Source organism: Fulmarus glacialis, unplaced genomic scaffold (genome assembly GCF_000690835.1).
Source record: "Fulmarus glacialis isolate BGI_N327 unplaced genomic scaffold, ASM69083v1 scaffold13414, whole genome shotgun sequence".
Taxonomy (NCBI): domain Eukaryota; kingdom Metazoa; phylum Chordata; class Aves; order Procellariiformes; family Procellariidae; genus Fulmarus; species Fulmarus glacialis.
This window is the reverse complement of record NW_009210010.1, coordinates 1-55,166: the sequence shown is the minus strand read 5'-3', so window position 1 is coordinate 55,166 and position 55,166 is coordinate 1. Positions and strand designations below refer to the sequence as shown.

The 55,166-nt window shown below is 38.5% G+C and overlaps 2 protein-coding genes across 2 annotated transcripts; one reads left to right on the top strand and one right to left on the bottom strand.

Annotated features, from left to right (window-relative positions):
* The first annotated feature begins 7,467 nt into the window (after nucleotides 1-7,467).
* Nucleotides 7,468-16,686, top strand: IVNS1ABP (influenza virus NS1A binding protein). Its single transcript, XM_009577033.1, has 13 exons — nucleotides 7,468-7,578; nucleotides 7,908-8,077; nucleotides 8,162-8,237; nucleotides 8,999-9,172; nucleotides 9,563-9,688; nucleotides 11,073-11,180; nucleotides 13,331-13,457; nucleotides 14,008-14,232; nucleotides 14,355-14,476; nucleotides 14,660-14,786; nucleotides 14,877-15,008; nucleotides 15,169-15,342; nucleotides 15,826-16,686. The coding sequence occupies exons 1-13, from the start codon at nucleotides 7,468-7,470 to the stop codon at nucleotides 16,077-16,079; spliced, it is 1,926 nt and encodes a 641-aa protein (XP_009575328.1). The 3' UTR covers nucleotides 16,080-16,686.
* A 2,469-nt stretch (nucleotides 16,687-19,155) lies between these two features.
* On the bottom strand, nucleotides 19,156-54,546 carry SWT1 (SWT1 RNA endoribonuclease homolog (S. cerevisiae)). Its single transcript, XM_009577032.1, has 18 exons — nucleotides 54,481-54,546; nucleotides 51,008-51,066; nucleotides 48,839-49,589; nucleotides 47,426-47,491; nucleotides 47,245-47,301; nucleotides 46,481-46,610; nucleotides 46,243-46,344; nucleotides 44,486-44,674; nucleotides 43,777-43,870; nucleotides 42,829-42,965; nucleotides 41,855-42,006; nucleotides 40,321-40,459; nucleotides 39,040-39,185; nucleotides 37,435-37,643; nucleotides 35,630-35,758; nucleotides 26,060-26,126; nucleotides 25,025-25,089; nucleotides 19,156-19,261 (listed from the first exon to the last, which is right to left on the bottom strand). The coding sequence occupies exons 1-18, from the start codon at nucleotides 54,544-54,546 to the stop codon at nucleotides 19,156-19,158; spliced, it is 2,664 nt and encodes an 887-aa protein (XP_009575327.1).
* Nucleotides 54,547-55,166: the final 620 nt, after the last annotated feature.

Sequence of the window (55,166 nt, the reverse complement as noted above, 5' to 3'; positions counted from 1 at the left end):
CCCAGGATTCCCATAGACATAAAAACTGAATTGGTTGCAGTTTCATGCAGGGGAAAAACGTTGTGAAGAATGAAGTGACAGGCGAGGTGTTAGAGTTATTTACTAAGGAGAAGGATAGCAAGACTGAGCGGTGATAGACTAGTGGAAATTCAGTATCATGTCACTCTCCTTATTTGTGGTGGTTTGTGAAGGGGAGGATTTTTTTTGTTTCCAGTGATGGGTGTGTAGACGCCACATTTATTCTCTTCTGTCAGGGATCTACAAAATAAGAAACCAAGCAGGATGTGGTGCTTTGATGGTGAGATTGGTTTAATTTTAGAAAGCGGATTTTGTAGCCACAAGCCTAACTCCTGGAGCACAGGATGCAACAGTCAGGGAATACTTTCCAGTTAGGAAACAGTACTTTAGCTGCTGTAAATAGGTCTAATTTTGTTTTCCTCAGCTTGAGTTCTTAAGGAGCAGGAGATGGTAAGAAAGGCAAAAACTGCCCAGAATGAGGGGTGGGAGACAACGACGACACACAGACAAAAAACCCACCAGTTTGCTGGTTGTGTGACAGATGTTTCAAGAACTGTGGGAAGTGTGTGTTAGTAGAAGAAAGAAACCCATAGGGGGGGGGGGGGGGAAGGAAAGAGCTCAGATTTTAAGAGAGTGCATGCGAGGCAGAAGGTAGAAAAAGAGGTGTAGATAAAGACTACGGCAACAACAAAAAAGTGTAACGTGGAAAAGGAGAACAGGAAACGCAGAACCAGTACAGAAAGGGGACGTAATGACCAGTGCTAAGACTCAGTGAAACAGTATGTTAAAAGCATGGGGGGATAGCATTGGAAGCGAGTACTAAATTGGCAGCTGGTGTCTTACAGCTGAGAGTTGTAGTTGAAAGAGCAGTAACATTCAAGCACAAAACCTGCTTCTCGTAAATTTTTTAAGTCTACATACATAAATGCGTGTTTGAAAGAGCTCTCTAGGCTTGCTCTCTACAGAGGACAGTCTAAGTATTACATCTTCTTGGACTGCATGTAGAAGATTTTGGAAAATGTCCACAGTACTTTTTCCTTCCCCTTCAATTCTTAACCGGGGATAGCAAATATTCTCTCCTTCTCTCCTCACTGTTGAGGTGGGAGCACAACTGAGGCTGATTTGCAGTGAAATAGAACAATTTTGTTTACAAGTCATAGTTACCAATGAGACTAAATCTTTCGTGGAAATCAACTGAAAAGTGAATATGCAAAACAAAATTGATATAAATTCTATGAGTCTTATTTTAAATCACTGGTGTAAAGAAGTTGAGCCTGTTTAGTGGTGTAAAGTATCTTGATGTATGTCTTGATGTTTTGCCCAAATGCAAACTCAGACATGAAAAGATCGTGTGTTTTTACCATAAATAAATGCTAACGTATACAAGAAAATTTTTGAAGATGTCTGGTTTTATCTTCCGATACAGGTAATGGACTCTGAGTAGTCGTAGGTGTGACCTACATTTCTTCTGAATAGGGCCATGAAAAGCCAGAAAGCCCACAGCAACTAGAAAGCACCAACTGTGGTGTTAAATTCCATTTTTGTTTCACTGGGTCAACAAGTGTCAATCAAGTTCCATCGTTATATCAGCAAGTATCAACTTTTAATCAAACGATTAAAAAGTATCTTCCCCAAGGTAGTGTTGTACTTGGGAGTTGAAGAGGTAGTCCCTTAATCTGACAAAGAAGGTTGTGCAGAATTGGCACAAAGCAAGGGCTTTGTTTACTTTTTTTAATGAAATACTGCACGTGGAAAGTACCAATGGACTATACTAAAGATGAGGGCTCTCAGGTGGGATGCAAAATGAACACTGCCCGTGCTGTTAGGTCATGGGCAAGGTGACTTTTGCCTCAGTATGCGGCTCTGGGACCTGTCTCCTTGGTACCTCACCTGAGACCACAGCTCGTACCTCTGCTGAAAGTGGCTCTGCAGTGGAGGGTCCCAGGGCACGATTTCTGCATTAGAACGGGTTTTAGATCTTGGAGAAATTCAATGGTGATCATCGTGCAGCAGGTTTTTTTTTTAAAGTTGGAATGTTTTCTGCAGTGAACAACTGTTTAAAAAAAAATTGGGATGAACATATCCTAAATTCTAAACACAATTAACAATTTTAAGTGTATTAATTATGACATTTATTTGCTCTTGTAACTGAGCTAATCATATTTCAGTAGTATTTGCATTTGCAAGATACCTGTAAGAGGATAGCGTAGTGAAGGATGAGAAGACTTAGTATCCTTGTTATTTAGCTGAGTCTTCTTAAATGCACCTTTAAACATATATACAGTGAAATGGAAAGATGAGTTTAAAAGGGGGAAATTTCTCTTCTGGAAGTCAGTTACCTGCAGCGAATTTATCTTAGAGTGTATTATGAGCCGTGAATCTTTCATGGTCCAGTGGCACATACACGTAGCAAATGAAATTCTCAGTCTGTGCATAACAGTAAGTGTTTAGGAAACACAATTATTAGAACACAATTATGTTTAAACCCAGCAACTGGGCAGATTCCTGCGTACAGCCGTATCATCAAAACACACCACGTGAATGCTTCATGGCTTCTGGCCTGCCTCAGTCCTCTGCAGTATTACATCTAGTGTGATCGACTCTTGATTGAAGGCGGTGCCTCCAGGCTCAACATCAGTGTCCATCTTTAATATTAAAACTAGAATGGAAATCCAGAATTTACATATCACTTAGTTTTTGCTTCATTTTAAAAATAAGTGCAGGAAACAGGCTTGCTCTCAAGTAAGAATTTTCTCAAATGGAATGTGTTGTTCCCATTCAGGAATGTTAATTCTGTAGCTTTACATGTTTAATTAATTGCATTTTGATGGCGCTTGAAAAGTAATCATTTCAGAGGCATCAGACTTCATACTTCACCTAGTTGACAGTGATCTGTGAACATCACACTTGGTTTAAAAAATTCAAAGTCCTGGAAAATTATAAAAAAAGCCACTGACAGTTCTTGATGTGGTGAGCTAGAAGGGAGTATAAGGAAGGCGGGGAAAAGGTAATGACAGAGTTCTTTAGATGCTTAAAATAATTTAAGAAAGGAATTTGTTCGCAGCATCTGTTTGCAGTACCTCTTTATAATCTTTAATGCAGAAAATGCAGCATTTTTGGCTTTTCGTTGAATTTTGGCTTTTGTTCTAGCAGTAGTATACCAAACCAAAAAAAAATGCAGAAAGTAATGCATATGCTTGTACTGTTTAATGCCATTTTGAGTAGTAATATTAGCCACGGTTTACACACAACACTGTTGAAACTTTGTGGCAATAATTAAGACGTTCAAATTCCTAGATACTCAGTTTGGACAATATACTAGGTGTACAAATGCAAAATGTGTGGTTTTGACCTCGTGCACAAAGGAGGACTTTAAAAGACAAATCTTTCATTTCAGTCCAGAATTATTTTGGATGTTCTTTATAGGTCTTGAAGGTCATAAGCAAGTACATCAGGCCAAGTTAAAACACTGCACTTGAAATAAAGTTCTTCTGTTACAGCGGAACGTGACAAAACATGCCCAGAGATGTAAACTGAATGGGGATGATTCTGGAATTTAGTTGAAATTGTTTGAATAGTTGTCGTGTAACTTGAAATCTCCCCAAAGCCTCAGTACTGGTAATTAACAGCAATCCCAATGAATATTGAACGGGGGAATGCATAATGCGCAAGCAGACAAATAGCCTGTTTGTCTGAACTGTGGTAGCAATATATATTTAATTTGCTTTGGTAATTATGGACCTCTACCCAGTTAACAAGAGAACTTCTTTGAGAGAGCTGACAGTCGAGAAAAAGCTGGTTTAAAACCAATGTGAGCAAGGTGGATAATTTGCTGTGCGATGTGTCGCTTTCTGCTCAGAATCCAGCAAGTGGTGACTGGGTTGGTCCAAGTCTTCTCACCAGAATGGCCTGACGCTCTACCGACCACCCAGTCAACTCCTGCCTGCAACTCAGAGCTTGTCCCCCTTGACTTGCCTTTTCATATGCCTGCTGTGCTTTGCATTTGGCTAGGTAAGTCTAGCCATCATGTCTGGATAATTCCTACAACAGAAGGTTTAAAACCTGAAATGATAAAGTCGGAGCTCTCTGGCTGATAATTCTCTTGTACATTCGTGGATAGTCTTGATGAAGCATAACTTCCAATAGGTTCTTACAGCTTTCTAAGCTAATTCATTGCAACACTTGTGTTGAAATAATACCTCTGTATCTGTGAACAACAGAACGTTTCAGTTGAGGTGAATCTTTGGGGAAAGTGTGGGCATCAGACTGTTTTCTTCTGTTTTTGAGAAGTGAAATGTTTTGATTGCTTTAGAAACTGAAAAGGTTATACCATTTGTATCAACAAGAGAAGAAGTGTTGACTTCCAAATGCTTAGTTAAATAATATTTGGTAAATAGCGCTTGATTACAGTTTCATAAGTTGCCTGTAGGATTATAAAAAGAACATACATTTACTCTGTGGAGATTTTTTCCTAGCAAAGTGTGCTGACATTAAAGTATGTTGTAGAAAGTTGTAGTCCCTGGGATACTGTTCCTGTAGTCCTCCCTGTACCTGAGGGGGTACTGTATTACAGACAGACACCACTGCTGCTCTGGAGCAGTTGTTTCCTTCTTTATGTATGTGTTTGTGTCTGTTCTAGTAGCCAACTTAATTAACGTTCATTCTTTCTACCCAGTTATCTGCTGGCTGAAACGCTCTGTCTTCAGGGTTGCAGGAAGCTGTTAAAGGACAGAAGCAGTTTTCCTGTGGAGCTGGTATGTTGTGGGATAATGCCCCCTGCCGCTCTTGAGAATCAGCCTCGTGCCTGAGCTGCTGATCTACTTAGAGACCAAGGGAGGTACAATTTCTGCCAAAATGATCCCAAGCGCTGGCTGGGCAGTAGGGTTGCAAGGCTCTCTTGCCTACAATGTATGTGACTTTTAATTTTTGACGTGGGGAAGCAAGCTGCACCTATTTTTAGGAAACCTGATTGCCAATGTGGCATTTAATCTGTAGATACAAATATAGTTTTGGAACTGCAGTGGGGAACTCAAGTGGATGAAGTGATCGATGTTTTCCTGAGGTGGCATCAGGGTCATGGAAAGTTCCACACTGGGTGTTTGTTGCCTGTTCCCTCCCCACTGCTGCTCCTCCTCCTCTTCTCCCCTCCCCGAAAAAGCCCGGCATAAACAGCCCACCCTCATGCGGAATCCCAACAAAGCTACCCCAGTCTGCACTGCCAGTGCAGAACTTGACCAGAACTTAACAGATTCTGTTTGCAGGGTAGCAAAGAGACTTCTTCTCAAAGAAAGTTATCATCGAAATAGTGATTTCCGACTTGGTAATTTTTTTTGGAAGTACTGGAGACATGCCCAGTCATTTCAGACGTGTCCTTAATACGTCTTCAGTCCATTTTAGGCATTCAGTAGAAGAAGGATATAAGTAGCTGAGTACAGGAAAAGCAAAAGGTAGGAGGCATGTGGATTGGTTTCTTTCTTAAAATTTAGTCATTTTTATTGTGTTACTTAAGAGTTATATACTTGTGTAAGCAAGCAATAATGATCTAGATATAGGAAGTGCTGAAGGTTCGAGTTGGTAAGGAATTGTCTAAAAATGGGATTCAGCTGTTTTAACTTTTTCCTCTAAGCAGTAATTTAGCCACTTTCTTGTCTCTGTGTGTATAAAAATGATGTGGTTGACCTCTTGTTAGGCACGAGAATGTATTGGTGTTGATATGGAAGTTCTCAGGCTGTTTTCTTTTTGTGAAGAAAAACTTGTTTATTTGGGTCAGGAACTTCTACTTCACGAGACTATTAAAGTTTCATTGAAATACATGGTAGTACTATCTATTGTCCTTACTTGATAACTTCTTCTTTATTGCAGATTATGATGCATGATTATCACAGAAGAAATTCATGTCTATAGCTCTTAAGGACTTGATTACATCATCTTCAAGCCTGATAGTTTTGGAATCCATATTGCAGCTGCAAAGACACGTCTGCTTTTGCATTTCAACAAACATCTTCCCTGTCAGAAGATACTGAAACTGAAGTGCTCTCTTTTAACACAGTGATACCATTGGATTATTTTAAGATCTCCCAGTTAAAAATTTACAGTAATATATTTGCTAGGTAAGCTGATACTGTTAGCTGCGTATACAATAGTTAATAGTTTTGCTGAAATTCTGCGGCTTTAAAACCTTGCTGTCCTTTTTTTAATAAAACACAACAAATGGAAGTGTATACAAATGGATAATAATTTGTGTAAGTAAGATTATTGTTGCCAGTTTAGGGTCAAATGCTTTCAGTAGTAAGTGAATTTAAAATAAACGGATTACCACTAGGATTATTTTATGTGGGGCTTGCTATTTTTATTACTGATTTTTGCTATCCACTCCTTCTATTTTGTGTGTTTTCTTGTTTAGTCTGATCTTGAGAATTTTCTTAAACTTCAGATGGAAATAAAAGTTGTTGCTGGTAACATTAGTAGCATCCCACATATTCTTTCCTCTAAAATCGTTGAGGAAAGTATACTTTTATACTGCTAACATACTCGTGTTAGCAGCTCAAACTTATAAATTTCATGGTTTTTTTTTTTAATAATTATTATTTCAAATTCATTAGGTCACCTCAGGGTGACTAATCTTAAGATAGCTTCCTATTTGTAAAGTGGACTTTCCCTAAAAGTGCTTAGCTAAACAAAGAATCAATTAAATGACCTATAAAATAGCCTCCAAATTCAAAAGTTAGTTTCCTGAAGTTATTTTTCCAGTTTTGGTCCAATTTGCCTGAGGTGGTGTGTTTATATATGGGCAAGATCCTTAGGGGAAGTTGCTTTAGCTTTGTGATGACTTAAAGTACATGGTTGTTGTTCATAATGTATATAATTCTATCTGTTTTGGTGGTGCTAATGTTCTTTCGTGACTTCCAGCTACTCTAAAATATTTAATTAAATCATTACTCTCAAAATTAAACAAAAAATGATTTCCATAGCTATTCTCCTACTTCACTAGTTACTTTAAATTCTCAGTTCTTATTTTTCAATGTAGCTGGTATTTTGGTCTGTGCAAAAAAATGAAGCTGACCAGTATGACAGATTTTGTGCAGTGAGCAGAAAATAGCAATGAATCTACCAAATCCAATCTTTATAGAGGGGAATAAAGCTTCTTGTGTAATCCAGTGGACAGGTTCAGTGTGTAGGTTTGGGGTTGGTACCTACTGAAGTGTGGATAAGTTAAAAGTTGTAGGCTCACTCTCTGAAAATCATTAATCCAGTCAATCCAAAGGATTGTTGGCAACATGTACTCATCAGCGGTACTACTCTTCTAGGCTTTTTTTTTGAGATGGATTTTTTTTTAATTCCCCATGAATGTTTGTTTGCCAATAATGTGCTAATAGTACTTCTATACTAAAGCAAAATGTTATATCTCTAAACTTTATACATTCTGTTTTCAGCCAGACCAACACCAAAATGATTCCTAATGGATATTTGATGTTTGAAGATGAAAACTTCATCGAGTCATCTGTTGCCAAACTAAATGCCTTACGTAAAAGTGGCCAGTTCTGCGATGTCCGTCTCCAGGTAACTTTTTTCTGTCCGAGTATAATGGTTGAATGCAGTGGGTTTTTTGTTACACTGTGTAATGCTATGTGCCTCATTGATTGTGAGGCATGGGATTTTAGAATCTGATTTTTCTGAAAAATGCACACTTAAAAAAAAAAAAATCAGATACACTGTGAGAGAAGCGATGCTAACATTTTTTTCAACTGATGTAAATTGGAGACTATTGATCTGAAAAATTGATTTGAACTGTGACGTTCACTTGAGCAGGCCTTTATACTATTATAATACAAACGTACTTTAAAAAAATTCTTACCAGCATGTGGGTTTTATTTGTGTTTTAAATAAAGGTATGTGGACATGAGATGTTGGCGCACCGAGCCGTGCTAGCTTGCTGCAGTCCCTACCTGTTTGAAATCTTCAATAGTGATAGTGATTCTCATGGAATTTCCCATGTTAAATTCGATGATCTCAATCCAGAAGCTGTTGAAGTTCTGTTGAACTATGCCTATACTGCTCAGTAAGTAGTTTTCACAGAAGCTAGAGAGAGTAGGTTTTAATTTAAAAAGTCAAAATAATGAAGATACATTTCTTTCTTTAATAGGTTAAAAGCTGATAAAGAACTGGTGAAAGATGTGTACTCTGCAGCAAAGAAGTTGAAGATGGAGAGAGTTAAGCAGGTACAGTTCTCAGCTCTTCCGGAAGTCCATTCTGCTTTCTCAGGCTGACAGCATTATGCTTTCTGGTGTTAATGAGACAAAAAATGATGATTCTGTCGAGAAAGTGCTCAGTGGATAAGCTTCTTTAGATGTTCATTAGCACTGTATTGATTTGAGTGACATCAGTATGTATTGCTTCCACTTGTGTTATCTTTGTGCTGAAGGGTTCTCTGAAGTTAAGTTTTGTATTTGTGCACCTGTATACGCAAAATGGCTTCTGAATCGTAGCTGGTTACTTACCTTCAGGTTCGTGGAAGTGGTGGTGTGCTTAGCTGTGTTGGGAGGCATAATTAAACCTGTAAATCGGTGGCAGTAATATGTGAAAAAAGAATAATCCACACGTTCCTGAACATAAGTTTGGTAGAGCTTGACTTTAGAACTTACTCTTGCCACATATGGGGATATGTTTGACAAGGGAATTGGGATTCTTATCTTCACTTGACTGCAGATAAGCAGTTTTGAATAGGCATTCAGTAGAAAAGCATGGGGTCAATGTATGTGTGAGTAGCTTTCGAAAGTGTATGACTTTTTTCTTTTAATACACGCGTATTCCTATGGAAGACAACATTTCATTTCCAGCTCTAGCACGGGGTGGGGAATGACAACAGTCAGTCACTATTCTGCAATTAGAAAACAGCTGTGCTGTATGTTGGGGTGGGTAATTTAAACATACAAAAATCTTGTTTACTTGTAAACTAAGATGCAGCCTTTTTTCTTAAAAGGTTTGTGGTGACTACTTGCTGTCCAAGATGGATGTTCAGAGCTGCATCTCTTACCGAAACTTTGCAAGTTGTATGGGAGACTCGCGTTTGTTGAACAAGATCGATGGCTACATTCAGGAACATCTTTTACAGATTTCAGAACAGGAAGAATTTCTCAAACTTCCACGGTTAAAGGTTAGCTTAAGTTTGTAGACTTCCTTCTGGTACATGACTTCCAAAAAGCAACCCAAGGAGCAACTATTATGGCTTCCTTTATGGGAGTAGGAAAACTTGGTGTGCTGACTCTTACCAACACCGTGAAAATTCTGGATCTGTATAATACTCATACTACTCTGAACCTTAACTGTAGAGAATATATACTGTCATCCTTTCTAAGCGTAAAAGATAACTGCAACTGTACTTAAATGTGCTTCCTAGTTTCAGTGGTATAGGCTGAAAGCTCCTTGTAGATGGTGTTTGCTCTGCGGTAAAGTGAGAGTAATGCTTACTGTGTAAAGTACAGTATGCTACAAATGCAAGGGTAATACCTGTAGAGTAAATAATCCTTTGCTCTTCTAATTCAAGCTTGAAGTAATGCTGGAAGACAATGTTGGCCTACCCAGCAATGGCAAATTGTACACAAAGGTAATCAACTGGGTACAGCGCAGCATCTGGGAGAATGGAGACAGCCTGGAAGATCTAATGGAAGAGGTTAGTCTTTAAGAAAATGGGATTAAACATCTTTTCTTAAAAAAACAAAAAGTCAATATGAAGGATGATCCCTTTTTCTTTTTTTTTTTTTTTTTCTTTTCACTTTTTTAACTATGACCCTAAAGAATTTAAATTTTACTGTAGGTACCCCTAAGCTGAGAAACTGGGGGGGTGTTCAGGTGAGCTGAATGAACTGTTCAGTCTGGTCTTCCGCTTTCCTTTTTTGCTCACTATGTGCTGTATAGTAACCTCAAAGTGGCATGTATCTTGCTTTAGAATTGGGGAGGTGGTACTGAAACTTGCTGTAGATTCTTGATGTTTTCCTTTGCAGGTTTTGCTTGTAAATGCAAAGTAGGTAAAAGCTTCTAATGGTTGTTCCTCCCCGTTGATTTATCTCCCCATAGGTTTATTAACAAAACTAGGATACCAAGGCTGAAGAACCAAGAAGAAACCTCAAGTGTATTGACACGTACAGAAGCAGCAGTCCTGCCCCAGTTCTCCTAAGAAAATCCGCTGTGGGCAGAGAACGATGATGATGATTTAATGGTGTTTACTTACTCCTTTACAGGATACATTATTTTGAAAGTTGTGTGTTATTAAATGGCTTTACTCATGAATACTAATACTAGATGTAGCCTGGGCAGTGTTTAATGGAAAAATTAGTGGGGAGTCTAAATTTTTAATTGGCTAGAGAAAATGGACTTACAAAAACCTATGAAACATCAAAATTTTCCCAGTTTGTTATTACAAGCACGATAGATCTTCAGCAACACTTGTATAGGCAAAAGTACATGTTGACACTGTCGTATATTCTCAAGTGTGTATTTCCTCTTGGAAAAATTCATTTTAAAAGCTTTGATCATGTTGAAATTCAGATGCATTTCACTGAAACAGTTGCATCTGATGTTTGGTTGTGGACAACAGTTTCCTCCAGAACTTAAATTTGTGTTGTCTTCCCTCATTCCCGTACCTTTCTTTTAGAGTCCACTGTTGGCTTCTCTTTAACTTTTTTCGATCGAGATAAATATGTGTATTTTTCAAAGCAGAAAACTTGTTTGCGGGGATAACGAAAATGCTTGCATGAGATTGTGAATTTGTGTAATTCTGCAAATTAATGTGCCTTTTGCTTGTCTAATGTTTCTGTGCTGGAAAAACAGTAGAAGTCCTTGGAAAACGAAGATTTCTCTCCAGCTGAGAAAGTAAGGAGCCTTCATCCAATGTTTGAAGATTGCCACCATGACATCTGCTTCCTTTTAGTTTTGTCATTCTGCTAGATTGAGATGAGATGACGAGAAGTATGCTGGCGACTGCCTTTTGTAATCTGCCTGTAGCTAAGTAGCAATGGAGACAGTACCACATGGGTATTCTGTTGTTGTTTTTGCAGGTTCAAACGCTGTACTACTCAGCTGATCACAAGCTGCTTGATGGAAATCTGCTAGATGGACAGGCTGAGGTGTATGGCAGTGATGATGACCACATTCAGTTTGTGCAGGTACAAATTGCAGACAGTCTGAGGTAACCCCAGATAGACTGGAGCAGTTTACAGCACACCTGAAGTCTTGCGTTCTGTAGCAGAGAAAGTAGCAGTAGCTTTAATGGAGAAATACATCACGAGAAAGTATCTTTCTCGAAACTGCTGGAGGAGATGATTTAGTCTCTGCTTCCGGTTTTTCGGCAGACTGACGAAGCCTTTGCAAAATGGAGTGCTTTAGGTTTCACTTCAAAATAAATCTTACGCTGTTAGAAGAAAGAAGAGGTAGAAAAGCAGTCAGCTGTAGCAAGTCAGCTGTGGCTCTGTAGAGATACTCAAGAGACTGTAAAGAATCACGGACTGCTTGGCTTGCAGTGGAGAATGGCTGATGTGTCTGTTAAATTTTGGCACAGGAAAAGATTCCAGACATAAGTTCTAATCCTTCAGCTGCCAGCATCCATTTCTTTTGTTCAGCTGCACTGGTAATGTGCAGGAGAGATTTAAAAAAGGAGCAGTAGGTAACTTCTGATCTAGAGATAGCCGATGCTTTGGCTGTGTACAAATCCGTCTTGTGCTTTTTGAGATGATGGTGGTTTTTTTTTTTGTTCTAGCCAGATATAATAATTCTCAACTCCTGAAAAACGCACAGCTTAGCACAGTGGAGGCTGTTTAAGAAACAAAGAAAAAACAAGGGCTAATAGATGTAAATTATCAATTGCTTTATAAAAATCCAGGTTGTTTAAATTCACTGAGTTAGAAGCAAATATATTGTGATATTTTAACTCATAACAGTGGAATGTGCTGATACAAAAGTATACTTCTTGAAATTTTTACCTAATGTTTATGTAAAACACTTTTCATCCCGGAACATGGATTTTAGAAGTGAAAAGAGAGGAAAATGAAAAGCCAGCTAATTTTCCAGTTTCTTAATTGTTTTGAGTAAGCCTTCACAGACTTCACCACCTTTGGATACTACTCCTTGTAATACTTAGAAGCTAAGAGGTGAATGTTGAAAAAGTTCATTTTTAGAAGTAAGGCCAAGAGTTCTCAACTTCTTGTTTAAATCCTTTCTGATAATAAGAATTGCCAACTTTAGAAATTTGAAACAGTTGAGAGAATTAACACCAGAAACTCATAGATGATAGTCCTGGAAAAACAGTAACTTTTCAATTTTTGAATTACGAAAGTTTGTAATTTCTGTGACTGTCAAGGCAATGTAAGGGTAAGGGAATAAGCTGTTAATTAGATGAAGGTTCAGAAATAACAAAAATGCTATCCACAGATGAATTGGTTTTCATGCTAAGTGGAGTACAGCTGTCAAAGTCTTGTGTGTAAGGTTATCTGTGAGTTAAATGATGTATTTCAGAAGTCTTATGACAGTTTCCATGGAGATCAGACTCCAGGGAACTGTGCAAGCATTGCAGACTTGGTACTGTGGTTGTAAACTTTGCTGCTAAACAGAATAGACAGAATGTTAACTTTGTGGTTGATTCTTATGATTCAGAAAAAGCCTGAAAAACCCAACCAACTGTGCGGTGTAATCTGAAATCTGAAATTTTGGGGTTTTTCTTAATTGAGCAGAATAATGTAAGATACAGTATAAATTTAATTGAAGAAGAAAAGAAAGCAGAAATCTCCTGTTAGTGGGAAGTATCAAGGGAGTAAAATCCAAGAAACAGCTAATCTGAGCACAGAGAGGAACTGAGGCGAAATTAATTTGTCTTCAGGGAATGAAGAGAATAAGTTAATTCACTTCCAAATAGCGTTATATAATTAACTCCAGTTCCAGAAGCAGAGCTTGCGAGTGAGGCTTCTAGTTGTAGATCAGTTCTCTCTAAATGGGTGTAGGTTTTTGCTTACACTTGAAAGTCCTGCTAGTAATGCATACTCTCTTCTAGGAATTTGACCTGACTTCTGGTCACACACCAGCAGCGTAACGGTGCAGTCACAGGATGATATGAGTACCAAGATAAGATATCGGGTGGATTTTGGCCACTGTTGCTGAGTAGGCGAGATGTTCTATTGAAAATTTAGGTGTGCTATAAATGATGCTCTGCGGAGGTGGTAGACGAAGTGTTCTCTTGAATAGTTACGCATTAGCTCAGAGAAGCAAAGGTAGAAGGAGGTGTAGTCTCTGGCTAGGTTTCTGTAGCTGCCTTTTGATTTTGCAGAAGAAGCCACCACGTGAGAATGATCACAAGCAGATTAGTAGCAGCTCCTCTGGAAGTCTTTCTCCAAGTGCTACTGTTCAGAGTCCTAAACACGAGTGGAAAATCATTGCTTCAGAGAAAACATCAAGTGAGTAGCTCGGGCAGGGTTTGTCTGAAAGATGCCTCTGGTATTATGTACCTACCACCTCCCACTCCCATGGGATTTCCTTCAACATCTGTAAGAAATGCAGAAGTGCTTTTTCTTACTGATGATGCGAGTCAAGTAATTGGCCCAGTAATCTGTGGGATCTTTCTAACGTAACTGGGGCCAAACTGAGATCACTTACATCTCGATTCCTTATCGACAGGGCCATCCCAAATCCCCTGGTGTGTATAATTTACCCAGAAGGTCCTAAGGAGATAGGCAGTCTCTGATTAATTAACAGAGCTATTTGCTGTGTGCGTGCGAGGAGACTGTCTCCTAGCACGTCTTAGATTGATGTCTTTATGTCCTTTGAGCGCTATATTAATCATCTAAAATGCATATTTTTCAGTAACTAGGCTAACACTTGGAACCAATAACCAGAAAAAATAAAGTTTTCACGCTTACAAGGGGAGAAGCCTAATCAGAAGACCCTAGTTGGCATTCACCTAAAATTTTATTATACTGGTGGTCTTTCCTTGTCTCCTGATGACAGGTAACACCTACCTGTGTCTTGCTGTCCTGGATGGTGTGCTGTGCGTGATATTCCTGCATGGCCGTAACAGCCCTCAGAGCTCTCCCACGAGCACGCCACGACTGCTGAAGAGTCTGAGTTTCGAGCTTCAACCAAATGATATCATAGAGAAGCCCATGTCTCCAATGCAGTACGCTCGCTCTGGGCTGGGCACAGCTGAACTTAATGGCAAGTTAATTGCTGCAGGTAAGGGAAAGGGTAACAACAGTGGCTTCTTAACTCTGTACGCTCCGTTAAGAGTCAGCCTTCGTCAGCATGAAAGCAGTTGGTCTTTGGAAAAGTGATCTCACCTGACCTTTTGCTTTCAGGTGGATATAACAGAGAGGAGTGTTTGCGCACAGTGGAATGCTACGATCCGCAAAAGGACACTTGGACTTTCATTGCACCGATGAGAACACCGAGAGCTCGATTCCAGATGGCAGTTTTAATGGTGTGTGGTGGGTGGAGATCAGACGAAAAGTGACATTGTGTAAATGTAGGGGGGACAAACATGGCAACCTCTACAAATTGGTAACAGAAGCTGCTTAACTGTAGTTACACCGTTACCACAGTGCGAGTGATTTGAATTGTTGTGTGCTTAGACGTGAAGAAGGTATGTGTTTTTTCCATTTAGGGGCAGCTCTATGTTGTGGGTGGGTCAAACGGTCACTCAGATGACTTGAGCTGTGGAGAAATGTATGAGCCAGAAATAGATGACTGGACTCCTGTTCCGGAGCTGAGAACCAATCGCTGCAATGCAGGTAACACATCTGCAGTGGATCGACTGTTGTTTTTTTTTTTTAAATTTATTCATTTATTAGCTTACTTATTATACTTTCCTATATGAATAGGAGTATGTGCCCTGAATGGAAAACTGTACATTGTTGGTGGTTCAGATCCTTATGGCCAAAAGGGACTTAAGAACTGTGATGTGTTTGATCCTGTAACAAAATCTTGGACAAGTTGTGCTCCCCTTAACATCCGTAAGTTTGCCGTGTAGTTTGGGAGGGAGGGGGGAAAAGGGCGATGGCAAAACTGCAGGTTTAAAACTGAACAAAAAACCTGTTTAGACTTCAGCTGCTATGGTGTATTGCTGGTGTGTGACTTCTGTGCTGGGCTGTAACTCCTGGGGTTTGATTGTAGGGAGACATCAGTCTGCAGTGTGTGAGCTGGGTGGCTATTTATACATAATTGGAGGAGCAGAATCGTGGAACTGCCTGAATAGCGTGGAGCGCTACAATCCAGAGAACAACACTTGGACCCTGATTGCGCCCATGAACGTGGCTCGACGAGGAGCGGGAGTGGCTGTTCATGACGGTAGGCTTCCGTGGGCTTAAGCAACCTCTCGTGCTTGATGAATTCTCATGCTAAGCTGTGATGCAAGTAGAATACAAAGCTGTGTTCCTTTTCAGGGAGGAAACAGTACAGTAAGAACCTGGCTCTGTGCCTCCGATTTTAATTAAAAACTGTAACCAGCAACCCAAAAAACCTCATTTTTGTTTTGGGACATTCGTCCCCACCTCTTTCTTTTCAAAACCTCACCATGCAGCTTCCAGCGCTGCATTTGTTTGAATTTGGACTTTGTGCTTACTCTGAAATAATTTCCAGTCGGCTCTAATGATCAAGAGACCCAAAGCAGGTCAATTCTGTAACTTCAAACCTTGACTAAGGCAAAGGTTTCTGGCAGAAAACCTGAAGTTCCCTCGTTCTGGCTTAGTTTGTCTCCCCGGGAAGGAGGCTGTGTTTGGCGACACAGCTGGTGCTTAGCAGTGAAGCATTCGCTTTGTTTCCTTTTGATAGGAAAACTCTTTGTTGGTGGCGGCTTTGATGGCTCTCACGCGGTGAGCTGCGTGGAGATGTACGACCCTGCCAAGAACGAGTGGAAGATGATGGGCAGTATGACTACTGCGAGGAGCAACGCCGGCATTACGACGGTGGCAAACACTATTTATGCAGTTGGGGGATTTGATGGCAATGAATTCTTGAACACGGTTGAAGTCTACAATCCAGAGTCAAACGAATGGAGCCCCTACACAAAAATTTACAAGTTTTAAGTGAATTAAATTCCCTTTTCAAACTAACAGGCTTAGTGATGTAATTGTGTTTTAGTAGAGGTACACATGTCAATAGGGTTGGGGAGGGCATAGATGTTGCCAACAGCAACACAGAGCTTTTGCATATTGCATATTAATGTGCTGTACATATTTGTTTTGGAAAGAATATCAAGATGAAGGGTTTTTTGTGTATCTTTAGAACTTGTTTTAGGGTTGGTTTTTTTAAGATTTTGAAGATAATGCAAGAGAAACTGGACTGGGCATATCACTTCAGGAGCTTCCCCCAGTGTTTGTTTTGTCACTTTGCACAGTAAATGACTTTTCCTGTAGGATGTGTTCTTGGGGCAGGAAGTGTAAGGTTTAGGGGGGATCTTTTTTTTTTTTTTTTATCAGGCCTTGTTTTCCTTCAGTAACTGGAACAATCTGTAACAAGAAGCCTTATTTAAATAGATATAATGGCTATTTTTTTTATTAAAAAAAGCTGACATGCCTGCCAATACCTTATCTTTTATGACTGCCTTTTTATAACAGTTTTTATATACTCAGCAGAGTATTTTATCTGTTGACGTGAAAATGGCAGAGAAATGGTTATTGAAGCAAAGAGACAACCTTGGAGTTCATAGAGACTTGAGTGGGAGAACTGATGTACCACTGTACGTGAGCTTCTGAGCTTTGGCCTCTGCTACAATACTGTAACTTAGTACGCAACACGCTCGGTAGGGCTGAATGGAGTTTCTGAACATAACATAGCTGTGACTTTCTAGGACAGGAAAATTATTTTGGCTCCAAATATTTTGACAGAAATTCAGAGGGTGCTTTCTGTACAGCAGCTTTGTTACTATGGGTGAGCTAGCATTTGTAAAACAAAAACTTCCATGTGGGGTTTTTAAACTCTTGCCAGTTGGCAATGAAAATGTATTCGTCTGATTAGTAACTGTCTTAAGTTTATTTTTCTAATATTGCAAGCTGAAAGTGTGATAGAACACAAATAACTTGAGTTCATATGTGCTCATAGTACTATGTTTTAGTTCACTTTCTCTATTCATACGGATAAAATGTCAGTTAGGATGACTTGGTGTCTAACGTGTAGTGCTGCACATCTAACTCCGGGTGCCAAAGCTAGCACGGACTGCTTGCTGCTGATGCAAACACATTAAAGGTACCTTCTGGGAAATCCTTGCACCACAGGATCGCTGTGATGTGTCTTTGTGTCCTTTTCTTTAACCAGACAGTTTACGACATTAAAACAGACATTTCAAATGTATGCAGGTTTAAGACAAAGTAGGCTATTTAACTGCCCCTGCTCCACTTTGGGCTGAGTAGAAACTCTTGCAAGAGACTTGACCTGCTCCTTCAGCTGTGTTCCTCAGCATGAATCAAGTGGCTTTAGGAAATTAAGCCACCAGTGATGGCACTCGCTTCAGTCACCAGCCCAGTCTTAGTCTACTGCTTTGATTCAGGTTTTAACGAACTACAGCTGCCTGATCCCAGCACTAGTGCCAGACCTCTGCCACAGCTTCTTTCACACCACACCACAGGGGGTAGTCCTCCCGGAGTGGGGTGTGAGCAGACCACTGCGCCTACATACCGGGGCAGGAAAACAGCAGAGCAAAGTACCGGTTGTTCCAGGCTGTGCAGCTGGGTGCGCTGGGACAGGGCGAGTCGGTATGAGACAGCGTGCAGTAGCTGTCTTCCCACAAAGCCTATCAGAAGCAGATGCAACCCAAGGCAGACAGACGTGGCTTAAGTTGATCTCGCTTCCTAGCTATATGGTATGAATTGCCAACGTAACCTTACTGGAGCATAACATACTTACCCCACAGTCGTGGGACAACCACCTGAGTGGAAATACCCCTTAAAATGAATTTTGCTCCCACAGTAACTCTGCCAAACCACTTGTCTCTGACTCTCAGGCAAGAACTGCATTGAACTTGCATCCGCAGTAATTGGGCAAAGTGAAAGTGGAGCTATTCAAAGAAACAGCCACGTAGAATTAACTGCCATTTACTGTAACAATAAATTATTTTTACAACAAAGATTGTACAAATACATCCAAAAGTTAATACCAAAATAAACACTTCTAGAACGTTGCCAGTCATCTCGCCTCTGTACAAATGCATACGTAGAAGAGGTAGCTTCCAAGGCCACAGCAGCATTGAAAATGGCTTCTGGAAAGTTTTGTTGACCTAAAGCAGTGTTGGAACGTGACAAACAGTACATTCAAAGAGCGCGGTCGCCTGGCGGGCAGAGACGAGTCACGGAGCACAACCCCCAGAGGGAAAAGCCGCTCCTGCCTTCGCAGGAGAGGGTGGCAAAAGGGGGGATGAGGCGTTTCCCAAGAGTGTTGCTAGCAGGTTTCCGCTCTATGAAGATTAAGTAGATGATAACTTTAATAAAAGAAAAAACATCCCTTCCCTCTGGAAAGAGGTCCAGCATGAGAGTGGGTTTTTTGTTTCGTTTTTAAAAAAAAAAGAGCATCAATCCATTTCTTTCCCCATTCTATATCCTCTCTTAGGCCTTAAATAGTTCACTACGTAGGATACATACATGGCATCTGCGTTTTAGTCTGTCATATCCGTAGGAGTAGCAAGCATCACAGGTATCTGGCTTCGTGTGCAGCTGCTTTCTTTTCAGTCCTTTCAGGCCCACAGGTACCACGACACATTCTTCTTTCTCGCTTGTCACTTCCCAAGTATCAGCAAAACAAAAGCCTTGCGTGGCTTTTCCTTATGCAACCATCAAGGGCGCCAGCTCCTACCACGGACGTTTGGAACTCAGAGCGGCAGCCCAGCACACCTCCTGCACGCCAGACCAGCTGCACCAACCCAGAGCCCCGCACTTGAGACAGAAAATTCCGCTAGCTTGTGACTCTTAGCAGAAATTCTGACATTTAATGTACGTATGTAACTAGTTGGTTTTTTCTTTCAACTCAAATACAAACCAGCGCCATTGAGAACAAAGGCGGCAGATTTTCGCTTCCTTGAGTATTTCCCTCACGCACACCAGAGGAGTTGTTAAGACTTCGACCAGGAAAACGCGGGGGGTGAGTGCCGCAGCTCCAGACTTGACCCAGGTGTCACAGCCAGCCCCTGTTCTTGGCTTCCGTGTGAACCGACGCGTGACACTGCTTAACGGTGTGCTCCAGCTGCGCCAGCTGGCAACACCCGACTTCTAACCTCTCCCTAGGGAAGAGACGATACAAAGGTTACCGGGATACAATGGACCCATTTTACAGATGGGAATCTTTCCATATATTCCCTTAAAACAAAATTCAAAGGGATTCTAATACCACGCTTTAACTCTGTCAAAAGTGGAGAACACTCAGTACCTCTGGAAATCCAGACATATTTATATCTTTATAGAAAAAGATCAAGTTTATTACAGAGCTGGCTAATCACTACGTGTTCCCAGCTGTATCCTGCAACGACACCTTTAATAAGGAACAATCCAAGAGCCACACAGCAAGCGTTAGTTCAGTCTTCTCAACCCAAAACCGAACCTTCAATAATATAAAACGTTACTGTTTTTTACTGAATGTGTTTAAGCTGCAAGTCAACTATATATTTCCTATAGGTTTATATGTTGCAGACAGAAACAAGTTCTATCCACAGTTACAATACGGTCAGAGATTGATTTTAGGCTTCTGGGAAATCTCACTTTGATCTGCAGCTTTATTTTTATTTGCTCACACGGTTTGACCAGTCTTCCCTGCGCAGTTTGCCTTTTTTCCAGCGGTAAAATTGCCAAAATACCTGCTCCTGCTTTTTTATTTGAACTTGGAATTAGATGGTAAAATTGGTTAAATGGTAAACAGCAAGAAAAAAAAGAAATCCTCATTTCTATACTTAAGCTAGAGTATTATGCAAACATTTGCTATTGCACTTAGGGAGGAAAAAAAAAATCAATCACAGATAAGGCAGCTGAAGTCTAAGAGTTTAAAAAAACGACCTCATGCCTACGTAAAAATTGTTATTTTAAACAATTAGCACAGATTTTTTTGTTCTTGCTTGTACAAGCATGATGCAAAAATTCCCCTTCGCTCCCCTGGAGAAAAGCAGCACGCGCTCTGCCCTGTGCTGAGCATCCCTCCTGCCTCTCACACCCCGCAACAGCCCCCCGGCACGCGCGGCACTGCTGAAACAGCAACTGCTCCCCGCGTTACCCGCCGGGTGGTTTCTGCGGGCTCTCCTCTGGTATTTGCAACCAAACGCAGCCCCCGAGGAGGAGCAGCTGCTAGGAATTATTTGTTGCTTTCCTACTAGGAAAGTGGCTACAAAGCTTGAAACCAGTTGTCCCGACTCAAAATACAATTTAATACAATTTTTAACTAAAAAGGGATATGGCAGAAGACAAACTATGCAGTTGTGATGTGTATAATCAAAAAGGCAATTTCCATAAGACCCAAGAAGTAGCAGTGACTTTTGCTCTAAAGCTGCTAAAATCAATGATTTTATACAAATACCGTAGAACAGCCAAACCGTAACTCAGCAAAAAGGCAGAGCTCCTTTTTTACTTTTTGCTTTTCATTGTATTATGTAAAGGTAGTTTTAAAAAATAATCAGCGTTGAAAGGTCGCTTATTACAGCTTTCTTGACAGAATGTGGATCTTGGAAGGTTCAATTCAAACCGTCTTTCATATACTTACACATAATGTATTTACACACAAAATACATCTCTTGACTACACCGATTTAGTATTTAGACTTTTGTTTCAGAAGAGGAATCTAAACCTGATTACACAGAAAACATTCTGTAACTTTGGTTTTCCAAAAGATCCTTTCTCAAAAGGCCGTTTAAAAGGTACTTCTCAAAAAAAGAGGGAAAAAAGCAAGGTTAAGTCACACAACTGCAGCCTGAGGGCTACCAGACCAGCCTCTGAAATGATTTTTCTGTTACTATGCTGAGTACAAATTTACACACATTATTTTCTTTATGCCTGTATCGATGCAGATCTATATCCAACAGCTAGATTTGTTAGTTTGGGTGTTTTTTTTGTTTTTTTTTTTTTTTTTTAAAAAAAAACGATTCAAACTAAGAGATGCTTTTAAAAGGATACACACCATACCCTCCCAGTATTTTTTGCTCTCACAAGTAACATAAGCTTGGCAGATCAGCCCGACAGAGCAGGAGATGAATTCTGTCAGAAAAAGCAGTCCAAATGCTATAGGTTGCATTTCTCTGGCAATAATCTATAGCACTGGCACAGTTACTCTGACGAAAGAACACTGATCCTCCTGATGAACGAGCTCCGTTAATCAGCTACGAACTGCACCTCGACTCGGTTTCAACACGGGAGAGTGCGGCACTACTGGGCAGCCAGCAGTAAGCACACAGCGTGCTTACGCGGGCTATCAGTCAAGTAACTAGTATGATACTGCATGCAGAGTTTTAGACCCAAGAACAGTGTCAAGACTACGACCCAAGACTATGTATCAGGACAACAAACGGCGGCTCTGACCACAGGACCCACGCGATCTGGCCCCATGGTCGGTAGGACGAGGGCAGGCGCAGCGTGCTCTCCCTGGCCGGAGGGGTCGAGCGCGCTGGTATCGCCGTGTCGGTGCCCATTCCAGACCCGAGGCGTCGGCGTCTTCCCAACCCCTGCCTAACGCAGTCACCTCCACCTCCTTTGCTAGTTTACTCTAAGGTAGATGCAACCAGGTGGAAGAGCAAGAAGAGCAGTAGAAAAGTCACGCATCACTTTCAAGAGATCTACTTGGACGCCCGGGCCTCCAAACAATGTATTTTCTTAGTTCAGACAAGATCAGCGGCTTGCAAAACAAAGCCAAATGATTTGTTCTATCACTTAGCCTTTCCATCCAATTGTCATTTATTAAATGATACAAACTGTTCACTGGTCAACAGTGAAAACTCAAAAGCCTTGGATAGTACTAAACGGGTAACTTCAAGTCTTCACATTAGCTGCTGGCCATAAAAGCTAGTGACCTCTCTGAAACTCTTCTTGCAATCCAGCAGCTCTGCTGCCCACAGTGCACACGTGAATGGGAAGGGAGGGAGGAAGAAACGAGGGCTTTAACTAAACCTCCCTTAATCTACCTAATTCTTCTGCTGAAGCAGCTCGGGACTGTGGCATGTTCCCACTATTCAGAAGGGAAAAAACTTCATTCCAATTCAGAAAGATTCCCCAGGCTAGGATTTTCATAAACCTGCTTTATCGGGCCTGAAGAATCGGTACCGAGGAAGACATTAGGGGCCAGGCCTGCCCTCTGCTGCCTTTGTACAGTCCCGTCTCCTCCTCGCAGGCTACTGCCTCGACCCCCAGCAGCAATGTTAACTGTGACAGACCTGACGCATACAAGGGACAGATTTTGTCTTGTTACAGGGTTTTGCTCTCACCACGTCAGTCTCTACCTATGTAAGGACAGGGGACATATGGAAGCAATGCTGGGGGGACCCCACCAAAAAGGGGGAGGTCTTAGGTCAACACTACTCAGATCTACGAGAGGAAGACTGGAATCTACCAGGTGACTAGCAGGCAAGTTCAGGGAAAAAAAAAAGAAGTCATGTAAGAGTTTCTGATGGAAAAACTTATTTTGTGAATTTGTTGAAGATGCAAAGAATTGTTACAGCGGATCTCTGGGGCAGGGTCAGTCTTTTTGTTCCATATATATCCTAAAGATCTGGACCCTAGTCCTTGGCTGGCATCTTCTCAATGCTACTGTGATAGCGAAGCCTACAGCACCACTTAGAGATACGAAAGCAGTGAGAATTGTGCATGTAGCTTTGAATATTTAGCTTCAAGTAGTCCTTTTCCCTCTCCAGATAAGGAGAAACCCTTTGGATCAAAATTTCAAGACAAGAGCATCTTTGGTGCATCCTGAAAAAGGAACAGAGAGAGTACAAATATTCTAGGCAGGAACGTATCTCCCAAAGAATTCAGAAGCTAGGTTAAAGTAAAAACGTTCGCTAGTGATTGAAGCAAGGGGCAACACTTTGTTCAGCATGTTTCTGCCAAAGCCCAAGTAATTCAGCCTGCCTTAAAGCAGTCTCCTTTCCTACGTATGCCTCTGCTCTTGGAACATCTCTTTTTAATTGAGTGCTTTTAAAACGTCATTTAGCATCTCTGCTTTATTGGGTGGAGTCATATTTTATTTCACTTCTGTAATACCAAATAGCTTCATTGCTGAAATAACTGAGAACAACAATTAGACATAAGAAGTACTTTGAAAATCTGTGGATTGAATTTATAGCAACAGATCTTAATCTTTGCTTCGTTTGCTTTATATGTTTTCAAAGGACATAACTTACATGTAACAAAAATGTCACCCTTACCCTGTACCACTCATCCAGAAAACGAAAGTTCTGGTGAGAACGTTTGTTTTGGCCATGAAATCTACTGTGGCACACAGAATTCACGACAATGGTCCACGTTTTCAGGCTTTCTGATAAAATGTGGACCTAGGGACATCTTGCAAACATCAAGAAACTGCAGTTCCCTTGCTAGCCTTAGCACAATAGCAAAGGCTGTATGTACGCTGTAGATTTTATAGAGACAATGATGGACATGCCCACAAACGTTTGAAAATGTGAGAACTACAGAAGTGCTGGTCACCAACTCAAGCCAGTTAAACTTCTAAATCACTTTTCTCTACTGATACATAGATTAGAATCTCTCCCTCCCTGCATACCTCTTCTCCCCTAACCTAGCAATTTGGCCTTTAAAATTCACAGAAGATTTGGGAAATGTGTGTCAATCCAGGCAAAGGAAAGCTTTTTAGAATAATCTGCTTACTCACATTAAAATAATCTGCAAGCCTTTTATGCAGCTGATGGAACCATGCTTCATATCCTGGCAAGTTACAGCTAATGCATATACATATAACAGGAACATCAAAGAAAATGTTTACCTGTCTTTTATTATCCACTTAAGATCTATTAAAAAACCACTATGGCATTTTAAAAACCTTACAGAACTTGGATTTACAAGCCCTCAATTACACAAATTCAGAAAGAAACCTTTTAGGAGCCAGAAACTTTACAGTAAAGAACTGTAAGGCTTGCGTGACACTCGTTTTTAGATTAATGTTTTCAAGGCCTTTAACTCAGCTGTACAACAGAACCTTTATTTTCCTGTGACTGAACTGTAAAAAAGCCTCCTAAAATGGAAACAAGTACGTGGAATCTTATGTCTGTTTCTCCTTTTTGTCTAACTGTACTTACAAATGGCTTAGTAACATACAATGGCTTAATTTATGACTTTAATAACGATGGCCACAACGTAGCACAGCAACTGCAGATATGCCCAGTTTTCATGGTACAGTTCAATCACTTGAATCGCCTCCAGAATCGCAGGGTTTTTCCCTCTGCTGATTTAAGCAAAGCTCTCATAATAATCAAGTTCTGTTACAAGAAATACCTCACCAAAACAGAATTTCAGTTATAATCAAATTCATTTAAATGCAGTCTCATGCTGTAACCTACCTTACAATGAATGCTGACCTATACTGGCTCTGTCTGCCACTGAGCCATGAATTCAAAACTGGCAGAGGAAAAGAGGGACAAACATCTCACCTCAAAGTCAAACAGCTGAAAATCACTGTGTAGATGTTAATAGCTCATCTCTAATTTAATTTCTGTCCTCTCCTACTCTGTTGTAATAATAGATCATTAATTCAAAACTGGCAGAGGAAAAGAGGGACAAACATCTCACCTCAAAGTCAAACAGCTGAAAATCACTGTGTAGATGTTAATAGCTCATCTCTAATTTAATTTCTGTCCTCTCCTACTCTGTTGTAATAATAGATCATTAAAAAAAAAAAAAGAGGGGGGAAAAGAGAAAACATCCCCACTCAGCTTCCCTATGCCCCTCCGACAATGGTGATTTTTTATTTATCCACACGATTTCTGTTATAGTACTTTGGTTAATACAGTACATGCTAAAATGTTGTCTCAAAACCCATCTGATGTGATCAGTAAGTGGCTTACCGATATATCTCTTGTGAAACACACTCATAAAGCTCCTCAGCAGTGAATTTTATACTGTTGTTTATCTAAAACAATGAACAAAGAATTAACATAGTAATTTACCATGTATCACATACCGATTGAAATTATACAGCTGGTATAACAGATACAGTTAATGTATTACCTCCCAAGTTGAGACAGTACATAAAAAAGTCATGCTATGTATTATAAAATCAAATATTACAAATTAACAATCATGATTGTATATAATGGGAGTGATAGATATCACTCCAGCTCCCTTTTCTAACAATTTCTGCAGAAATCTAAACAACCTTAAATAATTCTTCCTCCCCTCTTAATTTACCCTACAGTTCTATAGCAAACGGAGTAAGTTCTGACTCACGTTAATTCCATAAATACAGTCACCCCATACATACAGGCCCAAAACCCAAATATATTTTCCTGCATAGGAGAGGACTGCAAATCTGAAATATATAATATACTAAATGGAAAAATACCTCTATTCTACTGCAAACATTCATTTCAATTTCTCTTCTTAAAATCTTATAGCACAAATGAGTTAAAACTTTATGAATAACTCATAATTTCAATTTATTTTTTCTCCTCTGAACTGCAGCCAATATTCTCCACAGAACTACCTAGTGCAACGTACTCTCTTCCTAAAACAACTAGGTCAGGGATATTTTGGTGACTTCAGCAGAACTACCTAGTGCAACGTACTCTCTTCTTAAAACAACTAGGTCAGGGATGTTTTGGTGACTTCAAGACTTTCTACTCTCTACAGCGAGTCATTCACAACAAGTGACTGCTCAGAAAGGCACCCAAACAACTCCAATACCGGTAGAGATTCAAATAACTTTTGGTAGGTACCAATTGAAAATATATTTTTATGTCCAACGCCTAATAAATAACAGCAGATCTTCAAAATTCTAGCTTAGTGGAAACACAGTGATGAGACAGCTAACCTCGTAACTACTTTAAATAAAAAACTGTAACATAAGTGTATCTGACAAAATGTTAAAGAAAGCTTCATACCTCGTTGCTTATGAGGAAGTTATAGAGGGTCCAAATATCTTGGAAACTACTGGTTGGGGTCAAAATTCTGAAAAAGAAAAGTTTGGGGATTTTTTTAATCAAGTATAAAAGGATTCTATGGAAGAGTTACAGAAATAGTCAGAAGTGCTTCATGAAAAAAAAAAAATCTAATTACTTTCTTTAAACAAAAAGAAAATTCTGATCTTTGAAGAATTTTCCCTTCCACCCATCCCTTTCCGCTCCCCCTAAAAGAATTAAATGAGCTTATTATTTCTGTAAGGACTTTCTATGAAGGTTTTTCCCAATTAAAAATTCAACTGATGTTTCCATGAGCAATTTCTCTATATAGACGGGAAGAAAACCAGCAATAATTAAAAGCCTTTTGTTTCACATAAGCAAAGCCTGCTGTATTAATATGGAGCAACAGAAAAGTGACATGCAATACAAAACTTTCCCACACTAGCTAAAACTTTAACTCATTCCCTCCAGCATCCTAATGTACAGCTCAAATGCTGCAATTTATGTACCATTTTTGCTACTTCTAATAGTAACAACCAATTCCCACCCAATACTGACAAGTGAAAATTGGGTTTGACAGCTGCAGAGAGGTGTCTTTATGAAGAAGCCAGTATCATGTGAAATACTGGTATTTTATTTAGCCACGAACGCACACAGCAGCCAGCAACATTTCAGTCTTTCCCAAAATCCAGTCCTTGTTCACCACGTTACAAGCGGAGATACCACCCGCAGAAGAAAGCATCAGCTTTGGTCTCTCTGTAAGGAAGTCTTGAGATACGTACACCCTTTTCCACAAGGCTCCAAAAACGATCCAGTAAGGAAGTGATTCTCTCAAAAATTAATTCTCCTAAACTATTTAAGCAGCTATAATTCAGTTATACCTCAGTGTAACTTAATTTGCATCCACTAGGAAAAAACCAGAACTGTCTTAAACATCACAAAATGTACATTAAAATCTACATTAAAAACCATGTAACACTTTACATGTATTAAGAAATACTGATAAAATTCCGCCTTTATTAAGTTTTAAGTATGTAAATAGTGATTAAGAAAATGACTGGATTTGGAAAAAAAAAAAACTTTAAAAAGTCTTCTTTTTGGGAAGCTCTGTTTACTTTCCCATGGGAAAGCACCCAAATTCTCCCCTCCCTCCCCTTGCAAGCTGTAAGCCTTTATAAATGAATTAATTAGGAATTGAAAAAAACCCCAGAAAACTAACAGAATAAGTTAAAAATCCCAGTTAAAAAAGGCACTGTATGTTAAACAGTGCTGGAAGACTGTGACACACCACAGGATTTATCGTAACTAGTAAGTCCGCTGCTTATTTTCATCATGATTTTACACAGGAATTATCACTGTTGCAAAAATTAGTCACACATTCTTTCCCCCTTCGTAAGAAGATGCACCCAGAATTTTTTTCTTAAACTAGAACACTTAACCTGCCAACTAAAAGTCAGCAAGAGAACCAATTGGCTAGTTTTCCTAAAAATACCTCGACGCCTTCAACTGCTACCTCAGTGAGAAAGCTATCAGCTTTGACAGCGCAAAACCCCGGCAGAGACAATTTGGCAAACATCCTTGGAAACGCTGGGAATCTTGGCAGCGTGGACTGCATTGCAGCTAAGATTCCCACCGACCAGCCCCATGTAGCCATCAGCCAGCAACCCTGTCTGCAAGGGACAATGCATCAGCTTTAGCTATCGCATCAGTCATCTGCAATATAAATAAATGAGTACACCCGAGCCTGGGAAAGTGTGATTTCTATTGCTAATGATTTTTGTACCATTCTGCCTTCTATTTCATACAAAAAGGAGGAAAGCTTGCATGTTCCTTTTCATAAAACGGAATGTAAAACCGTAGCAAACATCAAAGGTAAGATATTACTAATAACTTCACCTGAAGGCCATTACATATTGCCATACAGTATGCTCATCACTGCATTTTTCCTGCTGTGCCAAGGACACAGATGGAAGGGTGTAGGATAAGTAAGACTCCTGCCACAGCTGAGCTGCCGGTGGGAAACCCAACCAGGTAAGCTTTCTATCGGAAGGATGGAGGGTGGGGGGGAAAGGGCAGCTGGTGAGAGAAAGACCTGTATTAATTATGGGCTTCTGGATTTTGTGGAAGAAAAATGTAGGTACGAGCTACGAAAAAGTGAAGGAAGAGGCTGAGAGCAGAGTGGAAGGCAGAATTAAACGGTGCTGCCTTTCTGTTTGGCTATACGGCATCTCCGCATGGCTATTTCTGTTCATCTGACTTCCCAGGGCAGAGAAGTGGCTAGAAACTTCAAGTTTCACTCCATCGTTCTTAGCAAGGCTACATTTAAAGAAAACCAGTTTGAGAGTAATTTTCGAAGCAATATTAGACTCTAATTCCAAGGTCATTTTTAGACCCCTGGTTTTGCACAGATCTTTAATTGTACTGTATGAAAGCAGCCAACATGCCACCCACATTTCCTTTCCCTTAGCGAATGTAACACCATGAAAGCACCAGCATCACATACACTGTATTTGATCTTTTCCCACTGAAAGGAGCACTTTCCAACGATTACTAGAGAATCTGAATCTTGACACCAGTTAGGATGCTGCAGACTTAAAAATTATTCCATTGGTGTTTCCCAAACTATGCACTTCAGGCACTCAGTAAGGTAACCCTCACCCTCTTTGTATTCATTTCTTGTCAGGACATCAAATTGGAAAACACACTTATTTTTGGACTGGTGACCAAAGCGTACTAGCTAACATTGGTTTCACTCACTGTAAGTTACCAGACCTCAGGTGGATGCACAAACCGGCTGTGATTCCGGTTCTTTGGAAAAAAAACAAAGTAAAATTTGTAAATAAGCACACAAGTAACTGAATGGTAAATCCTGTAACTTATGTTATGGCATTTTCTTGGACTATGACAACAATTGCTTCTGGGTTTATAACATGAAATGAGAAGTCTGACATCTGGCTCAAGCCTTTGCAATATCTTCAAATAAAAGACACTTCTTGTTTTCAAGGAAGAACCATTGCTACACACGGAGTACTGAAAAGAAGCTGGTGAGAGAAGAGTTTGCACAGTAACTTCCCCCACAAATTCTTAACAGGTCAGCATTCATAAAACATGCTTATTGCTGTTTTCAGCTAAATAGGAACTCGAATACAAGCTCCACTCTTGGAATATATTTTTATGCAGAAAATTGTAATGCATTCCTGTCTGCAAGGCAATGATTTCACACCACCGCTGCTGTCTACTGGGCTTAATCATTTTATGTTCCTTTCATCTCCGGTAGCCACCATTCTGTGTTACGGAAAATAGAAATTTTAAGAGAAGATGTACGTTGGGAAATCCGGACATGTTTGTATGCACATCGACTCTGCATCTGCTACTTCATTAAAGCAAGTTGATCTCGTTTTCATCAAAGTTTCTCAGAGGAAAAAAAGTCTGCCTCAGCTACAAAATAAGTCTAGAGAACACCCTCTAAATTAATAATACATGAAGCAAACATTAGAAGTAAAACACTTCTAACGAGCAATCTGAATCTCAGTATTGTGACCACTGCAATAGTTAACCACCGCTTTTTCTTCTCTCTCAACATGACATCAAATGTATTTCAAAAGCAGAGGGTGGAAAGCCACTGAATCACTTTGCCTTTCCTATCAGCACAGCCATGCAAAACCAAACTACAAACGACCCCACATTACGTACTTCAACTTCTAATTAATCCAAACATCATGCCCTGAGCAAGTTGGCAAGGATATGGGTGACATGAAAGTTGGATCGCCACTAAAACGCAATTTGTTGATCAAGCTAAAAACTATAGTATGGTTCTGCGCAAATTTTCTGAAAATATTTAGTACATGCAGTAGAGAAGAGCATGTCATAGAAACACACAAAAAGTGACTATGGGTACCAGCTACAAAACGGAGGTTAGATACTGTTCCTGGGGCAGAAGGGAGAAAGGAGCGAGCCAGGCTTAATGATTTCTATCTCATAAGCAACAGGGCTTCCCAAACCACTCAGAACGTTTCTTTACCTACTGCCCTGTCACTCATCTGATGCCAAACGCATGCACAGAGTGTGAGATACGATAATCAAAAATGGAAATGGACAGGAAATAGCTCGCAATGTGGTTCCTTGCTTGTGCACAGAGAAGACCCGGGAAACAAGCTAAGCCTATCTGGAAAGGATCAGAAAATTAACTTACGAAATAGAAGGGAAAAAAAAAAACAGCCCACAAAAAAATCTGGCAGTGAAAGCAGGCCAGCCTGCCAGCTGCTCACAAACACTAAAATCCTGGGCAATGACAAGTAAAGCATATGGATAAAAGTCGTATGAGACTACGTGGTAATCACTCTCACATCTGGCCAAACCTCTGTACCTCAGTATTTGCCACACTGAGCCACTCCTCTTTAACAGTTCTATGTAATCGCCTGTGGCATAAGACTGATAAGACTGTCATAATGCATTAACCAATTCATTAAATCTGTGCGGTTAATCAAAAAGGCATGAGACTTAATTGTATAAAAGTCCACTTAACCCATTAAAAGCCTTGTTTAACCTGTCAAAAGATCAGGGAAGCAAAAAAGATGAGAAATGGAAAAACAAATGTGGCTTATTAACAATTCCTCATTACACTGCACTGCAATGAGGGACTCAAACTGGTGTTACAATGATCAACACATGCCAGAGTTTTGTTCAACATCAACCTATTGGGAAATTAAGGGTATTTTTCCCAAAATAAAGTCGAGCTCATGCTTTCTTCTATTGTGGAAGTACTTCAGATGTCAGATCCTAGGGCCACTTTGTCTAGATGCCTATTCCCCAGCTTCGCAAGGTCAGAAAGGACCATGGCTTCTACAACACTAACTTATTCAAACTATTTTGCTTTTTAGACTGGCTTAAAGGCCACGAGGCTTAAGCAGTTACCACAGCATCACCTCCGCCCTGCACCTTGTTAAGCGCTGGCCAATTTCAGCTGTATTTGACAGAGGCAGAGGTCTTGCAACTTTTTAATTTCTTACAGCGCTCATTAAAATAGGCAAAAGGGTGAAGGACAAATTTGGATCCTGGCAGCAGAGAAGGCTGTAGGTTAAGTTCAAATGTAACAGGAGATGGCAAAGAATCCATGTAGGAAAGGAAACACTACAACCAGGGGAAAACCTTTTGTCAGATACTGCATATTTTCAACTATATCAGACACGATAATTAAACTAAAGGATACAATACTGAAATGCTATTACTGATGTAAAGTGTTTTTTTTTCTTAGGAAACAAGGGGATGTTTCCATGTTAGTGCTGACCCCTCGGGAGGGACATTTCCACATACAACGCCTCTCCGCAAGATGCCTTACGGCTCATCCAACCGTAATCCTGCTCTCAGCTGTGCCAATCTGACTATGTGTGGTCAAAATGCTCCATGGAGTTAATCCCAAAACATTCAATTCAGTGATCAGTTCTCATACAGTAACGCTTTGCTGCGCTACTGAGAAGATCTCAAAAAATTACATTTTTAATTTACAAAAGTTTACGGAGTCCTTGTCTAAATCAGTGCTTTCCAAACAAACAAAATCATTGGGAATTTGAGAGAAATTCCATTTAGATAATATATTAGAAAAGCAGAATTCAGGTTCCTTACTGCAGTAAGTAACAGGTAAATATTTTTACAGCTGACACTATATTAGTAGAAATATTTATAAGTATTGGATCTAAGAGTATATGCTGTAAATTGTGAGTGATTTTAAAGTTGGCATGTGAATAAAACAATTATCTCTTAGCGAACAGATGAAAACAATCAAACTAGAAATAACTATATCAATTCACCAAAGACTAAACTTCTTTCTTCTTTTCTGTTAACAAGGTTTTCTTATCTAAAAGCAACTTGGGCAGGAAACATGAAGACATGTAAAATTCCCTAGGAGTGCATATAAACCGTTGAATCAGAAGTTATATTCAGCCAAGGGAAAACGCTGGCTAATGTAAACCCCTACAGATACATTTAAATACTGCTGCTGAAGCCTTTGGAAGGGGAAGAAAGCTATCTGTATCCAATATTCCAATCAGTATGTTAATGGGAAGATTCAACAGCAACAAGACACAGAATATGTTTCAGATGACTGATCATGAAAACCTACAAGCACTTCCAATCTTCTGCTGGTGTTGGTGCACACATTAATTTCAACAGGTTAAAAGAGAAACACATCCTGCACACAGAAAGTGGAGAGAAGTTACGATGTAACTTAAGTATAGAGTCAAATATATCTCAAATATATATACCCCCCAGCAGCGATACCTTGCAAGGCATTTTGCACTTCTTAGAACAAGATCTGTAAGAGTTAATTAGCTGTGATAAGTACTTAAACCTCTCTTTTCTCCAAAGATGAAGGGCCAAACGTCTTCCAGCAGAATCAGTGGAAGAATTTCTACAAGTGATGAAAGATTTGGCACAAACTTGAAAACCCTGAGCTGTTGCCTCAAAGAGCTACTTAAAAACCAAGAAATTACGTTTAAAAATTTTTGAAGATAATTATTTTAATTTATTTTAAAGACTTAATTTAAGAGACCTTAAATTAGGTCCCCTAGTTAACTGGTTCCAAATAATACCCAACCCAAATAATACACAACACAAATACGAGTGTAAACCATCACTGAAAACAGTCAGAAATATTATTGAATCTAAAATTATTTAAAAACATGTCATGGTTTTACAATTTGATTCGAAGTATAAATTTCAGGGGTTTAATAATCTTTGTTCATTGCTAGTCAATGTAATATACATCAACATATATAACACCCTCTGCTGTCAAGGGTGGAAAATAGGTATTTCATGCTCACTTTTAAAGTGAGTACATCTCAAGAACACTTGATATATTCTAAGTTCAGTTTTAAGCTGAGCGCCCTAGGCAAAACGAGCCTCCTTTTCGCTTTTTAAAACTCAGTCTAATCAAGACTTTTTGTTTTAATACTCCATAATATATATAAACCTACAATGGCTCACAAATATGGCTTCTGACTCTTTGGAAAACCTACTCAGAAGTCTCAAACCAACTTAAATACCTACACTCAAGACTAAAACAGAAGATTACATGTTACAGTCTCTCTGAATTTCTTGCTCCACGATGCCCCCTACTGCAAACCTGCAGAACAAACTCAGAGCAGGCATTTCGAAATGCAACTTTGCAAGAAAATTACTCCACTCCGAGAATCATCCTGGATGCATAAATAATGTATTTCAGTTTAGTGGTAGAGAAGAAAATTTTAAAAGTATGAAAGGAATTTTTAAAGCCATTTCATAAATATTATTGAGTGTCATGGTAATCACGTGGAACAGAAAATAGCCTCTCCATTTCAAATGAAGTCAAATGACAGAATTCTGTTTACCTTTGCTCCAGACATTCTAATGGCTCTAATCAAGAAAGTACATCTTTTGTAAAATAGATTTATCCGATATAATGTTAGACCTTTTTATTTTTACACAGCTCTCCCGTAACGGGAAATACAGGAGATAAGTAGCTTTCACGAAAAGAAATAAAAGATTTCTTTTGTTATAGCCACACAAAGTTTTAATTAAACACCTCTGTAACACAGAAATAACGACCTTGAAGCACCATATTCCCATTAAATCTCATCCACCGCATGTATAAACTGATACCACAGGATTTCTTGCAAGAACTTTAGGACCGGAATGAAAAGAACCAAGTTTAGCAGTAACCTGCTTTATTAAAACAATTTCGTTAGAGAAAAAACTGACAATTGCCACTACTAAAATCTAATCTCAATTGGGAGTACTAAACCAAACAATCAGCAATGAAAACGAATCAATTACCACCACGCTATTCTTGCTCACATTTCTACCCATATTTTTCTGTTTCTACTTTCATAATATTTAGACCATTTATCTTTGAAAGACAGACATCAATTCTTTGAATGGATTTGTCCCGCTATTAGTGTGCTGTACAGAAAAAAATCAGACCTATAACTTAGGCTGCAATACTACTGAGGCAGGGATGGTCTTTTACGCTCATGTGAACACACATGAGCGTACCTTGAACCTTGTTCGGGACTTACAGAATATATATTTTACTGAAACATTTTAATTAAAGACATTCTTTTGACCATAATGAAAAAAAGAAAGCAACAAAAACTTATTTGGGAGTGGTGACAAGTGAAGCAAATGTTTGCATGATTTTATCACAATTTTTATTGAAAAAAAAGAAATACTCTAGCAGTTACAGATGAAAACTACCTCAAGTCCCAGGCGACAGAGCTCCAGATCCCTGCTCCAGACTTCTGAAGTGCCTTGACAGGTCAGACCTCACACTTCAGAACTGGGATAACCATACATCCATACTTAGCAGGACTGTTGTGGTAACTATAGCGTAAGGACTGTGATCCTTCAGCAAAGACTGTAATGAACACCGCTAAGTACTGATAATGCAAGTTTAAAAGCTCACTACTATGTAGAATGATAGAAAGAACACTTCTTCTAAAAAATTTAAAATTTAAATTTAAATTTTTTTAAAAATACACTTATTAAATAATCTCTAACAAAGCCGTAGCAGTCTACAATAGAAATGTAATATACTTCAACATTTACTTAAAAGGCAGATTGTTAATGTACAGGGCAAGCCCAATCGTCTGGATACATCTATTTCACAGTTTTCTAACCTATTTCCATCATTAGTATGCAAAAACAGTGTCCGAAGTGGTGGTGTTTTCCCAAATCAAATAGCTCCAGCCATTCAGATTCACAGCCTGTAACACTTCAGGATGCTCACGGCAATTACTGGAACTTCAACCACAATTACAAACCAGTTCCTACAAACACTCTTTGAAGTCAATGGGAAACTGAGGAACTCCACAATTGTAAGAGTGACAATGTAAAGCATTCTTCTGTATCTGGTCCTGCCAATGAATAAACTTCATTGCTATAAAAAAAGGACTAAGCTAAGACTACACATGAGATACCTTAGTCTTTCCAAAGCTTCGTTTCTATTATTCTGCACTCTTTAAAAAAGAAGGAAGACAGAGGGAATATTATCCTTCCTAAACTGAGAGTCCAGCTTATTGATTGTCACTGTTACTGCTGCAGTATAGGTTTTGACTCATGAAGAATACTCTAGAATTGGTAACAGTGAAGTCCCAAAACTTTATGTCCTTCGCTAAATCGGAAATTTGCCCCAATTCCAATGGGCCTCACATATGAAAAACAAATGTTCTAAATTATTCAAAGTTCTTGCCATCAGAGCTAGTGTATTAGTTACTCATGTCATAGCTCTGGTTACACTCTGAGCAGAGGTGAGTGGTTCGTCATCAAATACTGGAAAACAAGTTCCAAGCCATAAAAAAGAAAATTCACTACAAGAGATCTGAATGTCTGCAACAGTTTCTTATTCTTTTGCTACCAAGAAATGGTTCTAGGTAGCCTTGATACCAAGATTTTTACTGAAAATCATGTAACTAAGCACACATAATAAATTGTAGTTTGACATCAAGAGATTTCAGTAACTTTTATGACTTTAAGTGACTGTTACTATCACTAGCTTTTATAACTAGCTTAAATACTTGCCTACTAATTCCTTCACGGATATCATTCACAGCTGCCAACAGTTTCTGCAGACCTAAAAAAGCTTCTTCAAACGAAGACTTTGCAGTCAAAGTTAATGTGTTGGGGTCCAACTTTTGGAAAATTTCAATACTAATATTAAAAAGAAAGAAAGAAGAGACATTGAAAAGCAGTTAATAAAAATCCTCAAAATTCAGAGAAACCCAGTATCTATTGTATGCATTGTATTTTGACTATTAAAAAAAAACAACCAAGGTCAACTGTAAATCTATACTAAAACCATGTTATCTAAAATAGTCTTAGAATAAATAGTAGAAAGACTATGCCCTACAATTGTAGTTCCCTGTTTAAACTGTATAACAATGTTTTACCTTTGACTTAAATAGATTTATCATTAAACTTCACTTGAGAATGAAACAGTCTCTTCATGCACGACCCAAGTACACCTAAAGTAAGCCTCTCTTAGAAGAGAATTGTTAGGTTAAAGAAACAAAGTACTTTCCATCAATTTTTCAAGCAGCTTCATTCTCAAGATTTACTGGAATGGCCTTGACACCTTCCCTGCAATGGTTGCATTGGGACGATGAGCTGCAGTGCACTCATGACGAATTATCCCCACAGGTGCGAGATAAGTAGTATTTTCTTGCCATGAACAAGAAGAGTGTGAAGTGACCTTTGATTCTAAAATTTTATCCTCTTTTCACAGTATGGTCCTTAACAGGTAGCAAAGGCCAACAGTTCAGTTGCACTTTCATTATAAAGTGGTACACTTGAAAGAGTTTTTCCTTGACGCCTATATGAAACCTTCAAATTCATGATCACTATCCCAGTAAGAGAACTGTTAAGTAAGAGACTGTTCTCTGGCACAGATCCTCAGCTGACCTGAACACCACACCAAGCCATCTCTTAACCAGCTTCAATTCAGATTAATTTGCACTGGTGTAAGCCCAGAGGACTCACCAGCTCCATAGTACATTCAAATGCTAGTGTGGAAATGGCATTGGTAGAGTTATTATCACCATTTATTAGGCGAATCCTTAACAGACCACCAAAAATTGAGTTCCTTTGTGCTTGACGTAAGTCAGTGTCCCTCCTTTGAAAAGATTTCAGATTAAGATTACAAAAAGAAAACACAGTATCTATTCAGATTTTGTGATAGCATCCAGAAGCATGGCATCTCAGTAATTTTCAGGCAGATTTTTCAAAAATAACCAAAACACTAACAATGGTAAAACATCTAGATGGAGGGGGGTTTCATTTCATGCAATTTTGAGTTTAGATCAGAATGGAAATTCGTCACTAGATTCTGCATTTGGATTTTACAGAGGAAAGGATTTTGCTTAACAAGAAAACTTACTATATTTCAAATTGATTGAAGTTTTTTTAAAAAAGTCAACAATTTTACATAGGCTAGTATACCTCCACAGGATTTGGAAAGAAAATAACCATGAGAAAACTTAGAGCTTGAATGCCTCTTTTTTATGGACAAAGATGAGATTTCCACAGATGTCTCACATTTGTGGCTCTTACAGGGTTTTCAATACCATTCTCTAAGGCAACTTATTTCAGCCACTGTCCAGAAAAAGAGCAGCAGACTAGACAGATCACTGACTGCATCCATGTCACAATTTGTATGCTCCTGACTTCTTTGTGTGACAAGTTGTGTGATTTTTTTTTTGTCCATTCTGATTAATTACTAATAACTTCTTCTCTAAAATAGGAAAAAAAAAAAGCAATTTCTAAAGTGTGTTCGTGTGAAAATTATGTAAGGTTATGTAGAAGTTCTGATTTTCTTTAGCATACCGTACCTGTACAAGTTTATTGTATTCCATACACCTTCAAGGACTGACCAGATTTCCTGGTGCCTGTTTTCTTGAGCTACATGAAAGCTTGGATGTAACTTTTTTTCTTCACAGTTTTGAAGATTTGGTGTCATTGCTTCCATTTTTTCACATACAGCATTTTCTGAAAGAACCATGATGTCTTCTGATAAATCCTGCTCACTGTCTGACCTCACCTTATAAAACAGTTTAGCAAACAAATGATGAGTGTGTTTGGTTCCTAACTTAAGAAAACCTGAACACTTCTACTTTTTTTTTTAAGGCAACGCTCAAAAAAGCAAGGCAGGTCTCTTCTAGTCATAACCATCTTTATTATAGTCTCTGCATCTGAAGCATCTCACAGTCTTTCACCAAGTCTTTCTTCTATATGTATATATTGGTATTTCTACAGATAGGAAAGGGAAACAAAGGGAAGCAAAGGGAAACGCTGTGCCAAAGCTTCCCAGGCATGGTAAGCTGGTATAAATGAGAACTGCTTCTTAGTCTTACTCCCTATCCCATGACTGATGGCACATTTTCCTCTGCAACAGCACAAAGTATTCATCTACTCATTTGATAAACGGGTTCAGAAAATTTGTCCAGGTTAAACTGAAACTGATCTGGCACAACCTAGTCTGTATAAGGGCAGTTCTTTGTGAAGTCAAACACCTGTCAGGACAAGGACCGCAGGAAACAAGTTTTCAGACAGAAAGCGGGCTTCTTATGGCAGCACCGTTCACAGAATTGCAGACTAAGTGGATGACTGCAATCATCAGGAGACAATCTCAGCTCAGGAGACAATCAAGACTCCCCAGATCATCCTTCCTCTCCTTGACCACCTTCTTCTTCCCTTCCCCTTCAGCTTTCTCCAAAACTGAAAAGAACTTTTTACAGATATTCTGACCTGTATTCTTTCCCATATATAGAAATATTTCAAGTCATCCATGCTCATTATTCCATTTTTTATGCCATTACATATGGAACTAATAGTAACCACAAACCAAGACACTGAAATTCCTTCCACAGCAACTCAGAGATGAGCTGGAAGTAAAGACATACTTCTCAGAACACAAAAGGTATCAGGACACCCCCCATTAACTATCACAAAGCACATGATACAAGCAAGTTCTTTCTTCATGTGCAGCACTAGAGCTACCAAGACAATGAAAGCTGAAATAATAAGCCTAGGAATAGTAGTATTGGATCAATGTCAGAAGTAGAAACAATGATTTTAATTTTAATCTTAATCTTTAAGGCCCTTTTCCATCAGCCACAAATACAATAGAAAACAAAGATATTTTTCCTGAAAGCAGCTAAACAATGTTTTTCAGTCATCTTGCTGATACGAACACATTTATATTAGGGGGAAAAAAAAAGTCTACCAAGCATACACATAAAGATAGATACTTGCTACATGAAAATAAAAGTTAAATTTGGGGTCTATTCATTTTGAAAACACTCTAGCAACAACATTTCCTGCAATGATTTGTTGAAATTATGGGAATAATTTAGAAATCTAAGCCAGATTTGTAGTATGAACGTGGAGCAACTTCAAGAAGATATTAGGTGAATGAATACTAAAGCTCCCCTTACCTCTGTAAGCGTTTGGTATAGCTTATTCACTTCAGCATAAGCCCGGGGAAGTATACCATTATAGTCTGACCTTGAACTGAAAGCATGGAGTAATTTTTTGGATTCCTGGAGCAAGATACCCGCTGTTGAACAGTCAACTGTTTTACCTGATATTTAGACAGTAATACGGGAAATAGAAAAAAAAAAAAAAGTATTGTATGTTAGGAGTTATTAATCTTAGGAGGCAAATTTAATACTCAAATATCTGGATTAACTGAAGCACGTAAAAAGCCTTGAAAATGGTTTAGAAGCATTAGATAAAACAGTCTCAAGAAAAATGTGTGTGAGGTTAAGATTTCTCGCTTCTTAATCAAGTCTTCCATATTTATCCCAGGATCTGGCAAGAGGATCAACTGGCATATCTAAAATAATTCTGCAGAACAGCAGTATCCCAAAAGAGGTATATCTGTTAAAATCAAATTCTCAAAGACATCTTTAAATAAATGAAAGGGTTTTTTTTGTTGTTGTTGTTGGCTTTTTTTGAAAACAAACCTCCCTGCCCTCATCTAACACATTAAGTAGTCTTTACTCCTCCATAATTTATTTGGCAAATGCAGATCATTTGGCCACATATAACATGGTGGCAAAGGAGGGAGAAAGATTATTTGCTTTTTAAAAATAGTTCAGAGATTTTGGTGACCATTTGTATATATATTCATTAAAATGTTTTTCCCCAGATTTTTGCAGGTACATAGAGATGTGTGAAATAAATTCTTACATGCCCAATAGTGTCCATGCATTTGCTTTTACTCTCTGTATATAAAAAGTAGAAAAAAGGCAGCAGAATACTGAATTACAAAAAAAAAAAAAATTTCAGAAATCGTTTTCAAGATTTTTGCAGGTGATATTTAGACCATCTGGGACCAGAGCCTGGACAGACTTGATCTTGGCACAAGCCTTCTTTTTTTCTTTCTTTTTTTTCTTTTTTTTTTTTTTAATATGTTATTCATAGCTCATCAATTTCAGTTCGATTCTGGCTTTAAGGCTACAAAAACAGTGTTGGGATTTTGTCACCCATCTGGGGAATAAATTGTGGATCAATACAAAAGTAGGTAAGACTGTCCAAGGTATGGCTCTGTTTGGATAATCTTCAATTTAAAAACAAAAGCAGGAGAGGATGGAACATTATTATTTAAACATACAGAATACGTGTCTTTTCAAAGTATCTACTTCTGTAATGACTAAAACCAGAACAGTGAGGTTTTTTACAAATTTACAATTAATGTTCTCAGAGATTCTTACCTGTACAAAGGTGTTTATAGAGACATTCAATGGTTGAAAGCAAACTCCTTGGCACAACATAACCAAAAACAGCCATCCAGTGTTTTTTATAACACTTCAGCAAGTTTGCCAACGTCCATGGTGGCTTCAGATACAGTATCTGAAAGATAGTATGTTATAAATTCAAAGGCTGATTTTCATATAGACATATTCCTATACATTTCACAACTGCTGTATTCTTCAATAATGTTATGATTTGTGCTTGCTGAAGTAGAATTTCAATTATTCCTCAGAAATAAGGCCATATTCAGATTTAACAAGTTTATTGAAAAAGATTTGATTCAGCAGCATCATAGGTTAAACAGTGATGCTCATGTAGAAGCATTCAATGTACAATCATTTTCATGATTTTTGGTTCCCCTTTCCTCAAACGCTCCAAGTACTCTTGAGTTATCTCTTAAAAGTGATTTACTGTGTTACTTGTGTACAAAAGCCAGAACAACAGTAAATATGCCTTTGATTTTCTAGTATTGTTAAAAAAGTAAAAATAAACACACCTTTCCTAGCTGTGACTATATATACATGAAGTAATATATGCATATTGCAATAAAATTGAAATTTATTACTACCCAGTGAAACCAGAGTTTGAAAAGATATTAACAGAAATCAACTTAGTCAGAAGTGCCTAAAAGCTTAACAACTGATCAAAACTCTATCTTGTGGAACAACAGTCATGCCATGCAAACTTTTTTTTTTTTTTAAAAGCCACAGAGGCTTATCTGCAATATATTTAAACTTCTAACTAGCCCCTACCAGCTATAAAATGGTATCTAAACCAAAGCATGGATAATCTAAAGTGCCTTGTACATGCATATTTATTTTCTGTTAACAATACTTTCGAAAGAGTGAGTGTTTGGAGGGTCTTGTTAACACCCTTGTAATTCTGTGTCTGTGTGGTAACCGATTTAGCTGTGAACAATTTTATCTGCATATTTATTTTCTGTTAACAATACTTTTGAAAGAGTGAGTGTTTGGAGGGTCTCGTTAACACCCTTGTAATTCTGTATCTGTGTGGTAACCAATTTAGCTGTCAACAATTTTATTCACATGGTATCTAAAAACATCTGTTCTGATGGGGAAGAAGTGCCTGCAACAACAGTGCCTCGATATTATATAAAATGTGATGGAATGATTTCTTGAAGGACATATTTACAATGCAGTGATTTAACCATACTAGAAAAGCCAAAATAGAAATTTAATGCAACTAATAAAAAGAGTTCCGAAAATTCACACTGAACAGCTAACATCTCTGTTACCGTATATTAAAAGACTATTAAAATACTGCACAGTCATTACTGGTTAAATAGAATAATCTCGTTATAAAATGAAATAGTAAAACTGAACACTGAACTGTTCACTGTCAGTGAACTGTTACGTTAGTGAACTAGATGGCTTGTCTGTCTGGCTTAGCACAGGTACTAACATCATTAAAATACCAAGGACATTTAAACCTCTTAACACTTGAAATATCAAGAAAGATGACATGAGAAACCACCTCCATCCATAGGTTTCCAAATGCAATTTTCATTTCAGTCTCCAAAATACAAGATAAAGCTTCTCCTAAGTTCTTTTCAAGGTCTGGAAGTGTATTTGGGAATCGCGCAGTAAGACTAGCATCACCTCTTTCTGTCTTCTCGAATTCTGTATCTGTCAAACCAATGATAATAAAAGGTACTTATTGCAACTGTTTCTATATCTAATTTACGTTGATAGTACACAAACAACTTGTTCCCATAAACAAAGACAGACTGCACTTCATGTTATAAAGCAGATGGGCTACATCTAATGAGGTTTCAAGTATTTCTAGTTATACCCACTTGTACTGTGGGTATTTTTAATTATGAGCTACTAACCAAGAACATTAATTTCCCCAGAGCATTATTAATTTGTGATCTTACTCCACATTTCTTTTTTCCTTAAATAACTTACATTATATACAGCCAGTGGGGTTATCAGCAAGTATAAGAAGATCACTCCTTAATACCGTAAGCTATATTTGTATCTTTGGAAAAATGAACAACTCAAGAATCAAGTTCTACTGTTTGGGATGAAGGTAAAGATATTGGCATACAATGTAAGGAGTGATCTTAGCATACTGAATTTTACAACCACTAAGAATAGGACCCAAACTGGCTCAACTGGAAAAACCTCTTTTCAGTCCTAAAAAGTTCAGGACACCTTTTAAATAACTAGAGACACAGAAAATTCATGCTGTGTTTTTTCTATAAAACAGAAATATTTGAATTTCCTAGAACTCCAAGAGACACATGTTTTAATAAAGGTCTCAAACTTTCAGAAAACCCTTTACCTTTGAAAATAAAAAATCTACCCCAAACAAAAAGCACTCCTAAGGATTCAAAGTATATGAAAACTGAAGTTACAGTAGAAACTATTCTCCCTCTCCTACACAGATTATCATGTGTCTCAAAAACCAGCATATGTATGTACGTGCACATTAAACAAACTTACCACCTTTTGACTGTTGCAGCTCAACACAGTTCTGGTGCCTGTTCACATTCAGATTCTGTAGAGCAGTAACCAAATCAGCTTTGCAGAATGCCTTGACCTCACTCACAATGGCTTTATTACATAAATTTTTATCATCCCTAGGAGAAGAGAATTAATTGTTGACATAAAACTGACATTACTACATAGTAAGTAGTAAAAGCAACACACTGAAAAAATTGTCTTTGGTAAGCTTATTTTGTGAACTTCATTATATACAAAGTTTCTTTCCCAAGCAATTAGAAGCAGTTCAAAAAATTAAACCAGAAAAATTAACTAAAGCAGCTATTCTTAAAAAATTAGAAACATACTGAAAAATGTTTTGGGCTCTAGGTTTGCTTTAAGAAAAAAACACCTATAAATACTACAGCAATAATGCCTAATTGCTACGATCTCAGAATGCAAACAAGGCAATAATTCTAAGACAGTAATATCTGATTCCATTGCTACAATAAATTCTCTTTTTTGACACTCTTTTTTACTGATCTACTGGCCAAATCATTGTCCCAGATGCCCAGATGTTTATCACTGATCCCAACCAGGTGAGCAAAAACAAAGTATCTAACTGGATCTCAATCATTAATACAAATATTTTTTCTATTTTGTAACTCCAGTAATATTTTTTCTGAGAAATCAGAATAAAATCTTGGAAAGCTACGCTTTAGAAAGCTTTAAAATTGAATATTGAGTAAACTTAATTCTACTTCAGGCCTCAAGAACATGAAGGTGATTAAGTCTACAATCTTTGTGTTTTATTATATCCTTGTACTCTAGCTTTTAAGAGGGTGATTGCTCTTCAAAAAGCTTACTTCAGAAACAGCTCTTCATTTTAAGATGTGATTTGAAATTAGTGCATTTGGCATAAGACTAACTTACATCTCGTAAGAGACCTAAAACCACACAGGAACTCACGTGCAGAGTATGACAACAGCTTGAGGGAAGAGGTTCTGATACTGCAGACAACATTGCAAAACGCGATCGTCATTGTTCTCGTCACTCAGGCCATCTGCAAATTTAGTTAAGACAGTGCTGACATGTTCAGAAGTAACTCAACGTAAGAAATACTTCAGTGTAGTCATGGTACTGTTTTTAAATTTAATACTCCCCAAACAAGGACAGCGAAGTGTAATCTAAACACAAATCTGAACTTTGAATTCTTAGGTACTACTCCACTCAAAACTGCTCTGGTTTTGACAGAAAACGTTGTGAGCCACACGTAAATTTGAGTATGTTGGATTTTGTGATGACCGAGTCAAAAGCAAAAGCACACAACATCTACTTAGCCCATAGGTAAAAGTAACGAGATGAATTTTCATTAAGTAATCCCCCACTTACCAACAGATGTAGCTAAAAGTAAGAAAAAACTGATAAAACAATAGTGAACAAAGCACTAATCTGAATAAGGTATTTGCATACTACAGCCTTGGATATGCTCTGAAGGCTGCTGTAAGCTATTAGCTTAACAAACTTAATTTGTTTAATTAACAAACCGCAGAGTGAAGACTGTATTAAACTCAAAATTTAGTGCTAGGGTATTAAACTCAAAATTTAGTGCTAGGGTTCACACTAAGTGAACTGCAAGGATTAAGTACCCAAAACAGATCGATTGCACATATATTACATATTTTTTGAGAAGCAAGCTGCATGGATTGCCCCCACAATCTTGAATCTTGGTTTTTGAGACACATGTAGATGAACTGGACTGCAGGGATAGCTTTGTCCCGAACATGCTGCAACATCTTCCCCTTCTTCAAGTTGTCCAACTCCTGTAGAACGACCCAGGGAATTATTAATGCAAGTCTGCCAACGCCTAGAAGGAAAAAAAAACACCCCACAATGGAAAAACAAAGACGTTTTGAAGAACCACGCAAACTACTACAGATAACTTCTAATTCAAACATCGTATTTATGCGAGTTCACATTTATCTTTTTGCCAGTAGTTCTCATATTCCATGCTCAAGAATATCTAGCATTAAAAACCGAACAACTGAAAAAAGCCAAGTTCCCTCTTTCTAATCTAACCTCAAACTGGCACTACATTAGTTACATGTAAAAATGACAGTATTAGGCAAACAAAAGGAAGATACAATTTTAATCAACAGAATACTTTGACAACAGTGTGTAGCAATATTATAAAATATATTTGCAGCAATTATCATCTCACTGTAAGATGTTAAAGCAAGGTGACAGCAGCTGAAATAATAGGCTGAAAATACCTGAATGACCACAACAGTCACTGTGCCAAAACAATCATCAAATAAAAGGTGCAATGGTTTGTGCTAATTGCCAACCAGCATTCCTAAGCCAGAAACAGGAAGTATGGATACTGGACCATGGTTCTATTTGTATGTAAGCACGATCTGAACTTTAAAACTATTATGTATGAAATACATGGTAAATCAGAAATTTAATGACTGTTCTGTTGGTCCACCCACAACAAATACTTCAACTGTTTTCTTTCTCATTCACATTATAAGAATACAATTTTGAAAAAATACATTAATATCCACCTGCTTTGTAATAAATAGGTCAGAAATCAGCAACCTTCTGAACATAATGGGTCTGGTGCAGGACCAGAAATTGGGAGCTGCAATATTCTAAAAGAGGCATCCCAGTGTACACAGTGCAACACCATTCCCGATATGGGAAAGAGAAATACAGCCTGACACACTCTTGAAAATTACTCAGGCCCTTATTAAAGTTATTTCCCAGGTGGCCGGAATAAGTGTATTCATTAGCTGAAAACACCAAGGCATCCTAAGTATTCTGATAGATTCCAAATATGTCTACCAACAACTGACACGCACGATCCTAATCCTGCTAACATTAAATTGCTAAAAGCTTCACAACATATTAAAGCCAAACATTAAAGCGAGGGTCTGCAGTGTGAATTCCTGAGAAATTGCTCGCACATGTCATGAATTCTGTGACCTTTACCAAGACAGAAATAAAGCACTGACCGACTGCTTGTCAGATTTTAAATGTTTTTATATTTCTAGAAAAAAAAATGCTAAAAAGAGAGTAGAAAACATCGTTACCACTAGTAATGGATTAAATGTTTAAAAGTATGTTCTTACAATAAGTAAGATTTATTTACTTCTAAGAATTCAGGTACATTCCTGGGAACGTCGACCATGATTCTCTGTAGGTACATAGGTCTAAACATAGTAGGTTCTACTTTCATAGCTGAACTTTCCTTAAGAGGCAGCCTATTTGGGTTCACAGAACCAGCCTTTAACTGTGAGCCTTCTGCCTCTATATGAAACCTGCTGTCTTTTTAAGGAGCCCAGGTTTGTTTTTCTGCACGTAGCCTGAAGTTCTTACAACATCTGTTTTTTCTTAAAATGTCTTATTGATCACCACCATGTATTCACATACCTGGTATATCCTCAGATTTCAGGGATCTGACAAACTCAAGGTGACTAATCATTATATTTGTGTCAATCACCACTAGTATGTTCAGTCCAGAAGTAAAAGCCTCTGGGGGAAAAAAGAGAAAGTTAAAAAAAAAAAGGCAGTTGTGAAAAAATCAGTTGAGTACTCTCTACTCAGACCATTAACTGACTGTAGTAACCAGCTGCAAGTAGATACCAAAGAACATCAAATCATGACGTACCAGCAGAAATATTTAAATCCTGTTCTGGAAGATCTATTTCCATACTTGTAAGTTCTCCACAAGTCTGTACTACAGAGAGCGCCATCCTCTTCTGAACACGAGCAACATGCAAATCTTCAACTATCTGCATCTACAATGAAAAAAATTTGCACATATGAAATCAATTGTAAGTAATCACTTATGAATCATTCCCGAAAAAGATACTTTCGCATTAACTCTGTTGCGTTAAAACGGACTAAAAATGAAGCATGAAAAATTTTATGTTGGTACGGCAAATGTAAAGCCATGAGAACCTTCTGCACATCCTCCACTATAAGAAGTCCACAAAAGACATCCAAAAAACGGCCTAGAAGGAAGATTTGTTTATGACCTTTCCATCTGGTACCGAAACACTTTGTTCCATTTTTTGCTACATAGACTGCAAGTTTCCTGACAAGTGTTTCTTAAAAAAATATGTCTCTTTTCCAACTTGAAAGTTAGAGGATGGAAAATGAGATAGCTACAGCATGTAAGCAACTATGAAGGCCCCCTACGTTGCAGAGAATAACAGAAAGGCAATCTTTCTATCTCAGAAAGTTCCTTACTAGTAGTACTTTAGCAAGTTTGTTTAGTATTTGAAAAAAATGCTCCACATTTTTTGAAGTGTAGATCATAAGCCAACAATGCAAAATACTAGGAAAGGTCATGGAATTGTCCAGCTACACAACCTCGGTGCCATGAGTTTTTAATACAACTTAGAAGTGTTAAATTAAAGCATTACTAACCTCTTGGTCTGTTTCTGGGTTCTGACTGTCTTGAATGGGTGGAAAGACTTCAAAGGTCTGTAGGAAGAATTAAAAAACCATACCAACACCACAAATGTCAAGGAAGACTGAGCAACAAGTAATCCCCATATCAAGAGTTTTGGAATACAGCTCTTCAGTGTTAAACAAGTACATCACTAACCTTTTGGACAGACTTTATGTCCTCGCCTTCTTGGTAGGAGTCAGATGTGCACGGGACCTCAAAATTCTAGAAACAAGTAGGCACGGAAGTAGAACATGTATCAGTCTTTTAGAGTGCTTTTTAGAGAACGCTGAATATTCCCAAGTGAATTGAATAGGTAACATAAAACATATTTTCGACATCCATGATGAAGCATCTACAGTATAATTTCAAAAGGGCTTAGAAGGATGGCTTTCTTTTAAAATAAATACAGTGGTCTACACAGTAAGTCTGTTTTTCCAATCTCTTGTGAGTTTGTGACTATGTTATTCTTACTCTGGGCTTCCCAGTACAAGACGGACATGAATTTAATGGAGTGAACTGAGCAAAGGGTCACCAAGATGATTAAAGGACTGGGGCATGTCATACAAGAGGCTGAAAGAGCTGGATTGTTTGGCCTGGAGAAGAGAAGGGGGAAATCTTATCAATGTCTATAAATACCTGATGGGAGGGTGTAAAGAAGATGGAACCAGACTCTTAGCCATGCCCAATGCCAGGACAAGAAGCAATGGGCACAAACTGAAACACAGCAAATTCCATCTGAACATAAAACCCCCCACTTTTTTACAGTGAAGGTGCTTGAACAGGCTGCCCAGAGAGGTTGTGAATATCCTTAGAGATATTCAAAACCTGACTGGACACAGTCCTGGGCAACCTGCTCTAACCCTGCTTGAGCAAGGGGGCTGGACTAGACGATCTCCAGAGGTGCCTTCCAACCTCAATGATTCCGTAATTCTATGTAATTACTATCTTTGCGTATACACAAAATGATCGCGCTACCATAATGTGAACTGAAATCATGTTGCTAGGCACATTAACGAGAACAACAACAACAAAGTAACTACACTCAAGATAAAGTTGAGGTGCAGAGCCAAACACAAGCTAGGACTTAGAAACAAACCGATCACAGCCAAACGTGAAGTTCTGCAGGAAACGTACAAATTTAGTCCTAGATCTACAACAAGTTCTCCTGGCACCACTTTGCCAGCAATGAGCACCTGTTTGGCAGGCAAGTTTTCATCGGTTCAGTTTATTCATTCAAAAAATGATACAACCATGTCAGCTCAAAAAAAATTCTATTGACTTATACCTAAATTGAAGTATTCCACACCCCCAGCAGCAAAGTAAAGCTATGAAAACATATGTGCAGACACAGTCCTAATGGCAAGACCTTTATTCTTCTACTTTGTTTAACCACTTAGCAGAGCAGAGAAACATGGTTTACATTTGGATCAGAAAAATCCAACCAGTTAGCTACGAAATCCTGTTTTGAAATCTGTAAGAAGACAGTCTGCTTATATAAAAACTGCCTATCATTCAGAAACTAGCCTGAAACATCTACCTGCATAATACAAAGAATTGGGTTCTCATTACCTGCTTAAAACATAATGCTGTGGCTTCAAAGTCCCTTTCTTCCGTCCCTGAATTACCAGTAGCTTTATCAGAATCAGCATCCTGTTTTTTCCGTTTACAAGAGTCCCATCGTTGTGGTGTTTCAACTGAATAGCGTGATGGTGTATGTTTATTCACATGCCGTTTTTTCTTAGAAAACTCCTTATATTCTTCTTCATACTCTTCTTCCCAAGTCCTAGACAATGTATTTGGCTTCTTAGTGAAAGCCCTATCATCATGCAGAGTCCCTGCAGAGGTGTCAGATGGCTTTTTTGGAATTCTGATATCTTCACTCCGTGTTTTTGATCCCTCTGCCTTTTTATGTGGTACATAATCGCACGCAGATGACTTAAATTTTTCCAACATAGTTTGTTCTGCTTTTAACTTCAGTTTGCAGAGTTCAGCTTTCTCTGTCTTCTTCTTCAGTGCCTTGTCCCTCTGAACTGCAAAGCTATGCCAGAGTCTTTTTCCTTCTGTTCCACCAAAATTACTTTTGTTAAAACTTTCCCTGCTAGCAGTCACTACATCAGGAGTGCGTGTACTTTTTCCATGTTTAACTTCTTTGGCTTTAAATTGGATAACTATTCTCTTTTGCTTTTCAGTTTGGATTAAAGAATTGTCTGTGGTTTTGCTTCTATTTGGAGATTCTCCTTGGGATCTTCCATCAGTGCCATGAGAAATATTAGAACTTTGGTCTTGCTTCTTCTCTTGCCCATCTTTCTCTATTTTGAATCTATAGAAAAGTTACAAAAAAGTTATGTAATCTAGCTCAGTTAATATAAAAGAACAAAAAAAAAAAGCCTGCACTTCATTTAGGCAGTTACAGCTAAGTATTTATGAGTACCAGTTGGTATGTTCTTAAATATGAACTTGCAGCAACATTTGTCCTTTGAAATAGTTTGATACAGCATTTTTAGTATTTACATTTTTCCTAGCTGTACAGCTATTTTAGCTTACAAAACTGAGAAAAAGCTTTTTCTGCATTCACTATCTATTGGTTTGAGAGATGCCCTACAAAGTCTAGCTTCATCTTACCACACAGATAAGTTTTAACAGCAGTTTAATGATATATCAGGTGTGTCACCCTAAAATTCGAGTGTGCAGCAGTTCAGCTTGGTCGCACAGTGCCAAACACCGCACAGCTTTCATTTATCATACACCAGGTTTAAAATATCCAGCGAAACTTTCTACCCTACTCTGTAATAGTATTGTCAAAAACCTTGGGGAGGTAAAGGCCATTTGAGAAACTCACGTAGGACAGGTAACTTAAATGCACTGACTGGCATCCAACTTCTGACTTAGGAGACCCCTAACTGGTTCTTAGAAGCTGGAAGGGTGTACAACAGGAAAAATAATTTTGTACTGGTCTTGTTTCACATGCTCCTTCCAATGCAAGCCTGCTGGCCACTGTCAGGGACGGTGTACTGGACTAGACTGAGTTTTGGTATGAACGTAGTTACTGTTTTATGGTTATATCATACTAACAAACAGTGCTTAACAGCATGTACACATGCAGCTAAATATCCTACAACTAACAACTCCAGAAACAGAGAAACTCCAACAAGATTTTGCCATGATTAAGAAACAATCCAAATCTTTTCCCTCTCAGGATTCATGAGAACATTCTCACTTTATATGAAGTAGTTTTCAACACTGTTTACGTTTGCTACACTCAAGATGAAAGACTGCTTTCATTGCCTTGGAATCAATTACTTCAAGCATCAGGAGAAATCAATGGTTTCAGGACTACAGGAATCTATTAAAAGTACTAAGTTCCCTACAGAACTACTCTCCAGCCTTTTTTTGCTAACAAAACATGTGCGATATGCAATACAGACCAACAAGGTAGTGCTCAAGACAAAAAAAATTGATTTTTTTATGACAGCAGTGTTGGAAGGATGTAATTCCTACCTTATTTGAAGTGTAGTAGCATACATTAGTTAAAAAAAATTCTGCACCCTTTCTTCTCGCTATCTCAAACTGCCCAGCTTAGACAGAATCCAGTCAATACAATGTCAACACTTCATCAGTTAAAATACCGTATTTTATTTGGTGAACAAGTCGAACAAAATTCTTAAATTCAGTATTAAAAAAAGTCTGTGATTGTTTTATTTTTAAGTAGTTACATTTAATGACAGAGTAAGAATTTACCTCCGAAATTCTGTCTCTCCTTTCATAGTATGGTTATAAGATCTCGTGTCTTCAGAGTTCTGAAAGAAGGAAAAAATCCAAGGGCTTACAGAGGGAAGGTTAACCTTAGAAGGTTAAAAAACCTTCATAAGATGGAACAAGCTATTATTTCATAGAGAGATTCACTATAATTTTGAATAAGTTAACCTTGAAAAAGGCAGCCACATACCTTGCTGTGATTTAGCATTTAGATTTTGTTGTATTTAAGAACAACACAAGGGGAAAAATTGAATGCGGCACACAGTCCTGGGTTATAAACAGAGAAAGCTCAACTAATTAAACACATTTAGAATTCATGTGTTTCATAAGCTTTACAAGTATATCAGTATGTAAACCACACATTTTTGTCTATTTATAAAAATGCTTAGGGAAAAGAAAGTTACTTGAAGACTGCTTCCAACTACCCCCTAGGTAAGGCCAAAGAGATGATATTTCTATGGGAGCTTTTTGTGCAGAAGAGATGTTCTTAATTCTCATCAGATTTACTGATTAGGTGGAACAGTGTGAAACTGCAGTTACGTAGGCCCGGTTGAGAGTCAAGATAGCCCTCAAACAAAAAACTTGAACAGACCTTGTTTCAAAAGCAGTTATATCACTGCTTGGCATATCTATATTGCAAGCTGCGTCGCATTCATGTTGCGGAATAACTGGAAGGCGACTGATCGGTTCAGAACAGAAAGCAGTTTATTATTGCAGCTACGGGAGAGAACAGAGAGCAGCAAAATGACAGACTCTGCTGATATAAACTCTACCCAAGGCAGTTAATTTTTATATACCTTTGGGTTATAGGACTCAGTTTTCCCAAAACTACAGCAGGGTGTAAGAAATTACAACAGAGAATGGTAACATATGGATTACTCCAGATGAGGTAGCTCCACAGCGTACATCCTTTTACAAATAATTCACTCCTTAAATAATTGGGTCTTGCTGACTCAGTGAGGCCATTAGTTCACTGCTGCAAAGATTTTCCTAACTAGAGAGGCCTGCAAAGGCCTATGAGGCCTTAGCTATTTTACTTCCACATTAGAAAGTGCTTTATTAAAAAATAAAAGGGTTGCAGAAATGAGTGGAGTCCTAATGAATTATGGAAATTTTGAGAATTTCTCCCTATGGTTGGTTCTGGAGTTGTAACAGCAGCAAAACCAATGAAATCATAACTTAGGAGGCTGTTAAAGGCTGCTGCCACTGAGAATCATATTGATGCAACTTGCTGCAGGAAGACCTGTTCAACTCACATATCGTAATCAAATCGGAATCAAAGCATTTTATTGATTTATTAACAACTCAATTAACTGGCAATCAGTGAACTACGCAGTCAGGATCAATACTAGCAATACAGCAGAAAAACTATAATAATAGACAATTACAAGATTATACCAGATCAGATGACTTCGTACCAGAAAGTTTTAAATTGCACACACCTACATGATACACTTTGGCACACACTCTCGTGCTGTTGAAGACGTGCTCCAGTCATGTGTGCAGCCGTACCACTTCCTACAAACTGCTAATGCACACGCTGGTGAGAAAGGCCCCCCACGAGGTCACGTACACAGCCCCGAGGTATGGGACCCTATGGCACGCCCCCCCATACTGTCACTCCAGCAGCTGGAATGCAGGCTACTGACAGCGTCGGGCAGCGAGGGTGCTCCACCGGGGTAAGTGGAGGTCGTGATGCCGCTGGGACAACCTCCAGCAGTATCAAGCCCAGGTTGACTGCTGCTCAGTTACTGCTCTCTCTCTTCAACGCCTATCCCCCTAGAGTTTTCATGATGTTTTTCGTATTTCTTTTCAACTTAGCTCCTCCCTTTCTCAAAAGTCTCTTGATAATTCCTTGATAATTTCACTTACTTCAGTCATCTTAAGCAAACTTTCTTACTGTTACTTTCCTCTTAGCATTATCAGTTTGGGGTAAATGTCCTCTTGGAGCAGACTGGTTTAGGTGTTCTGTTTACAATCCCATGGCTATCATATCACCTGGTGTTATCCAGGCCATGTTACCAAGAAGCAGCTGTGCCGGCTCCTCTAGACAGCTCTGTGTAAAGCTGTTCTAATTTATACTGTGACAAGTGTCCTTTCACTCATACTTATGGAATCTTATGCCAAACCACTAAAAGCCAACAGGCATAAAGTCTTCTGTGGTCATGCTTATACCACACAAAGGCCCCCCACAATCATGCGTAAACATGACTCTACTTAAATGGCTTACTCTCACCTGTAAGAGCTGAGGATACCTCTTATCCATACTGTGATCACGCTGAAGAAACACTTGCTACTATTCAGAGGTTTCCTTATCTTTTTGCTATTATTAGCGTGGGTTCTCACTGCTGCTTGTGCTGGTCAATGTCTGCATATAGCAATATTTAATGCTGTCTCAAACAGATTGAGGTCATGCAACAGTTAAAACTCCATATTCTTCAAATTGGTATAGGCATTAGCAATGGCAATACAGCTACAATGCAAGGTTTTAAGCCAAGTTTTTACCCTTTGTATTAGAGAAGTAAAAAAAAAAAACCCACCTTAGAATAAGTTAATGTTAAAAGACAAACTGAATAATAATAAGGAATTCAGGAGAAAAAAAATAGTTACAAATATTTGGCTTTGAACAACATTTTCTACATGAGCAAAAGGCTTCTAACAACTCAGTTTATAAGGCCATAATGTCATGCTTTTATAAACACTTCCAAACACTTTTTCAGACATTTATGATAAGACAGTTAAAAGCTCTCTTATTTCATATATATCTTACAAAATCCAAGGGAAAAAAATCTAGCAAACTTAAGTGTGGATTTATTAAACTACTGATTTATTGGATACATCTTACACTACTGGCAGAAAATAACTTCCCAGAAGGGGATACAAACAATAAAAACGAATGGGAAGCTACATACAAGCATGACCAGAAAGATGATCACCCCTATGGCACCTGCATTTTACAAGCGATTCAGTGAAAGCTTACTCACTAGATACAAATATGTACCAGAGTATACAAGAATTTTGGACATTGATTTATGTCTCAGTAGTTAAAAGGAAATATTTGAGAGTTGCTTGCTAAAATGCTGCAAAGTACAATTTGTGATTAATCAGAAAATTAAGATGTATGATCCAAGATAAAGAACAATCCAGGAAAACAGTAGTGGGTTTGGTAACAGTTTTAAGCTCAACTTTCCTCACCCAGGAAGATATACTAAAATAAAAGAAATCTCTTATTTTCTGATACCCGCAGTACTCGGCCTCTGGAGAAAAACGTAAGCTAGTTATCTGGCTAGAACTTGCAGTTATCTGACCAGTTCAACCCTCCTACTGTTCTTAATGACCCCACCTTTAAATTTGATTCATCCTTCTATCACAAGACTGCTAAATAATTCATGCTCTTCTCTTGAATGTGGGGGTTTGAATTAAAATAACGATAATACTAATACGGCTGTTCCTACTTTGTCATCCCGGCCATCCAAATAGTCTTCCTTTCCAGTCAATTTCTTCAGTTTCTTTTTAGACATCTTCCTAATTCCTGAGAAAAACAGAGTTGCTGTTATTATTTATTTCAAGTTTTTATTTCCAGCTGGTATAAAAAATAAATTTTAACTGCACAGAGAAAAAATACTCTAATACTCTTCTTTTGTTTTCTCATTACAGACCCACAGCAGATTTCAACAGGGTTAATTATTCACTTCTCACTACTAAGAGAACTTTACAGAAAAAAGGATGGCAATTACTTCACCATCTGCTCCAGAAACACGTTTTGTACCAGCAAACATACCAGACTAATAAGAGACAAACATCCTTTAACATTTAGTCATACACCCGTCAAGTTTTAAAGCAGTTCCAACTATATAACTCTCGCCTTAGGACCCCCTACCCTTCCCCTGGGGTGGAGGTAATATCGTGACATCTCGCAACAGCTACACCACCCGCCGCACAACCCAGTCCTGCGAGCCTGCCGCCAACAAGAAGAGGTTTAAGAGGGCTGTAAGAAAGCTCCACCAGAAGACCCCAAAGCTCCAGAGGTGAATTTCCAGAGCACAGGTCAACTGCCTACAGAGATAAGCCCCAGAAGCAGCTCAGCCATAAAGCAGGGAAAACTAAGTAAACACACGGCTCTTGAAGACAGCCTTCAACA

What these genes read in the sequence shown, in the direction of transcription:
- IVNS1ABP (XM_009577033.1), top strand. Translation starts at nt 7,468, where the DNA reads ATGATTCCTAATGGATATTTGATGTTTGAAGATGAAAACTTCATCGAG. An exon ending in AACTATGCCTATACTGCTCA is followed by an intron (nt 8,078 to 8,161) that starts GTAAGTAGTTTT and finishes TTTCTTTAATAG; the next exon opens with GTTAAAAGCTGATAAAGAAC. An exon ending in TCAAACTTCCACGGTTAAAG is followed by an intron (nt 9,173 to 9,562) that starts GTTAGCTTAAGT and finishes TTCTAATTCAAG; the next exon opens with CTTGAAGTAATGCTGGAAGA.
- SWT1 (XM_009577032.1), bottom strand. Translation starts at nt 54,546, where the DNA reads ATGTCTAAAAAGAAACTGAAGAAATTGACTGGAAAGGAAGACTATTTG. An exon ending in CAGCATTATGTTTTAAGCAG is followed by an intron (nt 47,492 to 48,838) that starts GTAATGAGAACC and finishes ACTTGTTTCTAG; the next exon opens with AATTTTGAGGTCCCGTGCAC. An exon ending in CTATAAACACCTTTGTACAG is followed by an intron (nt 39,186 to 40,320) that starts GTAAGAATCTCT and finishes TCTAAATATCAG; the next exon opens with GTAAAACAGTTGACTGTTCA.